The 69,130-nt window shown below is 53.0% G+C and overlaps 2 protein-coding genes, 1 long non-coding RNA gene and 1 pseudogene across 7 annotated transcripts in view; 2 read left to right on the top strand and 2 right to left on the bottom strand.

Moving 5' to 3' along the window:
• Positions 1 to 5,216, top strand: part of MFN2 (mitofusin 2) — a 29,331-nt gene extending 24,115 nt beyond the window's left edge. For both annotated transcript variants that reach the window (XM_039224836.1, XM_039224837.1), the window contains exons 17-19: positions 506 to 702; positions 1,485 to 1,619; positions 3,244 to 5,216. In XM_039224836.1, coding sequence (XP_039080767.1) covers positions 506 to 702; positions 1,485 to 1,619; positions 3,244 to 3,313 — 402 coding nt within the window. In that variant the 3' untranslated portion in view covers positions 3,314 to 5,216. The remainder of the gene's footprint in view (positions 1 to 505; positions 703 to 1,484; positions 1,620 to 3,243) is intronic.
• A 7,753-nt stretch (positions 5,217 to 12,969) lies between these two features.
• LOC120226653 (migration and invasion inhibitory protein) lies at positions 12,970 to 21,045 on the top strand. 4 transcript variants are annotated; one of them, XM_039224834.1, is made up of 10 exons: positions 12,970 to 13,055; positions 14,622 to 14,808; positions 15,061 to 15,381; positions 15,770 to 15,854; positions 18,037 to 18,145; positions 18,227 to 18,279; positions 18,986 to 19,115; positions 19,294 to 19,390; positions 20,323 to 20,457; positions 20,732 to 21,045. In XM_039224834.1, exons 2-10 carry the CDS (start codon positions 14,680 to 14,682, stop codon positions 20,801 to 20,803), a joined length of 1,131 nt encoding a protein of 376 aa, XP_039080765.1. In that variant the 5' UTR covers positions 12,970 to 13,055; positions 14,622 to 14,679; the 3' UTR covers positions 20,804 to 21,045. The 4 variants fall into 4 exon arrangements, with proteins under 4 accessions (XP_039080765.1, XP_039080764.1, XP_039080761.1 ...); XM_039224833.1 differs by having other exon boundaries at positions 20,323 to 20,469; XM_039224830.1 differs by having other exon boundaries at positions 20,323 to 20,508.
• A 12,404-nt stretch (positions 21,046 to 33,449) lies between these two features.
• LOC120226655 lies at positions 33,450 to 34,964 on the bottom strand (annotated as a pseudogene).
• Positions 34,965 to 43,028: 8,064 nt separating this feature from the next.
• LOC120226652 lies at positions 43,029 to 44,204 on the bottom strand. The gene is made up of 2 exons (XR_005527074.1): positions 43,995 to 44,204; positions 43,029 to 43,194 (listed from the first exon to the last, which is right to left on the bottom strand). It is a non-coding gene; the product is annotated as an uncharacterized LOC120226652 (long non-coding RNA).
• Between the last annotated feature and the right edge of the window lie 24,926 nt (positions 44,205 to 69,130).

The following is a 69,130-nucleotide window of genomic DNA, read 5'->3' as shown; positions in this document are numbered from 1 at the left end:
CCCCCCCCCCCCCCCGGCCCTGGGTCCCACAGCCATTTCCAAGGCACAGTCACCACACGGCACACAGGACCGAGTTTGTCATTCCCATGCTGGTGTCTTTCAACGCCTTGAGCCTCAAAGAAAACATCACAAAGGGACTCCTTCGGTTGTACCTTCCATCAGGTGGTCTCTCAAAAGTAACCACAAAAGAAAACTACCTCCCCTCCCCTCCCCCCTACCTCCCCTGCCCCAACCTCCCCTAACCCCCACGTACCCTCCCCTACCTCCTACCTCCCCTAACTGCTACCCCCCTACCCCCACTTCCTTAGCACAAGTCTTCTTGTGTGGCCAACAATAAGACACCCCATTTCTGAATTAGAGATGGTTCCTGCCTTTCTAGCCTCAGTGGGGTCAAAGAGATGTGGAAAGAGGTGTTCTGAGGAGAAACACAAAGGCCCTTTGGGGCCCTTGGGAGAGGCAATGGGGTGGCAGAGAGCCCACATCAGCTGTCGCTCTGCCTCTGCAGGTGTGGAAGGCGGTGGGCTGGCGGCTCATCGCCCTGTCCTTTGGGCTCTATGGCCTCCTCTACGTCTACGAGCGTCTCACCTGGACCACCAAGGCCAAGGAGAGGGCTTTCAAGCGTCAGTTTGTAGAGTATGCCAGCGAGAAGCTGCAGCTCATCATCAGCTACACCGGCTCCAACTGCAGCCACCAAGTCCAGCAGTGAGTGGATCCCCACCCCCCTCGCTGAGGGCCCGGCGCCGGCTCCTGTGGTTCAGGACTTCCCTCTGGCTTCCCTTGGACCTGGCCTGGGAACCGCTGGATCCCGAGCACCATCTGACACTGGCCTTTGGCCGTGCAGTGTCGGCTCTGGGACCAGGGATGGGGAGAGCGCTCTTTCCAGGGACAGCCTGTGTCCAGGCCTGTGTTCCCCCAAGGAAGGAAGGTGTGGGCAGATGCAGATGTTACTTGCAGTGATTTTTAAAGATTTATAGGCAGAGCTTTGAAATTGGCTCCAGTCCCGGCTTCCCGGCACAGTTTGGGACAGCAGGGGCCCAGGCTGCTTGGCTTGGTGGGTCGGGGCGGGAGGGGTGCCGACCCGCCTGCGTCATTCTGCCGCGTGCTGGGCCCTTTGCTTGCACCTAGTTTTTCATTTTTCTCTGTGAGCCCTTTGAAGTAGACATTGTGCTGGCATCTCCTTTTTCCAGATGGGGAGACCGAGGCTCAAGGAGTGGTCCCTTCCCCCCTGCCACTTGGTGATTAGCGCCAGAGCCGAGATCTGATTCCTGGCCTGGGTGCCCAAGGCAGTGTGCTCCTGGCTCTTTCACCGTGGTGGTGCTGAGCGCGTGTGGCGTGTGTGGTCTCGGCAGTGGGTGGGGAAGATTCCGCCGCCCCGGGAGGTACGGGGCAGAGCCGCCAGCAGCAGGCTGGTCGGATTTAGCCAACGACTGTGTTCTGCAAACCAGCCATGTTGACCCCGTTGATCCCGACTCTCTCCCACTCAGGGAACTGTCCGGGACCTTTGCTCATCTGTGCCAGCAAGTTGACGTGACCCGGGAGAACCTGGAGCAGGAGATTGCTGCCATGAACAAGAAAATCGAGGTTCTTAATTCACTTCAGAGCAAAGCCAAACTGCTCAGGTGAGGGTGCCCTGGGAGGCCAGAGGCAGTGGGTGCTGTGTGCGGCCGGGCGCAGTGGTATTTTTGGCTGCTTGTCTGTGTCTTGCGTGGACATGAACTTCACTCCGCGTTAGATGTTGGTTGGCATCTGCTGGGCGCCAGATACGGTGCCAGCGCCAGAGGTTCAACAAGATATAGGGTCACTGCCCTGCAGACGCTTTCAGTCAGGACCTCGGTGGTGGCAGAGGAACCAAGCGGTAGGGACCATGAAGTGACCACTCAGGGCACCTTCTCCTTCAGTGGCATCTCGGGCACTTGACGGGCACTGTGCCGCTCAACTGTCAGCGTCCCTTCAGGGCCATGTTCTCCATCTCTGGTTTCTTTCTTTTTTTTTAATTTAATTTTTTAAACGTTTATTTATTTTCAAAAGCAAGAGAAACAGTGTGAGCGGGGGAGGGGCAGAGAGAGAGGGAGACATAGACTCTGAAGCAGGCTCCAGGCTGCGGGCTGTCAGCACAGAGCCCCATGAGGGGTTTGAACTCACAAACTTTGATATCATGACCTGAGCTGAAATTGGATGCTTAACTGACTGAGCCCGCCAGGCGCCCCCATCTCCATTTTCTAAAGGGGAAATTGGGGCCTCCAGGAGTTAGGTAACTTGTCTGGGGCCCCACAGGCAGCAGCGAGGCCTGGAGTAGAGGGCCCAGGTATGTGCAGCTTCAGCGCCCGGGACACCCTGCACTTGATGGTCTTTCACCGACTACCGTGCACGGGGTCTCTGGACTGGACCCGCCCGCGTTTTACTCCATTTCTCTCTGAGCCCAGGGAAGGGGCCACGTTGGCATGGTTACCCGTCAGAAAGCTGGTCAGGCAGCTGGTGACGGGCAGAGTGCGCACTGGTGCTTGCGGGCTCCCTGTGGAGAGTCGGAGCTTCTGTCTGCGCTTTGCTGGAGGGATCAGTCTAAGGAGCCGGAGGCCTGGGTTCTGGGCAGATCACTGAGCTTTCTTATGTCTCACTGTTTTCATCTGTTAAATGGAGCAGGATTTCATGACAGAGCCACAGAGCTGAGCCAAAGAGCGCGCTGCAAAGGTCCTCAGCCCGCACAGCCCGAGATAACATCAGCACCCGGGGACCCTGCGCTTCCTGCCCCCGCCCCTGACGTCAGTGCCAGCCCTCTGGGCAAATAGTGGACTTTCCCTCACTGACATTGCAGATGTGCCCTCCCCGCCCACCCCTGGGCTAGTCAGTTTCTGGGTCGCCTCACGGGGTGTGTGTGTGGTGGACGACGTCTCTGCTGCTCATCGCCCACAGGGACAGGGTGACCCTGTAAGGGCCCCTTATCCCGTGACTCAGCCTCTCACCCACAGGCAGGAAAACTGACTTCCGAACCATTTGGGGGCCTGCCCTGGTCAGGTGAGGCCACCACAGCGCTTGAACGTCAGACGGGCCTGACTTTGGGCTCCACTGCCGATTAATCGCGATTGTAGGAAGTTATGGGAGTTCTCTGGGCCTCTGTCCCTCCTCTGTGAGGTGGGGGGTTATTAGAAGAGCCAGTGAGGCGATGAGTTGGGTGTCCTTCTAACTGTACCCTGTGTGTCACCTGCTGGCAGCTGTTCGCACTACAAAGTAACCCTTTCCCCACAGGAACAAAGCCGGCTGGTTGGACAGCGAGCTCAACATGTTCACGCACCAGTACCTGCAGCCCAGCAGATAGTGGGTGGCCTGGCGCCGGGCCGCGGGGAGGGCCCCCAGCAGCTCCGGCCGCTGCTGCCACCGTGAGAACGAAAGCACCCCCGTCTCATACCATTTTGAGCCCCTTAAACGCTAGTTCCCCCCATTTGCCTGCCGTTGCAGGAAGATCTTCAGGCTCGTACCCCTAAAAGGAGACTTTTTTTGTTGTTACTGATGAGCATGGGCAGCACGGTACCGAGGAATCGAGTCTTTGCTTTGTCAGCTGCGCTTGATGGTGATCCATCCGAATGCTTGACGGGGTCTTGGGATCTGCCGGTGCCCCTGAGGGCATCGGGCAGACCCCGACCTCGGCGACGCTCATCCTGACCTCGCACGTGGCGGCTCTGCACCCACTCTTCACCCGCAGAGAAGGGCCACCCGGGGAGGTGGACTTCTCCCTGGATCGCACCGGAGCACGTTCCCAGCGGGGCTGCTGCCTGCGCATCAGGCCCTGCGGCTTCGGCTTCGGCGCTGCGCCCCGCTGGCAGAGTGGTTCCCACGCGTCGTGGGGGTGGGGCTTAGGCCGAGACAGGGCCTTGTGCCATAAGGTGGCGGGAGAGATACTGCGGGAGAGATCCTGCGGAAGGCTGGGGGAGGGTCGGTGGCTGAGGGGAGGGGGCGCATGCAGAGAGCAGGTAGCTGGTACCACGATGAGGAGGAGCTTGGCCTCCCTTTTCTTTACTGCGTCCCCTGTCCTGTTTTCAGTCTTTAGCCTGTGTTGTCCGGTTTTGTTATTGATCATAGGTGGTTTGGTCCAGAACGTTAAAGGATGTAGCAGAAGGCAAGATGGTGGAGGGAGGGGGCCACCCCATCCAGGGTGGCTGGAGAATTGTGGAGTCCACGGGGAGCAGGGCCCTCTGACCTTGCCCTGTGAGGGGCTCACGGGCTCTGAGAGTTCACACGGTTAGCTTGACTGCATCCCCGTTATGCCCCCCGCCTCGGCCCAGGCTGTCCTTGGCCACCAGTCAGCCCCCTGGACTGAGTCTCCTGCGCCGGTGAGGCTGCAGTTGGCCGAGAGACAGCGTGGGAAACCCGGCAGTCACCCTCCCTGACCCCCAGAGCCTCTTCCCCTCATCTGGCCTCGCGGTGACCTTGAGAAATGTTTCCTGTTGAGTTTGGGATTGTTACTGGTTGGAGTGGGGGGCAGGTTCCTGTCTCCAAGGTGTTAACTGGGGCAGGCAGCCTGTGCAGCTCGGGTCGGAGACCTTCCTAGAAACCAGCTACGTTAGCTCTCCCAGAAAGAGGTGGGGCTCGGGCAGAGGGGTGGGGCCTGTCCTCTTGAATCCCCCCGCCCCCGCCCCCCAGCTTCCGGGAAATGAGTTGGTGGCCTCTGCTTACCGGTGGGCAGCCACGCGGGTGGCATCTGCTCCAGGTGCCCGCCTGTCCTTCAGACCTTCAGTGGACGGCGTGTGGGACCGAGTGCTGGACTCTGCCTAGACGGGCACACGCCAGGGGGATGTTCTGAGTTTTTGCCAGGCCTAGACGGTGGCCACTTCACCGCGTGTCGGGAGGAATTAGCGTCACACAATGCCAATGAACTTTGTGCTTTTCGGGGGGGAAACATATTTTTATTTAGAATAACTCAACATGAATTTTTTTGAATGTAGCCCCCGGGCAGTGAATGGAATTTTGAGTTTCTTATACAATAAGTAAAATTAAATGTATCCCACTGAGGGAAAGACTCTGACCGAAGTGTGGCAGAAAGCACTTTAATTTAATGCTGCTAACTTTGTTTTCTGTCTTTACATTCATTTGCTGGCGTGTGAGACGTGCTTGACACAGTGAGTTTTTCCTCTGATGTATTTAAGGTGGTATATTAGCCTGAATTACTCCTGTATCATTGCTGATAATATTGGAACTAAAATAAAACCTAGTTGGAAACCCTCTGTGGCATCTTCAGTTTACCGTTCTTACACAAACCAAGTCTGCAGGCCGTATTTTGAGATGACCTTAAGTTTATTTAGGGGAAGTTCCAACTGTAATCTTCCTGTGGGTTCCTCTGCCTCTTGGAAGGACGCTGATACTCTCAGAAGAGCAAGAGGCAGAACTGATCTTTGAGAACCAGAAATCTAGAGTGATTTCTTTACAGATTTCGCTGTAACTCCAAGCCATTCATTTTTCACTTACAAAGCAATGACTCAGACTGGCCCACCCTAGTTTGCCTTCTGAGAACTTGGTTGTGAGCTTTTCTTTTCTGGTTTTTGAAGGGCCCGCAGCAGGGACGGGGCCGTCTCCCTGGCCCCGCACACCTGTCCCCCCCCACCCGGCCCCCCCCCCGGCTCTGGTGCCCCCACTCCCTGCACGGTGGTGGGTGGGAGCCTCATCCCACCACGTTCCCAGGCCATAAACTTGGGGACCATCCTGGACTCCGGGGGCCCCTCACTTCATCTGACCTGTCAGTTCCGTTCTTCAAAATACCACCAGACCCCGGCCACTTCCCTGGTCCCTCGCAGCCCCTGCACTGCCACCTAACCCGCCCCCTCCTCCCACGCCTGCCCTGTTGTGCTTGTTCCAAGGCAGCAGGCAGCCAGTGACTTTGCCGTAGATTTGAACTAGAACTCGGCTCACATTACTCCTCTACCCTGGCTCCTGTCCCACCCAGAACAGGCCCAAATCTCCCCCGGTGGCCTTTCGGGGTCTGCACCGCCTCTGTCCACTCCTGGCTCCCTGGCACCCTCTGCTTTGGCCGAGCTGGCTCCTTGCTGTTTGGACCCGCTCGGCACATACCTTAAGTCTTTGCACAGGCTGACCCTCTTCCTGTTCCTCTAGACATGGCTGCGGCCAATCCTTTACCTGCAAGCCCGTTGGAACGTTCTCTCATTGGGTCTACCCGGACCACCCTATTTAAAATCCCTCTCTCTGTCCCTGTTGCCTGGCACTTCTCAGGACCCTTGCCCTGCAGTGTACGGAATCGACGTGCTTCCTAACGGCTGTCCCCCAGCACCTAATGCTGTTTTGTGTGTCCACATGCTGCAGTGTAAGCCCTGCAAAGCCTGAGGGTTTTGTCTGTTCTGCCCATTGATCTGTGCCAAGCGTCCAGTCCAGGGCCTGGCACAGAATCAGAACTCAGTAACTACCTGTTGAATTAACAAATCCTGTCCTGATAACACACATTATTAGCCCTCCAGGGTTGGGGGCCAGAGTTATCAAATGTTCCTGGAAACTTCCTGAAAGTAAGCATGCCACTAAGGGCTTTGAAATGTTCAAATCCCAGCAGCCGGAGGGGCTGATGGAGCCTGGATTAGAGCCCAAGTCCTAATTTCCCTGAAACCCGGTGCCTTTCAAACTTTTTTTTTACCCTTACCCACAATTAGAAACATGATGAACCAGCACATACACGTATAAGTACGTGGTGAACCCAAAATTTCTGATCACTCAGTACCCTTTCTCTGTGACACAACTATTTTCTCTTCAGCTGCTATCTGCAATGCACCAACTGCTTCCCAGCTACTCTGTGGCGATGACCCATCTTTTTAAAAGACGTGTTCTGTGCGGTTCCCCACTCGGCACCGCCTCGTTCTCTGTCCCCAGTCAGGACCAGATGCCTGTGGTTTCTCAGCCTACCTCATCTGCCCACTGAGAGTTCTGAGGAATCCAAGAGGTGGGACTTCGGTCCTCCAGTAACAGCATCCCTATTTAGTCACAAAGGATGTAGCCAGAATGTACCCCTTCTTCCAAGCTTGGGCCCTCTTCACAGATGTCATCTAAATCCACTCTGTCCTCCATAACAGAGATCTCTGTCTCTGGTTCAGACTCTCAGGCTTGAGACGAGAACAGCCAACTTTTAATGAGAACTTGGGGCGTGTATACTCATGCACCCAAATTTCCCCCCAAAATATCAGTGACTTTTTTGCCTCTTTGTGCAAATGAGGAAGTTCACTAATTCAGTGAAGTATTTGAGTGCCTACTCTATGCTAAGGAGCACAGTGCAAAGCATTAGAAATAGCAGCAGCGAATAGGTGGATAAAAATTTTTTTTTTTTTTTTTTTAACGTTTAGTTTTGAGAGAGAGACAGAGTGAGAGCAGGGGAGGGGCAGAGAGAGAGACACAGGATCCAAAGCAGGCTCCAGGCTCTGAGCTGTCTGCACAGAGCCTGATGTGGGGCTTGAACTCACGAGCTGTGAGATCATGACCTGAGCCATAGTTGGATGCTCAAACCAACTGAGCCACCCAGGCGCCCCCCAAATTTGTTTTTTTTAGAGCCAGTATGCTAGTGGGGGGAAGGCAGACCATAGGCCAAACCCATTGAGTGAAAGACATAGTATGTCAGAAGGACTGTGGGGGAAGACGAGTGAGGCAGGGCAGGGTATGGGAGTGTGGTTGGGGTAGGCCTATGAGCAGTGCTTCTTGGGCCATTCCAGCACTTGCCCTGGTGCACACAGGACCCGTTACGTGGGCCTCGTGTATAGGGGACCTGCTGTGTGGGCTGAGCCGGCGCACGGCTCTGTAGAAATTGCCCAGCAGCTCTGCATCAGCAGATGCTCCCCCTCCTCGCCAGCTAGACTGTGTCAGCTCTTCCAAGTTTGGTCTTTCTGCTGTAACGGGCTTTATTTGCATTTCCTTGGTGACTGGTGAGGCCGAGCACCTCTCACACCCCAGCTATCCTCTCTGTCAGGGGTGATGTGCCTCTCCCATCTTCTGTCCATTTCCCTGTCTTGTTCAGATCTTCTCCCATTCGGTGGCTCCTTTTCCATTCTTCTCATGGTGTCTTTTGATGAGAAGTTCTTAATTCAGTCCAATTTATCAAGACAACATTTGGAGGAAGACAGTGGGGAATGAAACGGGTTCTGTGGATATCTGGGGCAATGTGTTCTAGACAGAGGGACCGGCATGTGCAAAGACCCTGCGGTAGGAGCATGCCCAACATCTTTAACCAAATGAGACCAGTGTGGCTGGAGCAGAACGATGGAGGGAGAGATTAGTAGGAGATTAGGTGTAAAACAGAACTGGAAGCAGACCAGGATCGTACGGATAAGGACTTTGGCTTTACTCTCAGTGAGGTAGATGGGATTGGAGAGCTTTGAGCAGAGGAGTCACAGGAGCTGACTTCCAGCCCAGGTCCTGTGGTGGAGGTGGTGAAAAGCGCTCAGGTTCTGGAGGCCTTTTGAGGACAGAAATGATGCGATGATGTGCTGACAGACGTCACATCATGAGCCATGGATCATTCAGGCTCCTGGGCACATGGGGGGATGGGGAGAGCTGCAGTGGAGCAGGTTTGGGGGAAATCAGGAGTTCCGTGTTGGACACGTTCAACTTAAGGTCCCTCTTCATTAGTTGGATATGAGAACTTGGAGTTCGGGTGGAGTCTGGCCCAGAGATAACGCATTTGGGAGTCAGCACGTGGATGGTGCCTTGGCCAGGCTTCCCCAGAAAGCAGAGCCTCAAGCAGAAGGCTCACGCGCCCTCATTTTATTCTGCAGAACAACCCCAGGGAGCAGGAAGGGAGGGAGGCAGAGAAAATCAGGAAGGAGGTCTACCAGAAGGATGCTTTATAGAGTTGGCCACCATTAACTGTCCCTGCAGAATAATGGGCTGTGACCTTGAGACGCCAGGCGCCATTATTGGTGGGGAGGAAGGGGGAAGAATTTATCCAGTATTTCTCTCTTCCCATTGGTTGAAGCTTTGCCCCATGGGGCACTGACTCTGCATTCTGCGTCGCACATATGAATGTTGGGCGCCACGGTGGATGGTGGAGGTGAGGGGCACGGGCTCTGGCTGGGGGACGGGCACGGGCTGGGGGTGTGGTGTGGGCAGGCTGTGCTCGCTGCAACTCACTCAGCCCAGGCAGAGCTAGTGCACGAGGCAAGTGAGGCCGGGAGGGGCCCAAGGCGTGTAGCAGGCGTGTGCAAAACAGCCCACCCCGCAAATCACTCAGAGCTGTGCTTGCTTTCTCTCCCTTCTTTCCTGAGAGCGGGCAGGGTCTGAGTCTGACCCAGCAGAGCCCTACAAGGTGGTAGCCAGCAGTCTCTTTCTCAGGGGACTGGTGGCCCTAGCTACAGCCCTGCTGCTACAGCTGGTCCCTCGACCACGCCCATCATAGATCTCCCTTTTCCCTTACGCTGCCCCTGCTCTGGTCATGTCCTGGTGGGGTGATCCAGACTTCATCCCTGGGGATCCCAGCCCTCGGCTGTCATGCCCTGGACGGGCTGTGATCGCCACACTTACTGTTACCAGTGGGTGTGGAGACACTGAGAGACAGACACCCAAGGGCGTCCCTGACACCTCCCTGCCCCACTGCGCGGCTCTGGGTCCTCAGGGTGATCCCATAGGCCTGCTGGTCTGCCAGCGGGACGGGGACAGTGAGTGGGTCACATCTTCTAGTTGGGACCCTACTGTGTCCCTGGGCAGACACTTCCTGCCCCCAGGCACAGGAAACATAAAGCCCAGAAGTGGGTCATGGAGTGATAGGGGGTGAGGCCTTCTGACTTCCACCCTCTGCTTCCTGTGCCCATATGTGTAGCCGCAGGGGACATCGTGGCACATCTCAGCTCCTTGGAGAAAAGAGCTGCGAGGTATGGTCCCTGAGTTTGGCCCTTCCAGGCTATGCCACCTGGGTGTTGGGTTCTTGGTAAGATCGCTGCATCCTTTAGTCAGATGCCCATTGTTCCACATTTTGCCAAAAAAATGGGTCCATTCGTGTGAGGCCATGTGCCTATACCAGGTTACTACATCAGGTGGTCTAAAGCCCTCACCTGGTGGTGTGGGTGAGTGCCCCACAAGCGGGTTGGGGGAGCTGGTATCTGGAGCAGCGTCAATTTCAATAAATACAAACGGCCCCCTTCCATCAGGGGACTGATGCTATCGATCTGCTACCAGTGGCTGGCTGGTCTCTTGGAGACGGCATATTGAGGGCTCAGCTTTGGTCCTGCTTTGGCAGACCAGGCATTCAGCGGCAGAAGGACCTTCATGGGCCTTCGTGAGAGGAGCCCAGGCCACTTTACCCCCCTATTCATGGCTGCTCTGTCTGTCTGTCTGTCATTGGACCCACTGTACTCGCTCTAGGGTGGCTGAGGAGGAAGACATGCTGACATCTAGCAGCACATCCTCCCTTCCAGCTGCTTTTTTTTTTTTTAAGTGTTTATTTATTTTGAGAGAGATAGAGTGCAAGCAGGAGAGGGGCAGAGAGAGAGGGAGAGAGAGAACTGGACGCAGGCTCTGCACTGTCAGTGCAGAGCCTGATGCAGGGCTCAAACTCAGGAACCGTGAGACCATGAATTGAGCTGAAATCAAGAGGTGGATGCTCAACCCACTGAGCCAGCCAGCCGCCCCACTCCTGCTGTTTGTGGACCAACCTTCTGCCCTGCGGGGGATATTCTCTGATGGATGTGAAACATAGGACAGAGACTTCATCCGTTGCGCCCCTCTCACTGGTTATCACCGGTTCATCTTCCTGCCCCTTCCCCAGTTCTCCTGCGCCCCGTCTTCCAGACTTTTCCTCTCAGCTTCCTGACTGCCAGCCATTTGCCAGCACCCAGGGCACTGTGTGTGTCTGTTCCTCGGGCCGTCCATCCCTCTTTCTGCGTGGGTGACCAAGTGTGCAGCGCACAGCTGTGTCCACTGGGGCAAGGATTAGGCTTTGTTTTGTCCTCAGGGCCACTCCGGAGAGGGCATGGTGGCCCGAGAGTGGCAGCTGTCCATTCCGGCTACTACAGACACACTGTGCCCAGTGAGGCCAAGTTCTTGTTTACTTGCTTCACTTTTTTTTAAAAATTTTTTTTTAAATCTTTTATTTATTTCTAGGAGAGAGAGAGACAGTGTGAGCAGGGGAATGTCAGAGAGAGAGGGAGTCACAGACTGAAACAGTCTCCAGGCTCTGAGCTGGCAGTCAGCACAGAGCCCGACGCGGGGCCCGAACCCACGAACCGCAAGATCATGACCGAAGCGAATGTCGGACGCTTAACCGACTAAGCCGCCCAGGTGCCCCTACTTGCTTCACGTCTTTTAACAACTGTATCGAGTATTTATTTATTTATTTAAAAGTAAGCTCTACACCCAACATGGGGCTTGACCTAACCACCCTGAGATCAAAAGTCATATGCTCTACCAACTGAGCTAGCCAGGCACTCCTGTCAAAATATAATTTTATAGGGGCGCCTGGGTGGCTCAGTTCATTAAGTGTCCGACTTGATTTTGGCTCCAGTCATGATTCCATGGTTCATGCGATCGAGCCCTGGGCTGGGCTCTGCACTGCAGAGCACAGCTTGGGATTTTCTCTCTCTCCTCTCTCTGCCCTTCCCTCCCCACCTTCTCTCAAAATAATTAAACATACATTTAAAAAGCTACAATTTATATAGAGCGAACTGCACATTTAAACTGTACAGTTTAATAACCTTAGACATATATATGCACCACACGCACCATGAGACCATCACCACGACGAAGACAGCGAACGTTACCCGTCACTGCCAAGCTTCCCTCCTTGCCCTTTATCCTGCTTCCTTCCACTCCATCTCCTAGCAACCACTTAGCTTCCTATCGCTATACAGCTATAGATCAGTTTACATTTTCTAAAGTTTTATACAGACGGAAGATACAATATGTACTCTTTCTTTTCCATGCAGCATAATTATCTCGAGATGCATCCATATTGTGCATATCAATAATTTATTCATTTTTATTGCTGAGTAGTATCCGTTGTATGGATATACCGTGATTTGTTTATCCATCTACCTATTGACAGACGTTTGGATAAAGCTGCTATGAACACTCCTATGCAACTCTGTATGGACAATTTTTTTTCTTCTTGGATAAATGCTTAGAAGTAGAGTGACTGGATTGTACAGAGGGTACGAATTCATTTAAAAAAAAACCAGCTTTATTGAGGTGTAATTTACATACCATCATATCCAATCATTTAAGTAAGTTTACAAGGCTGTGCAGCCTTCACCACAATCCGATTTTAAAACGTGTCCATCACTCCAAAATGATCCCTCTCTCTCCCTTTCTTTTCCTTTTTCCTTCCTCCCTTTTACCCTTTCTTCCTGTTGATTTGCTGAATTACACTGATTGGTTTTTAAATGTTCTGAGCAAGTCACTTCATCTCTTACGACTTCGTTTTTGTTTTCTCTGTGAAACGGGGCTGGAATGCACCAGCCTATGGAAAAATAGCGGGAACACAGCACTCCGCACACATTATAGGTATCTGTGTCCGTGCTTTACCCATTGCCTCTCCCTTTCCTCCAGGCAGGGACCCCTCTTCATTCTTCTCTGCCTCCCAGTGCCTAGTACAGTGCCTGTTGGCACAAAGTAGGCACGATAAATGCCGGAAAGAAAGTACGGAAGAACCGGTGTCCAGCCGCCGCCTGCCCCAGCTCCGCCCGGCGTCCCTCCGCTGAATTCCGCTTGGTGGGAGCGGCGCCAGGTACAGACTCTGGAAACTGCCGTAGCCAAATGCTGCGTGTCTGGCCGCCCCATCCTGACCAATCGGAGTTCGCCCTCCGGGAGCCCGCCCCATTCCGACAGTGGACGTCCAGTACGCGACCTCGGCAGTTGACCAATCAGCTGTTGAGTCCCTCTGTTAGTCCCGCCCCAATGTTGAAACTGCCGCTTCTGAATGCCGAGTAACTTTCGCAGGAGCGTCCGACTCCGCCCGCAACCTGACCAATCAGAGTGGCCGGATCGGGCCCCGCCCACAGCCGGTGAAGCGTGGGGCAGGCAGGGCGGAACTCCGGGCTACGAAAGCTGCAGCGGGCTTGCGGCTCTCCGGGTTTCCAGGTTTCCAGGAGGTGAGGGCGGGAGCTGCGGGGCGGGTGTGGGGAGGAAGGATTCGGCGGGGGGCCCCACGTGCGCCCCCGCGGAGGATCCGGGGACCGCGATGAGAAGGAAGGCGGTAGCCTCCCTTTCCCGGGAGCCTCCGGCAGTTTTGCTGCCCTGTGTTGTGAACGTCGCCTTCCTGTTGCGTTTGCGCAGCTGTTAGCTTCCCAGAGCGCGGCCGGAGCCAGGATCGTCTATACTCGGGACGCGTGTGTGGGGGGAGTGTCCGGTGTAGTCTAGTTTCTTTCGGCCTCAGCCCCTGCAGCCTGCCCTTGAGAAGGGGGCTCCTGGTGAGGGCGATCCAGGTGTGTGGGTGGGAGGGAGGGTTGGGGGCCGGGCCGGGTTTCTGTGAGTAGGGTCTGGCCCGACCCAGTGTTAAAACAGGGATGGGGCACGTTGAGGGACCCCGGGTTTCTGGGTGGAGCCTGGGCCTGGGGCCCTGAGAGGGTTAGGCAGTCCCTCCCCCTAGTCTGCAGAAATCCCTTCCAGAACATCTGTTCCTGAACTGGATCCTGCGCGGGGTAAAGAGTGAGGAGAGAAGGCTTCCCAAGCACCTCTCTGCCCAAGAAAGAAGCTGGAGTGAGCATGGACCCTGTAGCCAGATTTGGGTTCAAATCCTGGCTTTGTCACTTACTAGCTGTGTGACGTGGGGCAAGTTGGCTAACTTTTCTGAACTTTGGTTTCTTTTTTTTTTTTTAATGTTTTATTTATTTCTAGGAGAGAGAGAGACAGCGTGAACAGGGGAGGGTGGGAGAGAGAGGGAGACACAGAATTGGAAAACAGGCTCCAGGCTCTGAGCTGGCAGTCAGCATAGAGCCTGACGCGGCACTTGAACCCACGAACCGTGAGATCATGACCTAAGCGAAAGTTGGACGCTTAACCGACTATGCCACCCAGGCGCCCCTGAACTTTGGTTTCTTCATTTGTAAAAAGGAAGGGAAGATGCATATTATCCTAATTCATTGTTAAAGGGGGAGTGTTCTCTTTCGGCATGTAAGTGAACACACTATGGCCAATTTAATAATAGATATTTATGGGATGCTCACTATGTGCTCACTAGGTCCCATACTAAGGTTTAACATGCATTATCTCATTTAATCCCTACGGTAACGCACCCTCTCTCTCAAAAATAAACAAACTTAAAACAATGAAATTAAAATAGGGCGCCTGGGTAGCTCAGCTCAGTCGGTTTAGTGGCTGACTCTTGGTTTTGGCTCAGGTCATAAATTCAGTTTGGGTTCGAGCCCATGTGCTGACTGCGTGGAGCCTGCCTGGGATTCTCTCTCTCCCTCTCTCTCTCTCTGCCCCTCCCCTGCTCTCTCTCTCTCAAAAAATAAATAAACCTTAAAAAAAAAATCCCTGCAGTCACCTCATGAGTTAGAGCATCTCTTTGGCAGGTGAGGAAACTGAGGCACAGCGAGATTAAATTGCTTGCTTGAGGCTGCACAGTGAAAGTGTTCCAGAGCGGGGATTCGAACCCAGGCCTCTGGCTCCACGGGCAGCCTCCTCCGCCCAGTGTCATGCTGTCTTGGCTGCAGGTAGAAGAGCTGGGCCTGGTTCCCCGCCTGGAGGGGGCTCCGCAGCCCAGGAGGAAGCATGGCAACGCCTGGGATGCTGGAGACCAAGGACTGGGCGCGGCTCCGGCAGCTCAACCTGGTGCTCCTGAGGCAGCTGCGGGTCGGACAAGATGCTGTGCGGCGGTCGGTGGCCAAGGCAGCCTCAGGGGTGAGCGCCCACCTTGAGGGCTCCCGGGGGCGGAGGGTGCGGGGAGGGGGCCGCCTGATCAGGCCGGAAGCCAGACCTCAGGTTCAGCGTGCCCAGGTTAGTGATGAAGGGAAAACTGAGGCCCGGCGAGGAAGGGACTGGCCGGGACATGCAGAGGCCGGAGCAGGAATGAGGACCCAGGCCTTCGTGCCTAGTGCAGGCCAGCTGGGTGTGGGACCGGGCCGCCCCGGTGACCTGGCCTCTCTGTTCCAGTCAGCATGGGACTCCAGCAGCAGCTGCGACTCCCAGGAGGCGTCCTTGATGGCCCCGAGAGCCTCCAGCCTTCGGGATACCCACCAGGGTGACCCCTGTGATATGTCGCGGCCTGGCGGGGCCAGCTCTGGAGTGACGTCTCTCCCACCTGCCACGCACCGACACCTGCCGTCCCTGGGTTCACTGAGGCCCTGCTCGGCCCCCCCACTGGCCGTCTCAGACCCAGATGACACAGAACTTTCAGGAGAGCTGGACAGTCCAGGACCTCAGGAGGCCCAGGCCCAGACCTCCATCCTGGGTCAACAAAGCAGGCTGTCCAAGGTAACACGGGAGAATGGAACTTCCTTGAACTTCAGTTTCCCTGTCTGACAGGCGCACCCATGGGCAGCCCTCCTTACAGAGTGAGAGGCTTCCAGAAGATGCCTCGAGTCAAGTCCAGCTCCCCATAGATGCTTGAAAAGTGGTGGTTGTTAGTTTCTCAGCACTTTGGGAAGAAGGTGATGAGCCCATTATACAGATGGGAAGACCAAGGCTCAGAGGGAACTTGGGGGCCGGTTCTTGTCTTCCAGCTCCCAGGTCCTTGGCCGAGCCCCGGAGTCCATGTCAGGGTGTAAGCTAAGACACGGCTCATTTCCTTCCCCCAAGGTGGGACCTCCTTCGGGCTGAGCCTTCAGGCCTAGTCTCTGTCCCTCTTTGTCTCCCTCCTCAGCCAAGAGTGACCTTCAGTGAGGAGTCTCCAGTGCCTGACAAGAGTTGGCGCCTCAGACCATACTTGGGCTACGATTGGATTGCAGGTATGGCCTCTTCCACGTATCTGTCTGAGCCCCTATCGGGGCTGAATGGATGAGTGAGAGCTGCCATATTCTTTAGTATTTATTGGTGTGAGGCCCCTGCAACGCTCCGTATGCACAGCACTCTGCATTTTACTGCCCACCCCCCCTACACCCCCACCCCCAGCAACCTCTGGCCCAGCTGCTCTCCCTTTGGCTTCGTCCACCCCATCAGTGTCCATTTTTGACATGGCAGCCAGAATGAATTTTTTAAACATGGCGATCAGAATACTTAGCCGTTAAAATAAAATCCCAAATCCTCATTTAGACTTAAGAGGTATGACCTAGCCTCAGTTAGTCCTGTTGACATGACCTCTACCTGTCCACCTTCCGGCTCTATGCTCCAGCCTCACTGGTCTCCTGGGTGGTCCTTGAACCTGCCACACTCATGGCTACCTCAGGGCCTTTGCACTTGCTGTCCCCACTGCCTGGCATGCACTTCCCCAGGTTCACACTCTGTGGTTCCTTCTCATCACTGAGGGCCCAGCTTAAAGGCTCAGCCTTCTTGCGAGCATAATGTAGGGCCACCGCCCCCTGCATCCCTGCCGGTGGCATTAGTCATTTGTATGTTCTTCGTACCATTTGTTCTCAGGAATCATCTTGTTTCCTTGGTTTGTTCTTTCTTTCTTTTTTTTCTTGAAGTTTTGATATATTTAAGTAATTATTACACCCCATGTGGGGCTTGAACTCACTACCCCGAGATCCTTCTCTTCCAACGGAGCCAGCCAGGCCCTCTGTGTTTCCTTGTTTCTTTTTTTTCTTTTCCAATTATTTTAATGTTTTACTTATTTTGGAGAGCAAGAGAGACAGCATGAGCAGGGAGAAGCAGAGAGAGGGAGAAGGAGGGAGAGGGAGACACAGAATCTGAAGCAGGCTCCAGGCTCCAAGCTGTCAGCACAGAGCCCCACGTGGGGCTTGAACCCACAGACCGCGAGATCATGACCTGAGCTGAAGTCAGATGCTCAACCAACTGAGCCACCCAGGCGCCCCTCCTTTGTTCTTATCTAGAACGTAAGCTTCATTTGAGCAGGGCCATGGCTGTCTTGGTGTATTTCCCAAGTGAGAGCCGGGGAAGGTGCGAGACACATGGCGGGCCCTCAGAAAACACTTGTTGAATGAGAGAGAGTGAATGGCCTGAAGAGGTGGGTGCTGTTTGGATCCTCCTTCGGCAAAGGAGGAAGCGGAGGCACAGAGAGGTTGAGCTACTTCCTGAAAGCAGGTGCTCCGTGGGGTGGCTGGGACCCAGGGGTGGCGTTCTTTCTTTTACTCCTATTCTCTCCTGTGCTTTTCACAGTGACCCTATCAGGTGGGTGCTGCTGCTGTCCCCATTGAGGGGTGACAGGGCTGAGCCACTTAGCGAAGTCTCCCCTCTGCTCGGGGGTAGAGCTGCGACGTGCTCTTTTCTATCCCGATGAAACGTGTCTCTTCATCTTACGTTTGCTTCTGGTTACTGCCTGTTTTCTCTGCTTTTCTTTATAACAGAACTTCTCGGAAGGGCTGTCCTGGGCTCACTGACTCCGGTTTCCCTCCCTCGCTTTTTCTGGGCTGGGCTCCGGCCCCTGACCCCCGCCGACACCATCCGGTCACCCGTGCGCTCTGTGTGGCCAGCGCTGGCCTCACTCTGCCCTTTGGCTTCCTGGCAGGCGTTAACTATTCGGTGTTGTGACATGGGTTTCAGTGGTGACTAGTTTGTTGCCACCATATTTATAAGGCTCACAAGGGTGTGGGGCGTCTGGGTGGCCCAGTCTTCTAAGTATCCAACTCTTGGTTGCATCTCAGGCGATGATCTCACGGTTCGTGAGTTTGAGCCCCGCGGCGGGCTCTGTGCTGACAGTGCGGAGCCTGCTTGGAATTCTCTCCTTCTCCCTCCGCTCCTTCTGCACGTGCTCTCTCTCTCTTTCAAAATAAAGAAATAAAACTTAAAAAAACCCAGTGTCTGGCCCCCACGAGGGGCTCCATAAGTGTGTCTTGCGTGGATGGTTGCATGCACGTCAGGGGTAGACACGCACGCGCGCAGTGAGCAGAGGGCCCCCTCCAGGTCTGTGGGGGGCAAAGCGCAAAGCAGGCAGACTGGGGTGCTGTGCCGAGCTCCCGGAGCCTCGGCCAGGGCCCACGCGGCAGCTCCCCGGTGCTTTGCCCGCTCCAGGGTCTCTGGACAGCACCTCGCCCATCACCAGCAAGCCCGAGGCCTTCTTCGCGGAGCTGCGGCATTTCCGGGAAGCCAGCAAGGAGGAGTGCGTTCACAGGGACCCCGAGTGAGCAGGGCTGGCCGAGGGGGTGGGCAGGGCGGCTCGGGGACCCCGGCGCGTGGCCCGCTCACCCCTTTCACTTCACAGGCCCCAGTTCCTAGGCCTCCGGGAGAGCAGTGGGGAGGAGCGAGACCACGAATGTGAGTGTCAATACGTAAATGCTCAGGAGCCTGGCCCGCGTCTGGCGGGGGGCAGGGGGGGCGGGCCTAGGGAAGCAGCTTGGGTGGCGGGGACTTGGGGAGGGAGGCCTGGGGTCCGGACACGGTGGGTGGAGCAAGCCCTGGGTGGGGGCCATGGCAGTGGGGGTGCACTGAGGCCTGGCCTTGCGGAGATCAGGGCCTGTCCGTTGTCACCTCACCTCTCGCCAGCTGCCTCCTTTCCTGTGTGACCCCTACTTCCTCCACCCGGCACTCTGGGGAGGCCTGGGGGGGGTGCCGGCTCAGTCACAGGAGCCCAGAGCCTTTGCTTCGGGTTTGTGTCTGCAGCACGTGGTGAGTAAGGAAAGGCTTACGTGTGAATGTGGGTGTGCCACGCACACTGTGTGATTGCCAGTTTAGGCACGTGCACGAGTGTCCGTGAATGTGACCGTACGGAGCCGTGCTTCGTGTTTGCACACGTCACATGGACGGGTGTGAAGGTGCTAGCGTGTGTGCATGTGCAAGCGTGTGTCCTCTGATCATGTGAGCGCAGGTGCGTGCACGTGTTCTGCACGTGTACATCTGTGTGCCTGTGCGTGTGTCCGATGGGCACCGGGGCCGTCGGGAGCCTGTGTGGTTGGGGCGGCGAGGGGGTCCGGGGATCCGGGCCCCCGGCCGAAGGGAGCTGCCGCTTCTCATGGCCCCGCAGGCGTGTACTGTTACCGTGTCAACCGGCGCCTCTTTCTGGTACCTTCGGATCCTGGCACCCCCTGCCGCCTGTGCAGGACACCCCGGGACCAGCGGGGCCCCGAGACCCTGGCGGAGCCCGCACAGGTCAGGTGAGTGGTCAGAGCAGGTAGGACAGCTGGAGGCAGTCAGAGGGGCGGCAGCGGCCGAGGAGAGGAGCCAAGCCTGAGGCCCGCCAGCCTTGAGGGAAAGCTGGGTCTGGGGCTGTGGCTCCACTGCTGCCCGGAGGTGCCCAAGCAACCCCTTCTCTGCCCACCGCCCCACCCCCAGGGTGAGCGTCCCACTGTCTGTTCTGGACCCGCCGCACCAGCACCGCATCCACCGGCGGAAGAGCTTCGATGCCTCCGACACGCTGGCCCTGCCCCGGGTGAGCAGCGAGTGGGGCCTGGGCGGAGCTGGGCATGGGGCCCGGGTCTCCAGGCGGATCCTGAGGCCCAGAGAGACCACAGACTGTCTCAGGGCCACACAGCGTGGTCCCTGGAGTTCCGGCTAGGCCACTTCCATCACCTGTATTCTGCTCGTTCCCTGTTCCCCACCTGCGGCGGGGCTTCCAGGATGCGTGTGCCCACGTGCTGGTGTGACACACACGGGTGCCATTTATTGAGCTCTCGTGTGCTGTGTGTGTGTCCTTAGGAGGGTGACGTCATGGAGCCCTCATAGCCGAGTTTGCGGGGCCTGTTGCTGTCCCGCTGTCCAGATGAGGAGACAGGGCAGAGGGAGGGCGCTGGCCTCGGGCCAGCAGGTGGAAGAGCTGGGATTTGAATCCAGCTCCTTAATGTTTCCATAGTGTCTCTTGTAGAAACGTTCTTTGTGTCTCCTGGGTAAGTGTGGGGGTCAGCGGGGACCCCTCTCCCAGTTGAGGCTGGGGAAGCGGGGATTGGTGGGGAGAGAAAGGATGCTGAGGGCAGTTAGCCTGCTCATCTGTAAAATGAGTGCAGCATACGGTCCTCAGAGGGGGGCGGGGGGTGGGTGGTTCAGTGAATCAGTACCGTCAGGGGCAGAGCCCGGCACAGCTGGAAGTGCTCTGTCCGCATCCACGGCCTTCCCTCCTCCCCTCTCAGCCGGGGGCCCAGGGCCTGGGTCAGCCCGTAAGGAAAGGGAGGCCTGGGGTAACCTCGTGGGAAGAAGGGGACCCCTGCGCTGTGGGAGCCGCAGTCTGCAGAGGACACCGCGACTGTTTGGGCCCCATCTAGGGGATGCAGGCGATCCCAGGAGGGCCACAGCCCCCTCCCTGGGGTGCGCCCTATCAGGGGGGAGCTCTGCCACAGGCCAGGTGCCTTAACCCCTTGCTCTCCACAGCACTGCCTGATGGGCTGGGACATTCTCCCTCCGAAGCCTGAGAAAAGCTCAGCCCCCAAGAGCCTCGACCTCTGGTCCTGTGTCTTCTCCGAGCCCCAGCACCGGAAGCTGTTGGCTGCCAGCCCTTCCCACCCGGTATGGCCCAGGGTACCCCAGGAGGGACAGATGCCTCGGAGTAGGCCTGGGGTCTGTGGAGTCCCCGGGAAGGGGGGGGCAGGGAGTAATTGGAGTGGGGAGTGCAGAGTCTGGAAGCATCTCTGCAGGGTCCCATCCCCCCGGCTCACAGCACCCTTCCAAGCTCTGCTGCTCCTTGCCAGCTACCCCACCCTCCCCAGGAAGGAGGACGTGGGAACTGGGGGTGACTTCCAGAGTGGTGCCCTCTGACACCCCTCCCCATTCACCATTCCAGGCAACACGAGTCCCACCTTCTACCCCATTCTGGTCGGAACTGCAGCCCCGCGCCCCCCGGCTGAGGCCCTGAGGACTGGCCACCCTGAGGAAGAGTGAGCCCCTGTCATCCCCTCTACTCCCTCTCCTCCGGCTGGGCGCCCACCAGAGGGGGGCCCTGCCTGGCTTTAGCTGGAGGTGAACGCAGGCCCCACCTTCCTGGGCCGGGCAGGTGGGACGGGCCCAGGCCTTTCTTCTTCCTGGAGACAGAGGTGGGGACTCCAGGGTTGGGGGGCATGTTTGTAAATAAAGCTTGGTGCTCTGTGCAGCCCCGATTCCCACGCGTGCTGGGTCTGTCCTGCTGATGCCCTCAGTGCCCAGTAGCTGCCCTGGCAGCGGGCTGGTCCCCTCGCCTGGGCAGAGACTCATCTGACAGCCTGCACCGGGCCGAGTGGATCCGATGCCCCAAGTTTGGTTCGCGGTGCAGCTTCCAGCTCTGAGTAGATGGGTTCCCAGGTGGGAGGGAGGTGCTTGGACCCTGGGGGGGGGGTGTTGGGAGGAACCAGAGTCGCCACCACAGGCACCGGCACCAGTGGGGAAGCCACACCGATGGGGAAGCCACACCGATGGGGAAGCCGATGGGGAAGCGGAGAGCCAGGCAGGGAGGTGGAGGGGTGGAGGCAGGGTTGGCGGAGAGCGCAGATCCCGCTCCTGGTTTAACAGCCGGTGTCTGTGTCCCCATAGATTGAACAGTACGAAATTCCCGTGTTTGTAAGATGAATGTGGAATAAATGAGGAACCGAAACCCAGAGGAGGCACCTGGCTTTTCTGAGGTTTCCCCACTTTGAGGGCTGGAAGTAGGGTTGTGGTCTCCTGTGGCTTCCACAGGAAGCCGTCACGGCTGTGACGCCGGGAACACGTGGTCCCCCCCGCGCCCCCGCTCCTCCCCTCCCCCGTTGCTCACATCACACGTGTGAACCAGGGTGAGGGAGGCTCTGCCGAAGTAACTGCTGACCCCCTAGTGGCTGGCTTCTGTGGGTCCAATGTCTCCACAACCTCACCCAATGCTTCTTTTCTGCCCTTTTTAACTTTTTTTTAATGTTTTATTTATTTCTGAGAGAGAGAGAGAGAGAGAGAGAGACAGCGTGAGCAGAGGAGAGTCAGAGAGAGAAGGAGACACAGAATCGGAAGCAGGCTCCAGTCTCTGAGCTGTCAGCACAGAGCCCGACGCGGGGTTCGAACCCACCAACTGTGAGATCATGACCTGAGCCAAGTCAAACACTTAACCGACCGATCCACCCAGGCGCCCCTTTCTGCATGTTTTATGCATCCTAATGGGTGTGAGGCAGTGTCTCACTGTGACTCTGTTCTGTATTTCCCTGATGATCGTGAACGCGGAGGCTTTTTGTTTGTGCTTATCAGCCTTTCATGCATCTCCTTCCGAGAACTGTGCATCCAGGTCCTTGGCTTATTTTCAGATCTGGTTGTTTGCTTTTTTTCATGTTGTTTAACATGTAATTGTAAGTCAGAGGGCCTGTGGGAGTCCGTGGTTTTGGTAGAAATTCTTTGGCCAGAGGGAGAAGAGGTTCTGAACACTCTGTGTCAAATGAAAATTAAAAATTTACAACCGAGATCAGCTCCTAAGTTCAGCTGATTCAGAATAACCACAGTTTAAACAAGACAGAAATGTTCCCCACAAAAGTCCAGACTGCAGTGCTGGGTCCTTTATGTCCTCCGGGTAAGTGGTTTTTCTGCAAGGACAATTCTTTCGAAAATGTGGGTTTCACCTGGCTGTAGTCGCTTCCGTGTGCGAGAAACCACCCCCTTGGGCTCCTGGCCCTGGGTCACCGGTGCCGACCAGACTCCCCCTTCTTTTGTGTCCAGGAAAAGTGCTAACTGACACGCACCACGGCTGTGAGCTAATGCTAATTTCAGACGTGTTAAAATGTGAAGGAATTAGCATCTTAGCACTAATGAGACGCACGGCCTCGCACGGCCTCCGGGCTCTCTGTGTGCTGACTCCTGGGTTCCGTGCACCCCTAGCGGTCTCAGTGGCTTCCCGGGGCCCGTCTGGGGCTTGGAACACAGCAGCCTTAACTCGATCTTCGGTGCTGGTCACCTGGCAACGTTTCAGGGAGGCTGAGGAGGGCTTGGCCCCGGGCTCCTATACTGCCCTCGCGGCCTCTCCCCAACTGTTCGTGTGGCTGCTTCAGTCTGGGGACTAGGCCTGTCTTCAAGCCTAAGGGGCCCCAAGAATGAAGGTCACAGGCAGAGACCTCTGGACAGAGCTTTGCGCCTCCCAGGCCAGCAGCCTCCCGCCCCGCAGCCGTCCTGCCCTCCCAGCTGCCCGCAAGCCATTCCCAGTTCTTCAGGCCCCCCTCCCCCCCGGGGTTGCCCGGGCTTCTTGTCCCGTACCTTCAGCCCTTCTAGCTCTTACCCAGCCTTCCATATCTCAGCTGCTGAGCCCCTCAGACGGGGCCCACGGCTCACACGCCTCCCCTCCCCCGCACCGGGCCGTCTCAGGCCCTACGCCTTCCCAGATCCCTCCTCCTGAGGTTCCTTGCCGTGTGTCTCTCTCCTCTGCTAGAATTTAATGACTTCAGGAGAGCCGAGGTAGTTATTTTTTTCTTCCTTGGGATGGTTTCCCTCCTATTTTCTCAAAAGGCGTGGCTGCCCTGTATTCAGGATTTGGTGTTTTCCTCTCGCCTGGCTGCCCACCTGCATCGTGAAGGTGATAAGGATGCTCTCATTTCTCTGCACTGAAGGAGACTTACGGTTGGGCCCACACAGGGAGACGTCTTACAGGTTTCTCCCTCCTCCTGCAAATTAATAGCGTTAAAAAAAAAAATTTTTTTTAATGTTTTATTTTTTTGAGACAGAGGTAGAGCATGAGCAGGGGAGGGGCGGAGAGGGAGGGAGACACAGAATCCAGCTCCAGGCTCTGAGCTGTCAGCACAGAGCCCGACGCGGGGCTTGAACCCACGACCTGAGCCGAAGTCTGACGCTTAACCGGCTGAGCCACCCAGGCGCCCCGATAGCGTTCTTTTTCTTTGTTCTCCAAGTATGTGGCATAAATCCCGAAGGCAAAAAGCAAGACCACCTATGTCTTCCCAACCTGATGTCTTGTGTTTGTCACTTAGAAATAGGAACGGGGGCTGGGGGCACCTGGGTGGCAGTTAAGTGTCCAACTTCAGCTCAGGTCATGATCTCACACAGTTCAGGAGTTTGAGCCCCATGTCGGGCCTGCTGCTGACAGCTTGCCGAGCCCTCTTCTGATGCTCTGTCCTTTTTCTCTGTCCGCCCCTCACTGGCGTTCTCTCTAAATAAACATATTTTAAAAAATTATTTAAGGGGCGCCTGGGTGGCTTAGTCGGTTAAGCGTCCAACTTTCGCTTGGGTCATGATCTCGCGGTTCATGGGTTCGGGCCCCGTGTCGGGCTCTGTGCTGACTGCCAGCTCAGAGCCTGGAGTCTGTTTCAGTCTGTGACTCCCTCTCTCTCTGACCCTCCCCTGCTCACGCTGTCTCTCTCTCTCTCTCTCTCCTAGAAATAAATAAAACATTAAAAAAAATAAATAAAATAATTTAAAAGAAGTTAGAACAGGGGCACCTGCCTGGCTCAGTCGGTGGAGCATGTGATGCTTGATCTCAGGGTCGTGAGCTCAAGCCCCACCTGGGGTGTAGACATTACTTAAATAAATTAGAAAAAAAAAGAGCAGAGGGACTGACCTCGGTTGCCTGTACCGCAGCCTAGACACATGGACCCCGCGCACGTCATCCATTCATTTGCTCACTTCATTCCCCGTGTGTGCATCGAGCTCCTGCTGTGTGCCGGCCTGCGTCCCGGCCCTGCAGGGCGAGCGGTGAACCTGACAGTGGTGACGGCGGTGCCCTGCCCCCACAGAGCCCCCGGGCAGGGGCAGGGACATGGACTGAAAGAAGCCAACTCTGTAACGTGTGACGTGGTGGTGAGTGCTGACCGCCTCTCCTCTCTTCTGCATCTCCCGTCCCGCCCCTCACAGACGAGGCTTCAGCCCTGCGGAAGCTTTTTTTCTAGGTCTTAAACCTGCCCCTGCCCCCGGCCTCCGAGTCTGGATCCATGCAGCTCCTTCTGCCCAGAATTCCCTTCCCACCGCTGGACTGCTCCAGCCTCCGCTTCCGCATCTGCCCGTCAGAGGCCTCCCGCGATCTCACAGAACTGGCTAAGGCCCCCCGAGTCTGAGACCCGCCTCGGCTCACACCTGTCGTAGCTTTACACCGAACAGAAGATGCTGGGGGGCAGGCACTGGGCCCAGACTTGTCCTCAGGTCTGTCCTAAAACAGCATATGGCACGTGGTTGGTGTTCAATAGTAGATGGTGGATGAGTGAATCAATGAGCCCCTGGTTCTGGGGAAGACAGAGGCCACACAGCCCTGGGACCTGAAGACAGTGTGTCCCAGGGGGTTGGCACCGGTAAGCAACCTGTGACTGTTACTAGTTTTCAGTACATCATGTTGTCCTATGTCTCGGGCGGTTCATGGGGGTCTGGCCTCCTGCGATGGGATGTGGGGGGCGGCTGGGGACACTGTGACATCTCCATCCTGAGAACAGGGCCCTAACTGGTAAGACAGGACAGCTGTCCCCAGCTCTTCATGTCCCCCACCCCGTCTTGTAGGAAGACCGGTGCCGACTGGACGGGGCCCAGCCCTCTCGGTTCACACTTCCTTGTGCGCCCTTCCCTGGGGGGCTGTGGGAGCCCTACAGTGTGGGGTCTATGGGCTTAAAGCCTTGTTCCCCCAGCTGCTCTGGGGGCTGCTGCTGAGAGCAAGTGGGTGACAGAGCAGTCCTGTCCTTGGGGCTCTGCCTGCAGGGAGTGGGACGGGCGAAGTCAGCCACAGGCCCGCAGGTGACCAGGGCCTTCCCCAGGGCTGGCGTCCCAGGCGTGAGGGTAGCCGGCCAGGCTGTGCAGGAAGTCCTGAGGGGAAGCCAGGGCTCCAGTGGATCAGGCTGTGGCCAGTGGGGGTGGCCTGAGGTTGGGCCTCGCTGACTGGGTGCCTGAGGGTGGCTTGTGTGGCCTTCGGGGACATCCCCCTCTCGTGGCACCAGGCTGAGCCCTGACCACAGGGTACTTCTTTTCAGGTCCCCTTTGTCTGATGGGAGGTGGCAGGGTTTCTCTCTCCTTCTTCAGAAGCCGCCAAAACAGCCTCTGCAAGTCACCAGAGTCCTCCCTGCCTTATGGCAAGGCAGCAGTGGGTCTGGGTGCTGAAGGGACCATTCTCGGCCACCCAAGACTGGGAATCCATGGGATCTCAGCTGGCAAAGAAGGGGAGGGAGACTTGGAGAATTTTCCAGATCTCAGATATAGTGGTAGTTGGGGGATCTTTCCTGCCCTCAGGGCTGGGGAGTCAAAGGAGACCCCTCCTTTCTCCTGCCAACAAATGCAGACACCCTCCCCAGTTCCCCTTGCCAAAGTCTGCCCGGAGAGGGAGAACAGCATAAGAAACAGCCTCCTGGGTTGGTGGGGTCAGTGCTAGCTGAGTAGGCAGAGCACTAGGCCTGGAGCCTTGGGCCCCCAAACCTCAGTTTTCTCATCTGTTGAATGGGGATTATAGTACTGCCTACCTTAGGAGGGTGTTTCAAGGACTAAATGAGATAAGTTAATAAAATGCTTAGTGCAATAGCTAACACTTTGTGCTTGATAAATACTAGGTACTGGGATTGAAAGCAGGGTCTGTGTATGTATTGAAAGGTGGAGGCCCCACCAGACCCGAAACACAATAAGGAATGAGGGAGGGAAGGGAAAGTTCTAGGTAGTTTCTCTGGTAACTGATTGGTAAAAGGCCTTGCCTGGGCCCATGTCCCTCCCAGAGGGGGCCCCATGGGCCTGCGTGCCCGGGAGAGCTGGCTGGGTGGGCGAGAACAGCCTGGCTGGGCTGACCGGAGGCCTAGGCCCTTCCAGGAATCCTTGGGTTAGAACTCGGGGTGCGGGGCTGGCTGACACAGTCTGGGAAGAGAGCAGGCCGTGGGTGTGAGATTACGCAAGCCTCCATCCATCTCCTTTAGGGATAAGCCTGTCTCCTGTTTTCCCTTTGAGAACTATTGTCCAGACCTTTCCTCAGGCTCCCTGCCTAGCCCTGCACTCCCTGCCCCAACCCCCCACCTCTGGAAGCCATCCCTCCCTAGGCCGCCATGTTGCCCTTCATCTTCCCCTGTCTCTTGACCAGGGGCTCATTGGATCTTCTCGCCCCACTGGGCTGGAGCCTTCTGAGGGGCGCGGTTCCCCGGGTGCTGCTCAGCACCGTCGGCCCCAGCTTGACAATGCCCTTGGAGGATGTGGTGGCCACCAGCATTGGGAAGAGCCAATATCGCCCCTGGGCCCACAAAAAGTGGGTTCAGTGGTGGCCCCAAAGATGGATCTTTCCAGAACCTCAGAATGTGACTTTATTTGGGGCTGAGGTCTTTGCAGATGTCATCAAGGTAAGGTGCCCAAGATGAGGTCATCCAGGACGAGGGAGGGCCTTGACTCCAGTAGTGAGTGTCCTTGTAAGAGAAGAGAAGGCACACGGACACTGGAGAGGGGATGTGACAGTGGAGGAAGAGACTGGAGTGACGTGTCTAGAAGCTGAGGACACCTGGATTGCTGGCCACCAGGAGCTGGGAGAGGGGCCCGGAACAGATTCTCCCTCAAGCCTCTGGCGGGAACCAACCCTGCAGCCACCTTGATTTTGAACTTCTGGCCTCGAGAACTGTGAGAGAGCACATTACAGTTGTCTCAGGTCCACCTGTCTGTGGTGACCACGGCCACCCCGTTCACGGGGAGCTTGTGGGGGGAATGAGGCACGGCCCTGGGCTGGGTTGGCCCATTTGATGGCCGCCCGCACAGGCGCTTCAGTCCTCAGTTGGGCCCTTAGCTGCAGGAGCAGACTTCTGTGGGTGAGCAAAAGCCTCCGTGTTAATGGGCTGAGCGTGCCCCTCCCCCCCAATTCATATGTCGAAACCATAACCCGAGCACCCCAGAAGGTAACCGAATTAGGAGATAAAGTCTTTAAAAAGGTGATTCAGTTCTTTACAATCCGGCATGACTGGTGTCCTTATAACAAGGGGAAATTTGGACTCAGATACACACACACGCACACAATGCACACACACCTCGCACGCGGAGGAAACGCATTTGCGCTGTGTAAGCCTCGGGCCGTGGGGACCTTTGATACACACACCCTGATCCCCCCGCTGCACACACACGGCCTCCTGCACGCTCACACATGCCCTCACACTGAGCACCCTCGCATGTGCGTGTGCACACTCACGCACACACACACACACACGTGCTGCAGGGGACCGTGTCATTGTCACTGCGGCCCCAACACTTAGTCATTTAACACCCCGCTGGCCTGCGCTGCTTTCATGGAAGCCAACGTTTGGTTTTTCTTTTGCCGAGAGCTTCTCACTCAATTTCTCTCGGTCTCACTTTTCATTTTGACTCGGAAGGATTTTTTTTCTTGTTTCAATCTCTCTCTCTCTCTTGTGGTTTTGACTGTGCCAGTGGCTGTAGCTCCGTCCCCTCACCTCCGGCCTGGCTCTTGCCTTTCCGATATGTCCACTGTGGGGGGGTGGGGGGACGTGCCTTACTTGTCAGCTCTCCACACCCCCCTCCTGCAGCTGCCCAGCCCTTTACAAAATGGAAGGTAGGGGGGAAGGACAGTGAGGGTAACACGTGAGGTCACAGCGAGGGCTGGGGTTGAGGCCCGACCCCAAAGGCACGAGTGTGTCATTCAGCCTCCTCAGCTGGGAGTTCCTGTGAGCAGTTCGAGAATTGTTTGGGCACAGAGAATCGTGACGTGATAGCTAGAGCCCCTTCAAGGACTTGGGGTCACCAGCTGATTGCAGAGCTTTCCGGGGGACGCTGACACCTGCTTGCCCCAGATTCTTGCCCCTCCCCCCAGCCACCCCGCTTGGGGTTCTCTAAGCCGGGCCTCCACCCCCTTCCTTCAGACTGCGTTCAAGTCCAGTTCTGCCACTGCTAACAGAGGGACTCTGGGCAAGGCACGCCATGCCCTCTTTAACTCAGAGCTGTGAGGTATGGAAAATTCTAGAACAATCTGTGGGAGAAAGCAGCCTCTTCCTGCTTCCAGACTCTTCAGACCTCACATCCTATGACTCCCCTCTTCCTTTCCAGATGATTTGGAGTTGGGGAGAGGGGTCACAGAGAGATGTTCATCACTGAAATATCAGAAAATTGTACTTTTCTTCTTCTTTCTGATGTGACATTGGATGATTCACCTCTCAAGTTCGTATCCATAAACTGGCTATTGTAATGTCTACCTTGTGGGACATGGGGAAGAATAAATGAGCTCCTGTGGGTAAGGACTGTTGTAGATGGAGATGTGTTTTCCCCAAATCCATCTGTCGAGGCCCTAACCCCCAATTTGACTACATTTGAAGATAGGGCTTCTGGGGATGTTCGGCGAAGTGAGGTCATAAAAGCCCCAATCCAGCAGTGGGATGTCTCAGAAGGAAGGGACACCGGGGTGGCACACCTAGGAGCCAGGTCAAGTGAGGACATCGAGAAGGTGACTGTCTGCAAGCCAAGGGGAGAGGCCTTAGGAAGAACCAAACATGCTGACACAGTGACCTTGGACTTTAGAAGTAAGCTTCTGCTGTGTGAGCCCCCAGTCCGTGGTGTTCTGTTACAGCAGCAAGAGCAAGCTGACATAGAGGCTATTTTTTTATGTTTTTGTTCTGTTTATTTATTTTGAGAGAAAGAGAGAGAATGCAGGGGAGGGACAGAGGGAATCCCAGCAGGCTCTGAGCTATCGGCTCAGAGATGGAAGCTGGGCTCGATCCCATGAACCGTGAGATCATGCATGACCTGAGCCAAAATCGAGAGCCAGACACTTAACTGATGAGCCCCCCCAGGTGCCCAGGGGCTATTGTTTTGATCTCTGGCAAGCGAGAAGAAGCTGCTCAGTAAATGGGAGGCAGTATCGTCGGTGGGAGGTAATTCTCCCTGCTGTTTCTACACATCACATGGCACTTTTGGTTTTTGTCCTGGGCAGTCCATGTGCACAGTCCACAGCCGACAGACGTAGCGACTGTCTCCCTGTGGGTCAGAGAACAAGTCCATTTACCCTCTGGGATGGGAGGGTCGCCCCCACCAGCCCCAACGGAGATCTGCTTCCATTGCTGGGTAATACAAACAATATCACGTTGCGGCAGAGGAGCCTTATGAGATTGGGGGTCTCCTAAACTGCGACCCAGACAACGGTATGCTCAGCATTGAGCTGGACCAGTGCCACACATCGCCCTGGGGCTTTGAGGGCAAGGGGATCCATTCAAACATGGGGTTCAGGCCGCCTGCTGTGCGGAGAGCAGTAAACCATGTAAATCCCTTTGGGTTCATTGTCTAAAGCAACCGAACGCCACTGGAGGGTGGCAAGCCGAACTAAGTGTTTGACAATTGTTATCACTAACTCAGGATGGCTGTACTCATTAAATCAACGAATATTTATCGTGCCAAACCCTGGTGGGGAAAGCATTGAAGAAATCCTGCAAAACTCCCTGTCTCATTGACCTTGCCTTCCAGTGGGGGTCCTGAGACTATGGGCAAGTCCTTCCGCCTGCCTGCGTGCCTTGAACCCTTGGGGACCTGGGGGCCTGCAGGGAGAACTGGTGGCCTCATCTGTACTAGATGGTGGCATATTTGCATGTTTAGAATAGATCCCGGTCTTTGTAGTAGTTGGGCAATGAATATTCAAGAGCTTCCTGTGTATCCAGCACTATGTGAAGACTTAATCAGCTCCTTTAATCTCTGCACAGCCCTGTGAAGTGGGTGAAGCCGGCCTCTGGGAGGTTAACCAGCTCGCTCCGGGTTGCCCAGCTGCGGCCGAGACAGAGGCGCGACCTGGAGACAGAGGCACGACCTGAACCCAGCTTCATTTGACTTTCTCAAATTCTTGCTTGCTTGCTTCTTGTGATTCTTCTTCTTCTTCTTCTTTTTTTTTTTCTTTCCCAACAATACCCGGCTACCTCCAATTCATTTACACAAGGCGTTTCTTTTTCTCCTTTTTAAAAAACATGTGCAGCCCAGATCACATGAGAAAGGTTCTCCGCATGCTGTTCATTCTGCTGAGTCCCGGGGAAGGTGGATGGGAATGCAGCTGTCGCAAGGAAAAGCTTGCCTTGGTGCCTGGGCTCTTGCAGCGCAGAGCTCCCACACAGGGGCCCCGGGGGGCTGAGCTCTGCCTGACCTGGTCATTTTGAAATCAGGGGCCCCTCCGGGGAAGGATTCAGGCTGGGGAGAGCTGCAAGGCAGGCTCAAAAATCAAGGCTTGAGATGACTCATCTGTGGCTATTTATTATCCATCTACATTTCTCGGTCTGATTGGGCTGCTCGAGGGCCAAGCCTCCTTTTCTCTGGGTGCTGAGTAAGCAACCCAGGGTCCTGCCCACTCTGGCCTCATCTGGAGCTCGCTCTTCTCGCCCTAGGCAACACTCGGCCCCGCGGGGCCGCTGGAAGTTCCCCCCAACTGCCCTCACTGAGGTCTTCCCAGCAGCAGCCCCTGCTGGTTCCTGTTCTTTCCCCCCCAGACGGCTCTTCCTTCTGCTGTCAGCTGCTGTGTCACCTCCTCAGGGAAGCCCTCTCTGACCACCACGCCCACCCCACCGCAGTCTGCTTAGAGAGCAAGATGGAGTCATTCATGTCAAGCAGAGGCTTGTGTCAAGCAATGACACAGCCATTAAAGGCATCACAGCTATAAGATATCGCCGGGGCCTTCAGCAGCTGACCCCCCAGATCTGGTAACAGCCAGAAGCAGAGGAGTCTGCAAGGGCCCAAGACTGATTTACACCCCTTTCAAAAGGGGAGGATTGTTTTCAGTAAACCGTCAGACTCTTCTGATGTGGCCCCTCCGCGTCTGATCACTTCAAAAAGGCAGCTCCCGCCCAAGGCTCTGCCCCACGGATCTCCGAACAGAACTGGGGTCGTTCTCTGCTCCAACAGAATAGGCCATAAGCGCCAACGGCTGACCCGGACCAGACGGGCCGAGGCCTTCGTCCCAGCTGCGCGCCCACAGACTGACTTTGCGTTTGGCTCATTGACTTCCTACGCCCCCTGCTACCTTGTCTGTTGTGTGGCTTGTCTCCCGTTCTGCTCTGGGTGCCCGGGTAAGAGGCCAAGTTAATCACGTGGGGAAATGTCACTGAGTTTGGAATCCTGAACCTGCTCTAGAACCATGTTAACTTTGCTTTGTGACTGAATAAAGCTGACATCCTGCAGAGGGACACAAGTCGTGTGTGTGCCTTCCAAGCACGCTCGTGACAGTGTGGCGTGGCCGGTGTCGTCGACTCATCATGTGTTGGAAAATTTAGAAACATTGGGGCGCCTGGGTGGCTGGGTTGGTTAAGCGTTTGACTCTTGATCTCAGCTCAGGGATTGATCTCAGGGTCGTGGGTTCAAACCCTGCATAAGGCTCTGCCCACTTAAAAAATTTTTTTAGGGGCAACTGGGAGGCTCAGTTCATTAAGCTTCCAACTTGAGCTCAGGTCATGGTCTCACGGTTCGTGGGTTCGAACCCCGCGTTGGGCTCTGTGCTCACAGCTCGGAGCCTGCTTCAGATTCTGAGTTTCCCGCTCTCCCTGCCCCTCCCCTGCTCATGCTCATGCTCTGTCTCTCAAAAATAAATAAAAGCATTTAAAAAATTTAGAAACCAAACATTTAAAAATAAATAAAAGTGCAGCTTCTTAAAAAAAATAACTGGAGAAGGGGCGTCTGGCTGGTTGAGGCAACTCTTGTTCTCGGAGTTGAGGGTTCCAGGCCCACGTAGGGTGTAGAGATTACTTAAAAATAAAATCTTTAAGAGGCACCTGGCTGGCTCAGTCGGTTAAGCTTCCATCTGACTCATTTTCGGCTCAGGTCGTGATTTCACAGTTTTGTGAGTTTGAGCCCCACGTCTGACTCCGCTGGCAGCATGGAGCCTGCTTGGCTTTCTCTTTCCTCTCCCTCTGCTCCTCCCCCACTCGCACCATCTCTGTCTTTCTCAAAATAAATAAACTTAAAAAAATAAAATCTTAAAAAAAAGACTAACTGGAGGAAAATTATATACTGGTGGTGTCTCATATTACAGATTAGAAACCTGCTATATATTCTTGTGCCCCTACTTACTTTGCACTTACACATTATAGGATAAGTCAAATACATGCACACTCACTCACATTATCAATTAGGATATGAAAATGCAACGCCGATCTCGTTTCCTGCCAACGATGCTGCTCAGCAAAATAGTCCTTGTAATTGTCAATATTGTATTGATTTTGCCAGTATTCTTTATAATTGCCAATATTCTCTTGAATGAGCCCCCGGGGCTCAATCTCACAATCCTGGGATCACGACCTGAGCCAAAAGTCGAGTCAGACGCTTCACTGACTGAGCCACCCAGGTACCCCTAAAGATTTTATTTTTAAGTAATCTCTACACCCTATATGAGGCTTGAATTTACAACCCCCTGGGTCAAGAGTTGAATGTTCCACCAGGTGCCCTGGTTTAAAAAGAGCTTAAAGGGTGTAATTCCCAATAGGAGAACATTCTCTGAATGAACACCCTAATGGCAAAACCACTGTACAATGTTCCAGTTGCAAGTGGGGTAGAGGGGTAGGGGTTAGCTTGACGGCACCCCGGTTGTCTGCATAAGAAGCTCAGAGCTACACTGATTTGTACTAATGCAGCATTTGTGAGATGGCTGGAGTTGCTTTTCCTTCAGGGAGGCTTTATCTGTCAGGAAGCCGTTGAGCTTCATCTCCAAACTTGGCCGACAATTAAGATTCATGACCTTTGGGTGGCTGTGATACTTGACACATTTGCTGGGTTCTGGGCCATGTCCTGGAAGGCCACCATAACTTCTGGATCCTGCGTGGCTATAAAGACCACTGGGTCCCTGAGAATCATTGAGCCCGGGCACTGCTGCCTTTCCAGGCTTGATCCCTGCCATTCCTCTGGGAAAATTACCAGGCCTTCTGTCAGGAAAGCCACCTGAGCCGATTATCCTGTGGCTCTTTCCTCCCCCCTGGGGATCTTCCCCCGCCCCCGAGCCTTCTTAACCCTTTCTATTCTTTTTTTAAATTTTATTTTTAATGTTTTTATTTATTTCTAGGAGAGAGAGAGAGACAGCATGAGCAGGGGAGGGTCAGAGAGAGAGGGAGTCACAGACTCTGAAACAGGCTCCAGGCTCTGTGCTGGCAGTCTGCACAGAGCCCGACGCGGGGCTCGAGCCCACGAACCGCGAGATCATGACCCAAGCGAAAGTCTGACGCTTAACCGACTAAGCCACCCAGGCTCCCCTAACCCTTTCTATTCTTTCTTCGATCTCTCGCTCCTCACGTCTTCGCTCCTACTTTCTCCAAGGTTCGGCAATTTTCGAGGCCCTCGCTTGAACCTCTTTCAGCGTTGCACTAGCATCTTTATCATGATCCAGTTTGCAAGGAAGGGCAAGGTCGCATGCTGCTGCTTCCCAGATGCCCAGAAGGCAGTGCGCTTTCCCCCTCACCACTTGCAAGGCTGAGCTGGGTCAGGATTTGCTTCAATTGCTCTGTCACAATCTCGGATGGCAGCTTTTGGCTTCTGTAATCTGATGAAGACACTGGCTTCCTTAGCATACAGAATGGCCAAGGGAGGGTTCAGTCTGATGGCATCTGTCAACAAGTCAATGGCTTTCTATAGTTCACCATCGCATCAATGGCAGCCATTTTTTTTAAATCATTTGCCCAGTCCATCATTTCCTCAATCATCTCTACATTGTCATATCCCATTTCTTGAGGGGCACCAGTATCTGGTTCAATCACACCTTCATTGTCAATTTCTAGAACACCTTCGCCACTTGACGACAGTTTGTGTGTCTTTATGTTTTCCTCTGCCTTCTTCCTTTGTGCTTTTTCTTCCTTGATATTGTCTTCTGTTTGAGTTTTATAAGTAGCAGGTGGTATTTCCACGCCCCCTTCCCCGTCCCCGCCAAGCTCTGCACCAACTCCCTCAGGAAGCTCATTTCCTCGGTGTGCAGAATGCTCGGATCCTGCTTACACATTTTCACAAAGATCCCAAGCTCACTCACCGTGTGCAGGTCCTGTGCGGTGGGCCTCGCAGAGGTTGCTGCTGGATCCCAAGTGCGGGTGTTGGTGCAGCGTGATTGTGATCATGTAGAAGGGGGTAGCTGGTGTGAGCTCTCCTGATTTTTTTCTCTTGTTGAATTAACCAGATACTTCACCTACGGCCACAACAAAAATTGCCATGGTGGTAACAGGACCCAACCATTGTGCAGAAGATTAACCAATCATACCACCTGCTTAATTTTTTTAAGTTTATTTATTTTATTATTTTTAAAATATTTATGTACTTATTTTTAGAGAAAGAGAGAAAGCAAGTTGGGAAGGGATCAGAGGGAGAGAGCGGGGAGATAACTTTTTTAAAATGTTTGTTTATTTGTTTATTTATTTTGAGAGCACACTCTGAGGACGGGCAGAGAGAGGGGGACAGAAGATCTGAAGCAGGTTCTGCACGGACAGGTTGGCAGCAGCAAGCCCATGTGGGACTCAAACTCACGAACTGCGAGACCATAATCTGCACTGAAGTCAGACGCTCAACCGACTGAGCCGCCCAGGTGCCCAAGACGGAGAGGATCTTAAGCAGTCTCCACGCTCAGTTCAGCTCCCGACATGGGGCTTAATCTCCCAAACTGAGATTATGACCTGAGCTGAAATCGAGAGTCAGACGCTTAGCTGATTGAGCCACCCAGGCGCCCCACCATCTGCTTAAATAATGCAGCACTAAAAGCATAAAGTTTTTCACAGTAGTGGAGAAAGAGAGACAAACCAAACAGGAGACCCAACCATACCAGACCTTCCAGAATCTTCCGACAATGATCTACATATGCCACATATAACATACAGTGATGATCCAGAAATTGCCCTGTTAGCTGAAAGAGCCTGGGAAGGTCTCTCATATTTTTCAGAAGACACATCAGATGACGATGCTTGGCCACAACAGGTAAATGCCGATTGGTTCGAGTGCCTATAGGTGCTCACGCCCATGAGGCATCCTTATTTTAATGATTGCTTCTTGCCTGAAATAGCAGCAACACTAGGAACCTTACAACGATTACTAGAAGTCTCAAAGAGATGACTTGTTGGCTTTTAATAACCTATTGTCAATGTCTCCAAGGGATGATTCATCAGAGAGATAATGGAGGACATTATTCTAGGCTACAAACGTACCCCACCCCATACACAGTACTGGCAAAATATGGTGGCCAGTCTTAGGTATCATAACCATAACTGTGATCAACACCCCGATGAGCTCAGAAGACAAAAATAATACTTCAGCCCCTGAATAAAACATAACATCCCTTACATCACAAACCCAGCCTACACCTGAGCTCAGTTTTTCAAATCACGTCCCAACCACACCAGGATTGCCAGAGCATATACTGGGCTATATTTTATATGATAATAATTTTTCAGAGCTGAATACATATGCACTTAATTCTACTAGAGCTCAGAAAACAGCTTTAAGACACTTTTCCACAATTTCAGAACAAAACTTTTACTCTAGCTTACAAACTGCACACCTGAGGGCACCTGGGTGGTTCAGTCGGTTAAGCGTGTGACTTTAACTCAGGTCATGATCTCATGGTTCGTGGGCTCAAGCCCCGTGTTGAGCTCTGTGCTGACAGCTCAGAGCCTGGACCCTGTTTCAGATTTTTGTGTCTCCCTCTCTCTCTGCCCCTCCCCCATGTGCATCCTGTCTCTCTCTTGCTCAAAAATAAACAAACATTTAAAAAAACCTGCACACCTTTATCAAGCAATATAAATTAACCACACACTAGATGATTGTGGACAAATATGATAAAATGTGAAAGGCCAGAATTATGATTTTTCAATGAAGATTTTTTTTAATGTTCGCTTATTTTTAAGAGAGAGAAACAGAGCATGAGTGAGGGAGGGGATGACAGAGAGGGAGACACAGAATCTGAAGCAGGCTCTAGACTCTGAGCTGTCAGCACAGAGCTCTACTCGGGGCTTGAACCCACGAGCCTTGAGACCATGACCTGAGCCGAAATAAGAGTCGGATGTCCAATCACAAGGCATGCAGGTGACCCAGGAATTGATTTAATGCAAATTTCCTGACACAGATTGATCCAGGTATGCGACAACATTTCTTCTCATTGATCCAAACATCAGATGCCCAGTGGGTGCGGCACATATGGTCAGAACAGCATCCTATCTCTGAGAATATGACCAGAACTGATTAATCCATACCAATTTACGTAGCTAAAGGAGTCACCTTTGACAAATGTGTTGCATTACCCAACAGTCCAGGCCCATGTACTATTTAAAAAAAATTTTTTAATGATTATTTATTTTTGAGAGAGCGAGACAGAGAGAGAGTGAGAGCAAGAGCGAGAGCGAGAGAGAGTGAGTGGGTGAGGAGCAGAGCGAGGGGGACACAGAATCTGGAACAGGCTCCAGGCTCTGAGCTGTCAGCACAGAGCCAGACGCAGGGCTCGAACTCATGAACTGCAAGATCATGACCTGAACCAAAGTCGATGCCCAACCAACTGAGCCACCTAGGTGCCCCAGGAATTGTTTGCATTTAAAAAACATGTGAACCCCATCCTTAATGCAGTAGGAAGTTAAGATTCCAAGAGCCCAACATTCCAAGAACTATATTCCCTTGTCTCAACTATGCATGATTACCATGCTTACCAACTGGAATTAAAAAGTATTTTTAGGGGCGCCTGGGTGGCTCAGTCAGTTGAGTGTCCGACTTCAGCTCAGGTCATGATCTCATGTTCATGAGTTCCAGCCCAGCGTTGGGCTCTGTGCTGACAGCTCAGAGCCTGGAGCCTGCTTTGGATTCTGTGTCTCCCTCTCTCTCTGACCCTTCCCTGATCACAGTCTGTCTGTCTCTCTCTCTCTCAGAAATAAAACATTAAAAAATTAAAAAAAATTTTAAATTGTTTATTTATTTCTGAGATAGAGTCAGACAGAGCATGAGCTGGAGAGGGGCAGAGAGAGACACAGAATCCAAAGCAGGCTCCAGGCTCTGAGGTGTCAGCACAGAGCCTGACGTGGGGCTTGAACCCGCAAACCCGGAGATCATGACGCTGAGCCGCCCAGGTGCACCTGCGCGTGCAGCATTTCAACAGGCCGCCTGCTTCCCATCACCTGACATTTCACCACCCTCTACAGTCACCCTTTGGCACCGTCCTTGCCAGGGTCTGAAACTCTGAGGTCAAGCCTTTGCTCCCTTGGAGAAGGCAGATGGTACAAAGCAGCAAATAAGCACAACAAAATAGGTGGTGGCCAAGGGGCTGGGAAGGGGGGAGGGGAAGGGGGCAGAAGCCTGGGGTCTGGGGACTGTCCCTCTACTAACTTGCTGCCTGACTCTCCTTAGGGATAATGCTAATGGGGGGGGGGGGTTGTCCCATGGGAAGCGACTCACAGTCTTCCAGATCCCTTTCTCGCTCACACTCTGAGCCACCTTCTTATGCAAACCAGCAGCTGAGTCATGAGTAGCTAAGGGCTGTTGGTGACAACTGTTGGGTTTTTCTCAGAGGGTCCCAGTCTCCAGCGGGGACCCCATGAGTCTCCAGACCCAGCTGAGGCCCGAGTTGGGGCCGTGCCTCAGTTTCCCCAGATCATGAAGATTCAGGCCTTAAGGCTTCTTGGCTCCTATTCGGAGGGAGAGGAGGCCCTGGGCCCAGCGCTGGAGGGACTGGGGCTGGAAAGCGCCAGGGGATTTTCTGAATGAACTTCACGTGCTGATGGGCAGCTCTTGCCAGGAACAGGGTCCCTCCCGGCTGGGACTGTGGCCTGTTCCCGTGCCCTCCCCCACCCCCCATCCCTGTGCTGTGGATGGTGCCACGACTCTGTTCTGGGTTTTACTCTCAGAGCAGTGCCTGCTCTTCTCAGCCTCCACGCTGCACCCCTGGAGGGGCCCCCCAGAGGCAGGGCCGATGTCTGCCAGGCCTCCCGGGGGCCCCTGGCCTTTTCGTTCAGTCATCCAAAAGAAATGCGTTAAGCTGAGCCCTGGTCACATCAGTGGACAAGGCGGACAATCCCTGCCCCCCCCCCCCCCACCTCGTGAGCTCCAGTCCTGGGGGGAAGTCAGGCTCCCGGCAAATAGTTTCAGATGGTGGTGTGAGGCGCTCCTTGAAAGGAGCGAACAGGGTGAGGTGACAGAGACCCGCACCAGCAGCTTGGGGGACAGCCTTTTTGAGGTGCTTTCATCCAAGCCAAAGACCCAAAGGATGAAAAAGGCAGCATTTAAACAATTTATTATTTTTAGGGGTGCCTGGATGTCTCAGTGAGTGGGGCATGCAAGTCTTCATCTCAAGGTCTTGAGTGTGAACCCCTTGTTGGTTGTAGAGTTTCCCTTAAAAATTTATTTTGGAGGGCGGCGGGATGACTCAGTTGATTGAGTGTCTGACTCTTGATTTCGGCTCGGGTCATGATCCCAGGGTCATGGGATCGAGCCCTGCATTAGGCTCCATACTGAGCATGGAGTCTGCTTGGGATTCTCTCTCTCTCTCTCTCTCTCTCTCTCTGTCTCTCTCTCTCTCCCTTCCTCTGCACTCCCCCCTCACTCATGTGGTCTCGCTCTGAAATAAAAGATAAAAATTAAAACTTTTCTATTTTTTATAGCTTTATTGAAGTATAATTGACACATATACTTTACCTATTTAAAGTACACAATTTGGTGTTTTCTCATATGTATACATCCATACGCCCACAACCAAGGCACGGAACATATCCATCGCCCCACAAGTTTCTTTGGAGGGCCAGCATATTGAAAAGTTGGGGAATAGGGTTTCAGGCAAGTGCAAAGGCCCTGTGGCAGGAACAAGCTTGGTGGCCCCAGGAGCAGAAAGGGGGCCAGTGGGGAATACGATAGGGGATAAGGTGATGGTGGTGAAAGGCAGGCCCCACATGGGGATCTTTTTGGTCTAGGTAAAAGCTGGTTCTGAATCTAAGTGCTTCCTCGACACCTCGACACTGGTGAGTAAGCGGCCACTTTATACTTGGCCATCAGGTCCTCTGGCCCTGTTCTCACCAAGGCTCTTCTGAGAAACCAGCCATGTGGGTCTGTGACACCCGCTAATGACTTAGTAAGTGGTTTCCCCCAGAAATGATTTATATTTTGACTGGGGCCTTCAATACCTCCACCCAAAATAGTGAGTAACGGTGGAATTTCAGGCTGATGGGCAGGCCCGTGGTTGGAGCCTTGATCAATCATTCATCTGTCGCTAAATTCTCAGCCTTCAGAGAGTGAGGCTGGCTTCTTGAATGTTCTGGTTGGAAGTCATGATTCAGGGGTGCCTCTGAACCCCTCCAATCCTCCAGAGTTGGTCCTTGGGAGCCTCCCTGACTGGACTGTCAGAGGCCGGGCCCCACGTGGGGAAGGAGGGGGGTTGACAGAAACACAAATTCCTTCACAACAGAGCAAACTCCTTCACAACAGACAGCTCTGGGAGCTTGAGAGCAGACTGTAGGACACCCGGGAAGCGTGGACTACGCCTGGGGCTTCAGGACAACATGATTTGGGGGTGCCCGTTACAGCAAGGACAGCCACCACCCTAGAGGGGAGAGAGGCCTACTCTGGAGTCACAGACTTGGCTTTGAATCATGGCTCTAGAAACTCAGTCACTGGCTGGCTTGAGCAGATTATTGCTCCGAGCATCCGATTTCTCACGGATTTTAAAAAATCGTCCCTTGAAAAAAAAATCATCACTTTGCAAGGCCACTGTCCAGGTCCATTGTAAGTACCTTTGATTCCTTCATTCTGCCTTTCTTTCTTTTTTTTTTTTTTTCTTTAGCCATACACCCATTTTATGCCAGGCATTGAACACAGTGGCAAAATCTCTGTCCCTGGGGGATTCTTTTCCTCCTTGGAAGCTCAGCAGACCCTGACCTTGATTTTTCCATCGGGGGGGGGGGGGGGGGCGGCGGTGAGTGCTCCTTGGAGAGAAGTGTGGCTCATCAGGATAGGAAGGGCTCTGTGAGGAGTGGTTCCCTCTTTCCTGAGAAGCTTCCCGGGTAACTCCTGTCCAGGCACGCAGGATCGGGGACCTCCCTGCAAGGACAAGCTCAAGGGGACACCCTCTCCTCACTTGTGCCTCTGACTGAGCTGCTGGTACCATCTGTTGCTTGTTTCTTTCTCGCACCCGAAGCCTCTGATTCCGTGATTAATACTGGACTAGGCTTGGTTTCCTGAGAGTTGAAATGACTCACCCCCATTCACAACGGTCCTGCTGAGCAGGAAGGTCTGGGGGAGGCGGGGACTCCGTGACGGGGGGGGGGGGGGGGGGGGGGGGGGGGGGGGGGGGGGGGGGCGAGGCCCCCCGGGGTCATCCCTGCCACGTCTGGGCCTTGGGCAAGTCTCTTTCCCTCTCTGGTCTTAGCTTCCTCCTCTGTCGCTCTGGGAGGTGGAAGGGAATATTGGAAACTGTGAGGAATAGTGGGAGTCCCTGCCCGGCTCCTGGTCCCAGGAACTCAAGAGGGTTAAAGCTGCCTGCGGGGGCTTGGGCAGGAGAGCAGGGCCTCCCCACGGCACTAGTCACATGAACCTTCTTAAAGTCCTCACTGCAATCCTGTGCAGCGGATATCACTGTTCACATCATGCATGAAGAAACTTATGCTCAGAGAGGGTGAGTAACTTGCTGCAATCCACACAGCTAGTACATGGTAGATACAGGGCTTGACCAGGGGCGGGTCCTAGCGTCTCCACCAGCCTAGAAGAGCAGGACTGGAAATGTCTCGCAGGTCCGGATGAGACCCAGGCCTCCTCTCCATTCTCCCTGGAGCCCCAGACCAAGAGGACTTAAAGCAGACTGTCAGATGTCAGCTCCCCGTTAAACAAATTTTTTTAATGTTTATTTATTTTTGAGAGAAAGAGAGAGAGCAGGGGAGGAGCAGAGAGAGAGAGAGAGAGAGAGAAAGACCATACAGAATCTGAAGCAGGCTCCAGACTTGAAGCTGTCAGCACAGAGCCTCACGCGGGGCCCGAACCCACAAGCTGTGAGATCATGACCTGAACCAATGTCGATGTTTAACGGATTGAGACACCCAGGCACCCCCAGTCCCCCATTTTACAGACGAGGGCACTGAGGCCTGGAGGGGGGTAGTCGCACAGCTGGATGCAGACCTAGGCTGCACCTGGGCTTCTTACCCTCCATCTAGACTTCCCACCCCTACAGCTGCCCCCTATAAGACTGAGCCCAGCACGAAGGGCCAGGGAAGTGCCCACAGCAGCTGTGTGACTAGCGGGCTGGCCTGTGCTGAGGCCCAGGGGACGGTGGCCCATGTGGCATCACCTGAGAGGCCAGGGATGATCTCTGACCCCTAGGCTCTCGCCTGTGGACACCCAAAACCTCATCTGAGTCACTCCTAGCTGGAACGGTGAATGCCATGGGAAACCCATCCTTGGGGAAGGGGAACCCCAGGCTGTGAGTGTTTCATCCCTGGTCCCATACGGAGAGTCTGGGGCTGCAGCAGGGGCCTGGATTCCCAGCCCCAGCGGGAGTGTCTCTCGCTCTGCCCTTTACATCTCTCCCCTTTCATCTCAGAGCTTTCTGCATCCACTGTTTTATTCAGGGCTCGTGGCAGCCCTCAGCAGCCTGCCTGGCAGCTTTATTTATTTTATTTATTTATTTTTGAGAGTGAGAGGCAGAGCACAAGCAAGGGGAGGGGCAGAGAGAGATAGAGAGAGAGAGAGAGAGATTGAGAGAGAGGGAGGCACAGAACTCTAAGCAGGTTCTAGGCTCTGAGCTGTCAGCACAGCACCCCGATGCGGAGCTCGAACTCACGAACCTTGAGATCATGACCTGAGCTGATTAACCGACCGAGCCACCCCTGCATCCCAGCCTGGCAGTTTGAGAATCCACGTCTGGCAGAGAAGGCAACGTGCCGCCAGCGGACTCCGTCCACCTCCTGGTATGCACCCACACCGGGGAGAGCCAGCCTGTGTAACCAGTAACATAGTGCGGAAATGACAAAACATGACTTCTGAGGCCAGATCATCAAAGACGTTGTGGCTTCCATCTTGTTCTTTGGGGATCACTTGCTCTGGAGGAAGCCGGCCGCCATGTTGTAAGGGTACTCAAGCCGCCTTGGGACTGACGTCTCCTGCCCGCAGCCCTGTGAGTGGCTGATTTTGGAAGCGGGTCCTCTAGTCTCAGCCAAGCCTTCAGATGCCTGGAGCCCCCCGGGGACATCTTGACTGCAGCCTCTTGAAAGACCCTCCCCCCCGCAACCAGAATCACCCTGTTTAGTGCCCCTGAACTGCTCACCCACAGAAACGGTGTGATTTAATGTTTATTGTCAGTTTAAGCTGCCAAGTTCTGAGATACACAGCAACAGATAACAAACACACTTGGAGAAAAGAAAATGTCCTGTGACTCGGCTAGCCCAGGACTCCTACAGCATTGATCTTTCTCCTGGGGAAAGCAAGGGTGGCAGGGGCCTAGAAGGAAAAAAGAAGGCAGCTGAGGCCTGAAAGTCAGACAGGATTGGAGCCAAATCCCAGCTCTACCCACTCTCAAGCTGTGTGACCTCAGGCAAGTTATTTAACTACTTTGAGCCTCGGTTTGTTCATCTGTGAAGTGGGGACAGCAGTGCTGACTTGAAATCTTGTTGCCAGGATTAAATATGGAGCCAAGGGCCTGGGTATCCTGCGGGGGGCGGGGGGTGTACTCCTAGAACTTACCCAGGCAGCTGGGAACCCCTCATGTTTTTTCCTTCCCAGCTTTAAGGAGCGAACTTCCTGCCCCCAGCCCTCTGTGGACACCAGTCCCCACCTTCGGAGAGGCCCGAGCTGAGTGACTAGGATCCACCTAGTGTCCTGGGCCACGAGGCGGGGGAGACCTCTGAGAGTCTGAGTTGGAGGTGGCCAGACTCATAGGTCCTGCCAGAAAAACTCCTGAGCGAGAGTCTTCCTTTCATCAAGGCCCTCAGAAAAGCACCGGGGCTACTCAGCGCAGAAGAGTCCAGGCTTTTCTCTTCCGGTTTGCAGTCTCCTACCTGCCTGCTTGCTGCCTGTGGCAGAAAGAATCCCTTTATCTGCCGAGGGTATTTTGGGGCCATTTGGGGCTGGGGTTCCCAGCTGTCGGGGAAGTCCCTGAATTTCCTGAGCCTTGCGTCTTACTGTCTTACTTGCATCTCTTTGGTGACACAGGCTCCCTGTTCCCTTCCCAGGGCTTCCTGCTGTGCCCACCTTCTGTCCCCTTCCTCTGAGATGAGCCGGTGCAGGCGGGCACTGCTCACCTTCCCGCCTCCTGCAGGCCGGGGCGGGCGCTCGCTCGGCCTCTGGCCCCCCGCGATCCCACAGCGGGGCCCGCCTGCTGCACCTCGCGTGGGGCCCAGGGACTTCCCCTCCTGTTCTTCAAAGCACTTTCACACTTGTTAGGGGGTTCGTGAGCCGCCCGGAGCTTGCAGGCCGTGCCCAGTCGGCCCTGTCCACTGTCTGCTCTTCACCCCCCCCCCCCACGCCCCGCCGCCGGGGCCGCCATTTTCCTGAGCCGCTGCACTTTCTCCAGTGGAGGCCGCACTTTCCGCCTGGGTTCCAGCTCATTCCCTGGCCGCAGAGCGCGCCCTCCTCCCTGCTGGCCAGCTGTGGGCTCCCGGCCCCGTGCCAGGCACTGCCTCAGGTTCCCGAGGCACCCTGGTTCTCCGGGAGCCCCCAGTTTCCCGGGCCAGATGGATCCACGAACTAGTCATTACAGTCATGAGGCCGTAAGACCCGTTCTAGAATTGACGTGCCGAAGAAACGACAGAAACCGCCTTTCTGACTGGGAAGGTGGCTGGGGGAGGGGAAGAGACAGTGCCAGGAAAGCGACAAAGAGGTGGCCCCCGGGGCGGCTCTGGAGGTACACAGGAGCCTGAGGTGTGGTCCGGTGGGAACCGGGATGAGGAACGGCCTGAGAGCGTCGGGGGGCGGGGGGCCTGGAGGTGAACACGGAGCCGGGCTGAGAAGGGTCTTGAGCGCCATTGGCTCTGAGGAACCGTAGCTTGGTGGATTCGCCGCGCTGTGCCTCAGTTCCCCACCTGCACAATGGGCATACAACCTTCCTCATGGGATTTCCCAGAGGATCAGAGTTACCAACGCCGGAAAAATCTTAGCACCAAGTAAGCACCCAAAGGCTGTGATTGTTATTACCATTAAGTAAATTATATGATTTTTCATGTAATGAGAGCCCCACCCCCACCGCACGTCCTAGGCTTCTATGCAGAGGAGCTTTGGTGAAGTGTCCCTTAAGAAGCCGATGAGGGGAATGCCAGGGGGGAGACTCAGGCTTGCACAATATCACTATTATGATCATTTTTATTTTTATTTATTTAAAATTTTTTTTAACATTTATTCATTTTTTTTTTTTTTGAGAGAGAGATAGAGTGTGAGTGGGAGGGGGGCAGAGAGAGAGGAAGACACAGAATCCGAAGCAGGCTCCAGGCTCTGAGCTGTCAGCACAGAACCCGACGTGGGGCTTGAACCCATGAGCGGTGAGATCATGGCCTGAGCCAAAGTCGGACACTCATCGGACTGAGCCACCCAGGTGCCCCTATAATGATCATTTTTAATGGATGTGTAGTATTCTAGAAAGCAGATATACCATAATCTCCTTTACTCTCAACGTTGTGATTCTTAGGGTATTTCCAAAATTTATAAATAACATTTTAGGAAACATTGCTGTGTTTATGGTTTCCTTTTTTCTTTTTTCCAGTTGAACTATTACCTTGGTTTTTCTTTATGGGGGTGAAATGACTGAGCCACAAGTTGTAAACATTTTTTTTTTTTTTTGCAGGGGGTGGGGAGAGGCTTTTGCTAAGAATTGCTATATTGCTTTCTGACAGGGGTTGTTAATATTTACCAGCAGAGTATGAACCCATATTCCAGTTTTACTACAACTTTGGGGTTGGATTTTACCAAAGTTGCATTTATAAAGAAAAAAAAACCCCTGATGATTTCATGAGTCAATGAATGTATCAAAGGTTGCTTTAATTTGTGTCTCTTCACTTGCTAGAAAGGTGGAGTTTTTAAAACTTGTAATTAACATTCATTTCCATTTCCCCTGTGTCCACTGTTTTGATGTTGTTGTTTGGTTATGCATGTGGGTTTTATTCAGGGTACCGGCTCTTCTACAGTAGAAAGCCCTGAACTGAGAAGCAGGTGAGCTGAGTGGCTCTTGCCCCGGCCTGACTCTATGATCATCATGGGTGGTCACTTCCACTATTACTCACTTAATTTTTATTTAACAGACTCTTTTATTACAAAATCTTTTTAAATGTTTATTTTTGAGAGAAGAGACAGAGTGTGAGTGGGGGAGGGGCAGAGAGAGGGAGACACAGACTCAGAAGCAGGCTCCAGGCCCTGAGCTGTCAGCACAGAGACGAGGTGGGGCTGGAACTCATGAATTGCGAGATCCTGACCTGACCTGACCTGAGCTGAAGTCGGATGCTTAACCCACTGAGCCCCCCAGGGCGCCCCATAACAGACTTTTGTTGTCCTTTGTTGTTGTTATTATAAAAGAGAGAGAGAGAGAGAGAGCTTGCAGTGTGTGCCTGTGCACACAAGTGGGGGAGGGGGAGGGAGAGAGGAGAGAGACAATCCCAGCCTGGCTCTGCGCTGATGTGGGGCTCGAACCCAGAAACCATGAGATCATGACTTGAGCCGAAATCAAGAGTTGGATGTTTAACTGACAGGGCCACCCGGGCAATCTTTATAATCACTCACCTAAGTATTTAAATCGTTTAACAAAGTCCCAGCTCAAACATCCCAGGGCACTGGGCCTGGGCACCCTAAGGAGAGCCCAGAAGGGGGAGTCCGGGGAGGGTGCACACTACAGAAAGTTTTTCCAAGTAGAATCCAGGAGCATGAGGGCAGTCGGTGTGGCAGGAAGGGCAGCTGTGGGGTGCCCTGGTGGGAGACTGCTGGTCGGCCAAGGAGATGAAGGTGTTTCTGGAAGATGGAGGCCTTACACCTTGCAGGACAGAATGAGATGCAGAATCCTGAGGGTCACTGGGCTATTTTGGGCTCAGGAAGAACAACTGGCCATCTTTAATCATAGCACCTAGGACTGGCTGCCTGTTTCTTGGTTTCCAGGTCTGGAAAAAAAATACAAGAAAAGCAAACGAGTCCCTGACCTGGAACCTCCCTGGTGGATGTGCAGCATATGTGTATGGAATAAAGGAGTAGAGAAGCCATGGGTTGGAGAAGCACGGGAAGGGAAAATTATCCCCCTGCAAACGAGAACCAAGAGTTCTAGGCTCTTCCTCTAGGCAGACAACTTTCAGGGGGCAGGGAAATATTTGTGAATTGATAACCAAATGCTCTATTCTCTGTCCATCAGTCCCTTCAACAGTCAGTCAGTCCATCTAGCCACCCTTCTGTCCACCTGCCCGCCCATCCATCCACTCACCCACCAACACACCTGTCCATCCACCCACCCAGCCACCCAGCCATCCAGCCAACCATCTCTCCACCCATCGATCAACTCACCCACCCACCCACCCACCCTTCCATCTACTCCTCCATCCACCCATCTATCATCCATCTGCTGATTCATTTTTCAGCATATATTTCCTCATGGGTGTTGGCTTTCTCTGCAGTCTCCTGACTCCAGCTGTCCCTTTGAAAAGAATCCCCACGGCAAGAGAGAAGGTCTGGGTTGATCTGTATCAGAAGCAGGAACCTACTCAGGTCTGGGCCTTTCTTGGGGTGGGGGTGAGACCGTTGTGCCTGGAGCCTCCCAATCTCCCGAGTCCCCCACCTCTAGGAGCTGGGGCGGTGGGCAGGGTATGGGGCTGTGATGTGGGAAACAAAGGCAGAAGTAAATGGTAGATAAAATAAAATTTCCTTATAAGCTGCAGCCAAGGGGCTCCTGATCTTCTCAGCAAGGCAAACCTGGTCCACATGCCAGCACCCACTGTAGTCTAGAATGTGATAAGGAAGCAGGGGAGGGCTGAGCCTTTATGGCAGGCGGTGATCACAACGATTTTGTTCTAGGGATTCCTTGGGTTGCTTTGACGCCAGGAACCTCTGACATATTGTGTGTGTGGGACGCCATCCAGGAATCAGGGTGGGGGTTCTTTGTAGTGGACCTTGTCTCCTTTTCTAGGATCATGGAACTTCTTCAGCCCCCAAGGGATCTCCTTGACATGCCTTTTAACCCACTGGAAATAATTCAGATTGCAAAGATTTAAGAAAGGACTGATCTCCTGTAACACTGCATGGCCTCGGTAGGGGTCCATCTGTTAGACCTCCCCTGCAGAAAACTGAACAAATGGACGGAGGTACCCTAGGTCCAGGCCTTAATGGCTCTGAATCAGGACCCGGACCTAAGGGCCTCTGACAGAATGTGTTTGGCCACTGATCAGGCCAACAAACCTCCTGCTCGATTGGATGATAATGGTCTAAATAGGCCTCCTCCATAGAAATCCAGGTTGCTGGAGGAAACACAAGCCATCCTTAATGAGGAGGATACTGTGCCTCTCTCTCACGGTTCCTCCTAATAGATGTGGGCGTCTCTCCCTCATATATTTCCTGGGTTCGTGGCTATAATTGGGATCAACTGTCTCTGGTAAGTCTCCCTCGGGACAGAGACTTTAAGTAATATTCCCAAGCAGCTGCTGAAACTCTCTTTGTTTTGGGAAAGTTCCCCATTCTCCTGCCTCTCGTGGACTGAATATTTCTACTTCGGTGGGGAAATCATGGCGTCAGCACCTCTGTCCGAGCTGGCAAAGTTTAGATCTGGGAACCTTCTTTCTCTGCCCTTTGGTGACACCCTGCCTCTCCTGCCCCCTCCTATTTCTTCACCCCTTCGGGTGCGGGCTGCATAACTGGCTCCCGTAGCGCGTCTTCTGTGCCTCCCCAGGCACCATCTGCTCCTTGTACTGTCTTTGCTGTCAAGGAGTGAGGAGAACCCAACCAGAACTTGCTCCCCCCACTTCAGATTTCCCCACTAGTGTCCCAGGTGAAACACTGACAATGGGGAGCTAATTGACTTTTAAGTGGACATAGGTGGAACATATTCAGTACTTAAGCTAATTTAAGTTTGTTGGTTTGATTAAAATAGACATGTCTTTAGAGTTACCAGCATTAGGGGCGCCTGGGTGGCTCAGTCATTTAAGTGTCCAACTTCAGCTCGGGTCATGATCTCACCATTTGTGGGCTCTGTGTTGACAGCTCAGAGCCTGGAGCCTGCTTCAGATTCTGTGCCTCCTTCTCTCTCTGACCCTCCCCTGCTTGCACTCTGTCTGTCTCTCTCTCTCAAAAATAAACATGAAACTCTTATTTACCTGGGTTTACTGAAGGTCAAATAAACTGTCAGTCTCTGTTGCAATTTGTTAGCAAAAAGTTGACTTAAAATGATGATTAATTCTGTCTCAAAGTTTTCATGGGTAACTTAAGATAGCTTCAAAGTCTTTGGTAACTTGAAACTTCAAAGCTTTGCATGATAAATGGGATTAAATCCATTAGACATCTAGATCTTTTCCAAATAGGCTGGAGTGGTGAAGCATTGATTTCTGAAGATAGGTGTGTGGTTTTTGGTTTCTTCTTAGTGCACAGAAGCTAAGGATACTTGGGTCTGATGGTAAACATTGTTTTAAGTTTATTTATTTATTTTGGGAGAGAGAGGGGGGGAGGGGAAGGGGCAGAGAGAGAGAGAGGGAGGGAGGGAGGGAGAGAGAGAATCCTAAGCAGGCTCTGCACTGTCAGCACAGAGACAGACTCGGGGCTTGATCTCATGAACTGTGAGATCATCGCCTGAGTCAAAATCAAGAGTCGGACGCTCAATGGACTGAGTCACCCAGTTGCCCTGATAGACATGCTTTGTGCTTAAATGTATTCATAAATTTGCCATCTAAAGAATTCTGGTGTAACAAACCATTCATAATAGGTTACTGCTTAGTTTTCACTGGAGACTAAAGTTTCTAAGAGTTAAAAGTGCTGCTAGATGTAATTAAGACTGATAGAAATTAAGGAATAATTCTAAATTAAAAAAAAAAAGGATTTTTTTTCTCTTTTGTCTGCCTGGAAAACTAATTTCTATGCTCTTTCTTTATCAGGTCTTTGATTACTTAAAGTTAAAACCTCTCAATATAAAAGGAGCTAAGTGCTTTTTAAAAGTTTATTTACTTTTTTTGAGAGAGAGAGAGAGAGATGGAGAGAGAGAGGGAGAGGTAGAGGCAGAAAGAGGGGAGAGAATCCCAAACACGCTCCACACTGTCAGTGCAGAGCCCCTCTTGGGGTTCGAACTCAAGAACCATGAAATCATGACCTGAGCTGAAATCAAGAGTCAGAGGCTTAACTAACTGAGACACTCAGGTGTCCCAGAGCTAAGTTTTCCTAACAAACATATAATTTTACATATTTGCTTTTGAGATCTCTTGTCACCTTGGTAAAATAAATAGTTAAGTTTTGTAATGACTTGTAATTCTATTTACAACATGCTTTATAACTTTCTAAGTTTTTAACAAACTTCTCAAGATTTAAATTGTAAATGAAGTCTTTTTGACCAAGTAGACCTTTGTATTTGGTATTGTTAAGTTACTCTGGGAGTACTGTCAAACAAATGACAAGTCTTATATAGTAATAAGTCTTAAGTTATGTTTGGGTAAATGCTGTAACCATTCTAGAGATAATATGCAATTCATAAGGTCTTAATATGTTTTGGTAATAAGGTCATCATGTGATATTCTGATGATTGAAGTGTTTTGTGTTACAGAAATAAATGGATTTCCTTGTCAACTGCATCACAATGAGCTCTCATATCAGATTGTTAACAATATCCATTCCTGGGGCACCTGGGTGGCTCAGTCGGTTAAGCGTCCGACTTTGGCTCAGGTCATGATCACACAGTTCATGGGTTCGAGCCCCGTGTCAGGCTGTGCTGACGGCTAGCTCAGAGCCTGGAGCCTGCTTCAGATTCTGTATCTCCCTCTCTCTCTGACCCTCCCCTGCTCACGCTGTTTCTCTCTCTCTCTCTCTCTCTCAGAAATAAATAAAACATTAAAAAAAACAATCACCAATATCTATTCCTGAGATTTTGTCATATTAAATTGTTCTGATGCTCTTCCCAAAAAAACCTGTTTCATCTTTAAGGTGATTTATAAAAAGAACTTTTAGGGAGTGCCTGAGTGGTTCAGTCATTAAGCATCTGACTCTTGGTTTAGGCTCAGGTCATGATCTCACAGTTCATGAGTTCGAGCCCCGAGTTGGGCCCTGCGCTGACAGCTCGGAGCCTGCTTGGGATACTCTCTCTCCCTCTCTCTTTGTCCCTCCCCTGTATGCTCTCTCTCTCTCAAAATGAATAAATAAACTTAAAAAAAAAATAAAAAGGATCTTTAGGACAAATACAGGTATTTGACATCTTTAAAATCATAAAACTGAAATAGGTTCAGAATTTCGAGAATTAAAAAGCTGCATTCAGGAGTGCCTGGATGCCTCAGTCAGTTAAACATCCTACTTCGGGGGGCGCCCAGGTGGCTTAGTCGGTTAAGCGTCCGACTTTCGCTTAGGTCATGATCTCGCGGTTCGTGGGTTCGAGCCCCACGTTGGGCTCTGTGCTGACTGCCAGCTCAGAGCCTGGAGCCTGTTTCAGAGTCTGTGACTCCCTCTCTCTCTGACCCTCCCCTGCTCACGCTGTCTCTCTCTCTCTCTCCTAGAAATAAAAAATAAATAAATAAATAAACATCCTATTTCGGGTCAGGTCAGGATCTAGTGGTTTGTGAGTTGGAACCCCACACTGGGCTCTCTGCTGTCAGCACAGAGCCCATTTCGGATCCTCTGTCCCCTTCAGTCCCCCACTCGTGCTCCCTTCTCTCAAAAATAAACACACATTTAGGGGCGCCTGGGTGGCTTAGTCGGTTGGGCGTCCGACTTTCGCTTAGGTCATGATCTCGCGGTTCGCGGGTTCGAGCCCCGCGTCCCGCTCTGTGCTGACTGCCAGCTCAGCGCCTGGAGCCTGTTTCAGTCTGTGACTCCCTCTCTCTCTGACCCTTCCCTGCTCACGCTGTCTCTCTCTCTCTCTCTCTCTCCTAGAAATAAATAAAACATTTAAAAAAATAAACACACATTTAAAAAAAATGAATAAAAAATAAACAAATAAAGCATTAATAAATAAATGCTTTCAAACTAAACAAGAATTAGTAATATGAGGGAGCATAACGCAAGCTGATAACCCACAATTCCCCTCCCGGTTTTGATGGGACACATGTGACATTCCTCAGGGCAATCCTCACTGCCTGAAAGCCAAAAAAAGGAGAGAAAAACAAACGGTTTACTGATAGAGATTACAGTCACGCAGGATATGAGTCTCCACCAGTTTATAAATGTCTGTAATTTTATCAATAGCCTAATATCCGGAGACCCATAGATTCGGCTTCCTGGAGCCCTAACATCACGGTCCCCTCCATGGGGATGTGAGGAAAAAAGGCAGAAGGAAATGGCAGATAAAATTAAATTTCCTTATAACCTGCAGCCCATTGGCAAATACTTGAGGCAGGCAGAGTATGACATTTCTCCAGAAACTCCCTCCCGCCTTAATGTTCCTGCTTTGCTTGAGGGAAAAACATCCTTAGCTTGACAATAGCTAGGCCTCCAGGATCCTGGGAGTCTTCTGTAGCATGTGAAAGTCCATTTGGAAATCTCCCTCTGCCTTTACAGCTCCCAGTGCCATAATCAGTCACTCCTCACAACCCCAATGCAGCTCTTTCTGCTCACAGGTCCTGTCCTCAGGCTTTAATAAAATCACCCTTTTGCACCAAAGACATCTCAAGGATTTTCTCTTGGCTGTGGGCTCTGCTCCCCTCCCCTCGCCTCCCAAACGTCATCAGTAACATGGGATTAAATAAACTGAGGAAGATTATAGTTTTGCGATTCTTGTTTTAAAACATTGCTGGTTTTGGGGCGCCTGGGTGGCTTAGTCGGTTAAGCGTCCGACTTTCGCTTGGGTCATGATCTCGCGGTTCGTGGGTTCGAGCCCCGCGTCGGGCTCTGTGCTGACTGCCAGCTGGGAGCCTGGAGCCTGTTTCAGTCTGTGACTCCCTCTCTCTCTGAACTTCCCCTGCTCATGCTGTCTCTCTCTCTCTCTCTTAGAAATAAATAAAAAAAAAACATAAAAAAATCCCACAAAAAACAACATTGCTGGTTTTCTAGTGTTTGCTCTCCCAGATTAAGGAAGCTTTCTCTTCAGATATCTATGATCTACGGAGATAGGATAAAGTAGGGGGCCCGGGTAGCAGTGTAGGTTAAGGTCTGACTTCGGCTCAGGTCATGATCTCACGGTTTGGTTCCTGAGTTTGTGAGTTTGAGGCCCGCATTGGGTGAGCTTGAGCCCCGCTTCGACCTCTGCACTCTCTCTCCCTCTCTCTCTCTCTCTTGCTCACTGGTGTTCTTATGTTATTTAGAAAAAAAATTTTTAAACATTTTTATTTATTTTTGAGAGACAGAGAGAGACAGAGAGTGAGTGGAGGAGGGACAGAGAGAGAGGGAGATACAGAATCCGAAGCAGGCTCCTGGCTCTGAGCTGTCAGCACAGAGCCCGACGCGGGGCTCGAACCCACGAACCGTGAAATCATGACCTGAGCCAAAGTCAGATGCTTAATCGACTGAGCCACCCAGGTGCCCCATTGCGCTCTTATCTTATTAAATAAATATAAATAAATAAATAAAATTCAAATCTACTTTGTGTGCAAATTATTAAAAAAAGAAAGAAAGAAATAGGATAAAGTATACCTCTGTGAACAAACTGAAGCATGTAACTTTCTCTCTATGGGAGCCCTCTGAAATTCACATACTCTCATTGAGTGTTCTTCCTTTCCTGGCAATCATGCTTATTTGGATAAGTTCACTAAGAATTTGCTCTCTTTGTAACAGGACACCATTGGAAATACTGGTTATTTTACTATGGCTTTGAATGGAATGTCATATTTGAGAGGGACATGCATAGACTCAGATATGACCATACAGTTTTAAGGAACTAAGGTTGACTTTATAAAGCATGAAGCCATAAAGCCCCTTGGAAATGCCTTGCTTACAGAGCTCCCGGCAGCCTTCCCATCTGAGTAAAGAATGTCACTTCCTCGCAGGTGCAGGAAACTCAGGATAAATTGGGGACCTCGTGAAGAGGAATTCAGCCCCTTCCACAGTCATGCCTAATGGCGAGTACTTGGCTTGGCTTCTGGCCTGGAGAGGCCACCAAATGTTCAATCTAGAAATTCCTTTTGAAAAATTTCCAGCAAAGCAAACTTTAAAAGATCTACATTATCAGTCACTATTCTTGCTTAGTTTATGTAAATAATTGGATTTGTTAAAACTAGACTTGTTTTATAAATGAATAGATCCTGGATTCTTCTGGTTTCCTCAGGTATTTGGCTATGACTCTCCAAACCGAGGTTTCCAATCTTCTTCCAAAAAGCCTTTTCTCACTGTAGCCCCTATCGGTAGATGGAGAATATAGTGCTTTATTAAGTTATTCGCTTGAAGCCATGTTAATTCATAAGTTTTGTAATAAATATACAATCCATATCTTTCCTCACCTGATCTGATAGTACTAGAAATCCACCCCATATAAACCGAGGAGATCTGGTTTATTTATTTTTTTAAAATATTTATTTTTGAGAGACAGAGACAGAGTGCAAGTAGGGGAGGGGAAGAGAGAGAGGGAAACACAGAATCCAAAGCAGACTCCAGGCTCCAAGCTGTCAGCACAGAGCCCGACGTGGGGCTCGAACCCAGAAACTGCGAGATCATGACTGACTGAGCCACCAAGGCGCCCGAAGACCTGGTTTATTTAATAGATTGGAAGTCTAATAAAGCAGGGGATTTAACTCCAAAATGGAAGGGCCCCTGCTAGGTCACATAATGCACTTCCACTGCAGTAAAAGTGGGACGTTCCTCACGGACTCCCATATCAGGAATTAAACCTGTACCTTCCTCACAAGAATCTAGTGCATCAACTGACATGTAAACCTGTGGATGACCTCCAATTTCTCTTCAAACGACACGGAAGAATTGAAGGGAAATTCTGATTAACTGTCAAAGGTCATTTTTTATGGGGCTGCTCCTTCTCATAATAACACTAACCATATTCTGTTGTCTTTTCCCTTGTCTCTGCCTGGTACCAAGACTCCTTCGCCACCATAACTTCCAGTTGACAGATGTTCCTTTCTACTGAATGAGGTTCATATATGCTGTCCTCCTTGGGTTGGCTGCCTCTGCCTTTGGTTAACACACACACACACACACACACACACACACACACACACACACACGATATATAGATATATATCTCCCCACTGACCATTGTTGACCCATAGTTAGGGTCACCCCGCCACGCCCAGTCAGCAGGTAGAATTTACAGAAGAAAAGACCTTCCACCCTCAGCAACCTTAAAGATTTAAGGGTCAAAACTGTTCTGGGGGGAATGATACGGGGAACAAAGGCAGAAGAAAACGGCAGATAAAATTAGATTTCCTTATAACCTGCAGCCCATTGACAAATACTTGAGGCAGGCAGAGTAAACCAGTCTTCCAGGAACTTCCTCCAGTCTTAAGGTAAATGATTTGCTAGGGGGAAAAAACAGCCTTAGCGAGCCAGCAGCTTGGTCGCCGGGACCCTGTGAGTCTTCTTTAAGCATATCAAAGTCCTTCTGGAAACTTCCCCTGCCTTTTCTGTCCCCAACTCCCAAGGTTATAATCAGCCACTTCTCACAATCCCCAGGGGCAGCTGTTTCTGCCCACGGGTCCTGTCCCCGGGCTTGAATAAAGTCACCTTTTTGCATCCAAAACGTCTTAAGAATTCTCTCTTGACCCTCCTCTGCAAAACCACCCCCCGGGGGAGCTGCCTGCCAGCCCCTCACCCAGCTGGGCCAGGCGGCCAGCTCCCTGGAGCTGGGGACCACGCCTTCTGTCCAATCGCAGCAGGTCTCTCACCCAGCTCGAGGGGAGTGTGGCTGGTCCTGAGTCATCTCTGCACGTGTTTGTCGCGCTTACTTTGCTGCCGGTAGCGTTCCTGGAAACAGTTCTGGGTGCACCTCGGGATGGCGGGGGGTAGGAAAGAGCTGAGGCAGAACCCTCGGAGAAACAGCAGTCACTTTTGAAGTGACTTTGCAGCTGCGGCTGGAGCCAGCGGGGTGCGCCGTGGGAAGTGGGCTGGCGCCCCAGGTCCACGCAGGTGCGGCTCCGGGGGGCCCTGGCACCGCACGTGGGCGCAGCGCGCTTCCCGGGCCGCCTGGGTGGGCACTTCCCACTCGCCGCGATGCGCCCCCTCCGAGCCCTTCTGGGACTTCTGCTCCTGGGGATGCTGGGAGCCTTCCCGCAGGTAAGGGAGTGGCCGGAGCCCCTAGGCGGTCCGGAGTCCCCCTCCTTGCCGCCACTGCCGAGAGCCTCTGGCAGTGTGGGGGGCGTAGGGGGCGGGGGAGGTCAGGGAGTCTCCTCCCCTCATTACCGCCCAGTTGGAGTGAGGGGGCACAGGTGAGGAGGAGGGGGGCCGGAATGTGCAAGTTTTCACAGGTGGGAGGTGGGCCGGCTGCTGGGGGTCCCCCCCTCCCTCGCCCAGGCAGAATGCTGGCATTATTCATTCCATCAGCAGTAACTGAGCCGTGGGGGGCTGCCTGCGGGAGGTAGGCTGTTTGTGGGCCGGGGTCCTGGGCAGGCCAGGTGGGGCCTCCATGGACAGAAGTTGGTGTTGGGGTTCTCCCTGCCACTTGCCCCTGAAACCAACGATTGGCTTGGGGGAATGGAGTGTGAGGGGTGAGGGTGCTAGACAGGCCAGGTTAGTATCCACCCCCCCAACCCCTGTCTGGCCAACATGTGGATTCCTTGCCCTGGAGCACGTGGTAGGTGTCCGCAGCACCTGGAGAAAGGTCAGTGGTGGGCCTGACGTCTGTCGCAGGAAAAACCCAGAAGCAAATTTGGGGACTTCTTTAGGAAAACTGTGCACTTACCAGTGGCCAGCACTGGTGTAGGCATGGGGTGGGGGGCGAGCTCAGATTAACCCAAGGTGGTCTACGGTGCCAGCGCCCGAGCGCAGAGACTACTGAAGAGGAGAGACAGGCCGGTGGCGGACCACAATACGGGTGGAACGCAGCAGGTGTTGGTGAGGACCTGCTGAATCTTGGTATCAAGGGCAAAGGCGGGGACAGCCGCGGTCTGTTGGGGGAGAGGCAGACCCACGCTCCTTAATCCTTTAGGAAGGGGGCCTTCCAGTGTGGAGGTCATCCCTGTTCATCCCAACATCGGGAGCCGGAACGGGGATGAGGATAGAGGGGTGGGCTTCAGGCAAGAGGAGGAAGAGTTTAGGTAGACAAGGGGACACACAAATGCCCCCGACCCCGCCCGGGTCTTCAGCGGGGCAGTAGGAGACTACCCCCCACCAACAGAGGGCAGAGGGGCAGCTGACACCCTGGTTAGAGAACCCTCCTGGCCCTTCAAGTCGTCTGCAGCGGGCCCCGGGGGAGGGTGTGAGTTTGGGGAGCCAAAGTCTTGGGGAGATAAAGGGAAGGAAGGAATGTGAAGGGGGACTTGGGGGCTTTGCTCATGTTTGGTGGCTGGGGCTTCCATGCTCCCTTTCTGTAGAGTGAAACCCCTGTTTAGATGAAAAAACCAAGTATATATTTAATGACCCAGGGATATATGACTATATCCTCAATGCAAAAAATACAGATAAAACTGAATCTTTGGACCTTCCCTCTTGTTGATTCCTCGGAGGTATAACTGCCTTTACGGCTTTGGGACTATTTGTGGCTGGGGGTCCTGGGCAGGCCAGGTGGAGCCTCCCAGGCCTTGATAAATGCGTGTCCATATTTTATCACTGTTGTAGAGGTAGGTAGGGTTTTCCATATACTCCGCAGAGCACACCATTCTTCCTTTGGCTTTTACTATGTCTGCAGTATGTCTGGGACATCCACTCAGTGATCCCCCGTGAATCCTTGAAAATGCTATGTACTATTCTACCAGATGGGGGTCTCCATCATTTTATTTGTTTATGTCCTTGATGGGTGGGTGATGAAGTTCCTCCTGCTGTTTTTTGTTGGTTTGCTATTGCAACGCATGGCCCCTCAGCCTCCCATGGATGCTTCCAGAACGTGTATGCCGCTTTTCCCGAGAAGAGGCTGGCTGAGAATAGAATGCAGAGGTTGCAGGGTGAAAATGCATTCAAGTGGCGAGCCCCCACCGAAGTGCCTTCCAGGGTGGCTGGACAATTTACCCTCCACCACTAGCGCATGAGTATCGACTTCCCCACATCCTAACCGACCTTTGATCTTATCAGTTTTTATTTTTGTCAACGTGACCGGTGAAAAGGCCCATATCCTTGTTGTCTTAATTTGCATTTCCCGCCTACTAGAGAGACTGAGTGCCTGTTGTAGGCTAAGGCACTAGGTCATTTCTTGGCAGGAATTGGGCTCCCTGCAGGCGTAGGGGCAGCAAGCTCAGCCTGGGACACCCTCCGACTCACCCAAGCACCTTCTGCTTCTGTTGTCCCAGTAAAGTTGTGGGAATTCATTATTAAAAAAAAAAAAAAATCCCAAGTCAAGGGTTGCATTTTAAATCCTTTTTTCTCACCGTCTGATTTGAGACTCCATCATTTTGTGGTTGATGCCCGACATGAGAATGCATTCTTGCTGTGTGTCACCTGAGAAAGAGATTTGGCTTCTGATGCCTGATACCAGAGTCTCCCCAAGAGTGGTTTTTGTAATGTGACCCACGATTGCTCTGATGTGACTCCTGAGAAGAATTCATTGCTCTGATGCCTCCCCCTCACCTCCATCCTTCTCACCCGGGTGCCCTGGTGGTGGCGGCGGTGGGCTCCCAGTGGCTGCGGCAGCAGGGCAGCGATGCCCAGGGCCTTTCCATGAGCTCTGCAGGCTTCACGTTCCCATCCGGGGTTTCCGGTGCTAAAGTTACAACACAGCTTCCTCCCACCCCCACCCCCTGCCATTCCATCTCCTTTTCCCTCCTGCCAAATGTCGACCTTTGAGGCTCCCGCTGGGCACCGTTCTTTGGTTGCTAGCTTGCTAGCATGATTAATAAGCTTTGTGTGTCTCTCTTCTCACCAAGCTTTCCGAAGCTGGGCTGGTGACCCCGTAGAGTGGAGTGCTAACAGTGGGTTTTAGGTCCTGGCACTAGGAGAGGAGAGCTTCTGGTTTTGTTCGGGAAAGGAGACTTTTCTGATTTTGCACCAGGAGGAAGGGACCTGGAGGGCAGGGGTGCTGCATGTGGAGAGCGGGCAGGGGGAGCTATGCGTGAGTCTTACTCAGGGCCTCCCCTTCCTCAGAGAGAGGCTGGGGCAGCCAGGAGAGCACAGTGGGGTTTGAGAGGGGGGACATTAGTCAGCTTGAGACCAGTCAGTGCTGGAAGGAGGGCAGCATTTACTGTAAGTTTCTGACTCTGCTCCCACTCATATCTGACCTAGACTTGTTTCTTGAGTTGATTGTGATTCATCCTTAAGCTCAAATGCACCTTCCTCAACACCCCTTTCATCTCGGGAACATCATCAGAAGGAAAATGGGGCCTAAGGGATGTGTGTGTCAGGGCCTGGGGAGCACCGGAAACTTGGGGGTCCTTGGCACTGATAGTTTAGGCCAGCCGGGGCCATCATGACCTCATGGTCTGTCCGGGGTCATGGTCCCCGTTTTCCAGACAAGGAGGCAGAGGCTCAGAGGTGGAGGAGGGCCTTGTCCACAGACCCAGGACCGGTCAGGGGCTGAGCAGGACTGCCGCCCCACACCCAATGGATAGAATGTCAAAAAAGGCAGCTTAATCAAGACAGTTCTCCAACATCTCTCTCTCCCTTGCCACCTCCCCAAGGGGTCCTTGGGGTGGAGGGAGGAAGATTTCAATCCCAAATTTTTGCTGCTTATGGTTGGAAAACATTGGCATTCTCAGTGGCCTCGCTGGTGGGAAGGGACTTTTATATGTCACCCAGTCCAATAGCTTATTGACTTCTTCAGTCTTCAGGGATGTTCATCCAAGTGCTTCATTCATTCATTCATTCATTCATTCATTCATTCGTAAAGTCATAAAGTTGCTCTGTGCCTGGCATGTGCTGAGCGCTGTGTAAAGGTAAGCCATTATTAAGTTCTTGTTGTATGCTAGGTATTGTGAATGAATGATAAAGGCGAACTAGTCCTTGCCCTCGAGGGTTGTGGGAAGAGGGACACAGAGGAGAGTGACCAGCACTATGGGGAGCTCTGTCCTCCACCAGCGGGATCCTACAAAGGGCCTGTTCTCTCCTTCACCTGGGTTGGTGGGGGACAGCTTTTGCAGCGGGGGAGATGAGATGGCCGGGCTGTAGAGTTAGTGACAAGAAAGTGTGTACCGTGGATGGTGCCAACGTCCTCGCCAATGGCCGGGTGGAAGAGCATGTCAGTGAGGGTGTGTGGGGTGGGCCTGGCGCTTAGAAGCTCCATCATTAGCTTCCATGTGAGGTCTCTGAGCCTCCCAAACCTACGTGCCTGACACGCTTCCTGCGCTGGGGGAGTGCACACACTTCTGAAATGGTTCCAGTCGCCCAGGACCACAAATCCCCTAAACCAAACCTTCGCCTTCCTGCCCAGAACGTGGGTGGCCACTGTTACTCTGTCAGAGGAGGGAGGCCAAGAGTTGGGTCTGTCCCAATGATTTTGGGGGGTGGGGGGCTGGGAACCTGGCTTCCCTCTTGTGCGGGCTGGGATGGAGGTGGTTGAGGATGTAAGCCGGCTCTTCTAGCTGGGGCCCTTTTTACCCTCAAGGGGGGGTAAAGCCACAGTACCACTGGCCACTTCTTTAATGCCATTACATCTTCCCTGGGAGCTGCTGGTGTCCCACAGTGGCTGCTGCTGGGACTGGTGGTCTAGACTGGTGGATTTGATCCCCTCTGAGGTGTAGCTGAGTGTGAGGCCTGAGGGCTTGCTGCAGCCCTAGAACTTTCACAATTGATTCAGGCAGCCGGCCCAGGGTTACTCTAGGGCAGGAGGAGCTTCGGTGAGGAGTGAGGAGTGAGCAGTCACAGAATTTGGACTCCAGGCCAGACCCTAACAATGCTGACTTCCTCGCCTCCATCCCATCCGGTTCCTCACCTATGAGTGGCTCTGTAACCTTAAGTGGCTCCCCATGGCCGATGGCACCATTTCCCAAAGTCACTTCCAGGGAATGAATAGGAGTTGCATGAAGAAAGCGTTTTATGGCCAATTAAGGTTGGGGAAACCATCTGTGTCCCTCCCGCCACACTTTTCCTTGGAGAAATGGAGAGCCAGCAGGCACGTTAAAGGCCCTCCAATTTAAAACGTAAACCTCTCCAATGGGATCCAGTGGTTGGGTGGTTGGTTGTATTTTGGGTTTTGCTGGTCACCCTTGGACATCAGGTAGCACCAGCATTGGATGGAACAGTGTGCGGGAAATGACAAGTAAGTGCAGACTTTGTGGCTCTGAGCCCTGAGTTTCTTCTCCTTCCGCAAACCACTGAATCCCCCTGCGACTCTGTTCTTTCCTGCTTCTGCATCCTTCACTTCTCTGCCTTTTCCTGCCAGGAGTGCTCTCCCCTCATTTCCTCCTGCCAAGATCTTACCTTCCTTCCAGAACAGAGAAGTGCTCCTCATCCAAGAAGCCTGCGCGAATACCCCTTGCTAGCTTTTTTCTCTCCTTACCTTTTGATACTTGCGTCATTCTGCTTCGCTTATGGTGGTTCACGTGCTCTTCTGGTCTTGACTTTGAGCTTCTCCTACAGTCATTCACTCCAGAGGTTGCTGTTTAGTGTCTCCCACGTGCCTGTCACGGGAGCTGCGTTCATGAGCTAGAACCATCTGGAACTGGCTTTGGGGTGGCCCCTAACACCTAACCCAGCACCTGATTCCTGCTGGGCCTTCGAGGAATGCTTGGTGGAAGGTGGGGAGGGACTTGGCTTTATTCTTTGCCTCTTTGGTTGGGGGCCTGGTTTAGTTCCCTGTTGTGGCTGTCACATTACCATTTAGTGGGTCAGAACACAATGATTATCTTTCCGATCTGTAGTTCCTAAATCCCAAATGGCACGGGGCTGGAATCAAGGGGCTGGAATCAAGGTGCGGGTGGGCCTGGCTTCCTCTCCGGGGGTTCAGGGGCAGAACCCTGAACCATCCCCTTGCTTGTCCAGCCGCTGGAGGCTTAGGCTCCTTCCTCCGTAGCATCTCTCTGACCCTGCTGCGTCCCAGCTTTCTCTGACTCTGACCCTTCTGCCCTTTCGAGGACACTTGTGATTGCCCTGTGCTCACCTGGATGATCCAAGGTTGTCTCCCCATGTCAAGGTCACTGATTTGCAACCTCAGTCCCCCTTTGCCGCATAAGGTGACATAGTTCTAGGTTCTGGGGATTGGGATGGGGATGTCGTTGGAGGGGCATTATTCTGACCACCATGGCCCCCTTCTCCTCTTCTGTTCCACAGGGGAGATTCTCTGCAAGAATGGCTGCTATTCTTGTGAACTGCAGCTCAGAAAATGTCCTCACCTGATTCCTGGTGTTCCCTCCTGCCAGGGGTGCCAGACTGCATCCTCTGTGGCTGTTTCTGTCTTTGGGTTTGATCTCTAGACACGGGGCCAGGCCGCGCAGAGCCACGCACCCTCCCGCTCTGGAGGCCAGAGGTGGGCGCTCGGGAGAAACTCACCTGGCTCTCGCGCACAGGTGTGGGAGCTGCGAGGGACGTGGCCCGCAGGCAGGGACAGACTGCGTGTCTGTGGGTGTGTTAAGGGCGGAGAGGAACATGACTTCAATTTCAGCTGGTCTCTTGGCCTGGAGCTCAGTCTGCCCTGTGGACGGAGAGTGGGGTTCAGAACCGTCCAGGACTAGGAGATGACAAAACCCAGGCTGGTGGCAGAATAGCCTTTCGGTCACTTAGAAGCAGGGCTGTAGTCGGTAGAATTATAGTCCCTTAAAATGTCCACATCCTGACCCCTGGAACCTTATGGAGAAAGGGGACTTTGTACATGTGATTAAGGGTCCAGGCCGCGGGGGCGGGGGCGGGGGCGGAGATTGGCCTGGATTATCGGTGGGCCTGCTGTCCTCACCTGCATCCTTAAAAGCAGAATCTTCCCTGGCTGTGTGAGGGAGGGAGGGGTGAGGTAGAAGAAGGGAGAGGTGGAACGGAAGGGTCTGCCCCATCAGTATGGGCAGAAGGAGGAAGGGCGGGGAGAGTTTGGAGGAGTCGAGCAGTGCAGTCTAGGGAACACAATGGTCTCTAGAAGATGCCCTTCACTGCTTGGCAGCAATGCTGGACCTCAGTCTTCACCACAAGGAAATGGGTTCTCCCCCATAGCCTCCAGTGAGGATGCAGTCCTGCCCACACCCTGATTTTAGCCTGCTGAGACTTGACCTGAATGGGAGTGAGAAGGGAGGGGTCCCTGAGGACGTGGAGGCACATGAGTGAGGGCAGAAGGATGGGTTGGGGTGTGCTGAGCAAGGGGAATGGGGTGTTGAAGGATGCACAGGCCAGCTGGGTCTCCTGGGCCACTGTCCGCACTATGAGCTTCACTCACAGTTAGGTCAGGACCCTTCTAAGTGTCTTCAGCAGGTGGAGAGGAGGCCACCAGGTCTGTGATTTGAAAAGATCCTTCTGGCACCTGCTCTGTGAGTGGGGCGTGGAGGACAAGGAGGGCCTTCAACGGCTACTTTAAGTCCAGATTGGGGGGCAGTGAGGAGGCGCTGGTGAATCTGAGGGTAGCACTGAGGCTAAGCAGGCGGGACCAGTGACAAGCACTGTGGGTAAGAGCCTGCACAGGACGGTTCTGGCCAGATCCTGGCTCCAACGTCGCCCCCTTGTGTGCTTTGAGGCAAGTTTCTTAATCCCTCCGTGCCTCAGTTTCCCCATCTGATAGTAGGTGGGGCTTGGGATTCTGCATTTTCAGGGAGCCAAGTGGTGCCAGTGCCCCTGGCCCAGGCACCTCACCTTGAGTAATAGAGGTGGGGATCCCCTCGGGTGGGAGTGGGGTGCACCCCTCAGCTCTGCCTGGCTCTGACCCCTTTGGGTACTTTGCATTTGGTCTGACTCCTCCGAGCCCCCCGCCCCCCGGGCCCCAGCTTGGTACCTGCAGGTGCGGCCGCTCCTGTTCCTCTCTGCGGCTGAAACCAGGTGGGGCTTTTTGAAAGTGAAATTTACCAGGTTTTGTAGGGAAAACCAAACCCAGCCTGAAAATAGGCAGGTTTAGAAATGGGAAGGTTTCAGGCCACTCTCTTTTTATCTTGATGCCACCAAAGTAGGGCCTCAGGCCTCGGGTTGCACAGCTCGTTACCCTGTGGACACCTCGCTCTGCCTTCACCCTGCTGGGGAACCCCACCCAAAAGCCCCCCTTCCAGTCCCTGGGCTTCCCCCTCCCACTCTCCCCTTTCTGATGCCCCTTCTCTTCCAGGCCAGGGCCAGTTCCCCAGGGGCGGCAGGAACTGATGGGCCATCCGGGGTCTGGGCCCATGGCCAGTGGGGATTGGCGGTGCCCCAGTATTCAGAGGGTCAGGCTTCTCGGGGCTGCGTTGTGCCAAGGTAAAGGGTCTGTGTGAATGGGCAGTGGCGCAGGGCAGCAGGGGATATGGGGGTAGGTGGAGAGATGGCCGGAGGAGGAGAGTAATGCACAGGCCCAGAGGTGAGGGCTGTGCCTGGGGTGTGCGACTGGGCCAGCTCTGGGAGATCACAGTGTTGCAGAGGTGAAGCCCAGGCCCCCAGGTGCCATCGCTCTCTAGTTTATGAGCCCGGTATGCCCTGGGAAGGTGGGATTGTCTTCCCTATTGGAGCGCCAGCTCCCAAAGGGGGTCTGGGGGCCCGGCCGGCTTTCTGGTGCTCTGTGGGCACTGTATGTACTCCCAGAGTGGTCAGGAGTCAGCTGACCCGACTTGGATCCTGCCTGCCCCAAGGTGCCGCCTTGGGCAGGTCTTTCTCCTCTCTGAGGCTAGTTTTTCAGGGTATGAGGGTCTCACAGGGCTGCTGGGTTCAACTACTGCTGTTACTTCTACAACACGTGTGCACTGCACTGGCCCCATTTTCTGGGCACTTGTAGAGTCATGACATCATAGGCAAGAAAATTCCCCCAGTGTCTCTGCCAGAGACGGCCAGCCACAGCTTCCTGGGAGCATCTGCGGTGGATGCCGGGGGCTGGCCCTGAGCTGTGCCCGTCCTGGACTCCGCTGATGCCCCTTTCCCCATAAGTCCCACCTGGGAACAAGGCCATCACGACCTTGACCTCTCCCGCGGCATCCTGGCTGAGGTATCTATCCCCCACTCCTGTGGACCGCGGGAAGGCAGCGCCCCCTGGCGGCGGCAGCCATGGACTTACACAGGTTTATCGCTGAAACTTGTTGCCATCCCTTCCCCGGGAACCTATTATTGACACGTGTGGTTTTGTACAATTGCTTTATTTCTCTCTCATAATGTATGCTCCCCCTCCTCTTCCTCTTCCTCTTCCTTTCCTTCTCCTCCTCCTCCGTCTTCTCCACCTTCTCCCCCATCTTCTCCTTCGCCACTTCCTTCTTCTCCACTTCCTTCTTCTCCCCCTCCCCCTCCTCCTTCTTCCTATTGCCATTTTCTTTCGCTGAACTATTTGCAAGTTAGTTGCAAACATTTTGAGTTTTTACCCCTAAATATTTCAGCAGGTTCTTCTACAACAAGGACACCTTTTAGGTAAACAGGTTATCAGATTCAGGCTTTCAACATTGATAGGGCAGAATCAGATATAAAGACCATATTCAGAGTCATCAGCAATCTCAATATGCTCTTTCATAGCCCCGCCCAGATTCAGAATCCAATGCAGACATTGCAATCAGCCACCATGTCTCTTTAGTCTCCCTATTCTGGAACGTTCCACAGTTCTTCTTTGTCTGTCATGCCAGTTGTCCATGCTTTGTCATGTCCAGGCCAGTTGTTTTACGGAAAGTCCCTCAGTTGGGTTTATCTGATGTATCCTCATGATTTGATTCAGATTATGGACTTTTGGTAAAAAGACCACGGATGTGATAGGAGAGTCTTGTCAGCACAATAGACAGTTTTTGTTTTACAGATGGGCAGCCTGTGGCCCAGAGAGGGGAAGAGAACTGGGGACACAGTGAAGCTCTGCCTTTAGCTGCTGTGTGACCTCGGGTGGGTGACTGTACCTCTCTGAGCTGCAGTTTCCTCACGTGTAACATGGGGTGGTGAAGTGTGACAGGGAGGCGGGGGAAGTGATACGCAATACCATGAGTTCCCTGTTCCCTTCCATTGACTCAGGATTGGCAGGAAGTGAAGAAGAATTCAGCTGTCCCCCGAGACCCAGGAGACAGAGGAGGGCCTGGCCCTACATCTCCTTCAGAGTCCATAGCTACTGATGAGATGAGCAGGCAGCCAGGAGGGGAAAACCCAGGCCAGACACCAGAATTTTCCCCACACTCAGCAGGCCCAGCAGGCCTGAACCCTCGCACCCCGATTGCACCTCACCTGTAGGCTTCCGAGCTCACGGGGTGAAACGCTGTGGGTCAGAGCGAACCTCCAGTTGTCCTGGGAGGTCCCTGACCCTAGAGAGGCCCCCAGGGGCTCCCCGCTTTCCTTGAGAAGAATGGGATTCTGCTGGAGGGAGGAGGCTGGGTGTGGGGGGAGGGGAGCAGGAAGAGAGGGTTGTCAAGGCCTGTGGCTCTGGATTAAGTGAGAAAGGAGGCACACGGGAGCCACGTGACTAGTGTACAAATGTCACATCGGATTTATTATTTCCCATGTATACAGAGACATTTCAGATGTGCAAAAACAAGAAACAAGGAAAATGTAACAGTGCTCTGTGTGTCCACTACCCAGCCATGCTGGCCTCCTTCTGCTCTCTGACCACAAAGGAAATGTTTCTTACTTTTCACTGTTCCCTTGGCTGGAGAGGAGAGTAGGGAAGCCCTGGAGGCCAGCCAGGCCTCTCCTGCCGCGGCTCCTGCTTTCCCCCAGTCCAAGAAAGCCCTTTCATCTCCTTCATCCATCATGCCAGATGTCAGGGAGCCTCTGGGAAGCTGCAGATAGAGAGGTGGGATGCGGCTCCCTCCTTCTCCCCGCCTCCCTTCCTGGAGTCTATAAACCTGATTTCCCCTTTCATTCTACCAGGACAAAGTGCCCTCCCTAGGATGTCAGCAGAGACTTTCCTCTCTTATGGCCCCCCTAACAAAGGGGCTTCATTTTCAAAGAGACCTGGAAACCTATGGAGCTTGTTAAAAATGCATATTCCAGAAAAAAGTGAATCATGACCCCTACTTCACACCGTGCACCAAAATGAAACCTAATTATGGCAGGTTAAGTGATAGCATCTAGTGGATAAGGTGGGAGAGAATCTGAATGACAGCAGGCTGGCAAATATTTCTTACATAGGACATTAACTGTGAAAGAAAAGACTGATAAATTGTTTGTCATTAAAGCTAAGAACTTCTTGGGGTGCCTGGCTGGCTCAGTTGGTAGAGCGGTAGAGCGTGTGACTCTTGATCTCAGAGTTGTGAGTTTGAGCCCCACATTGGGTGTAGAGCGTACTTAAAATTTTTTTAATGTTTATTTTTGAGAGAGAGAGAGCACGCATGAGCAGGAGAGGGGCAGAGAGAGAGGGAGACTGAGGATACAAAGCAGGCTCTGCACGGACAGCAGACAGCCTGATGTGGGGCTCAAACTCATGAACCATGAAATCATGACCTGAGCCGAAGTCAGATGCTTAACCCACTGAGCCACCCAGGGCCCTAGGTGTAGAGATTACTTAAAAATAAAAATCTTAAAAAGATTAAAAAACAAAACTAAGAACTTCTGTTCATCAAAAGTCTCCCTTAAGGAATTGAAAAGACAAGCCACAGAATGGGAGAGGATATTTGCAGCACATCTACTCACCAAAAGGTCTGTATCCAGAATATATAAAGATTTCCCACACATCAATAAGAAAAGTCAATCTCATTTTTTAAATGTTTTTTTATTTTTATTTTTTTATAGTAAAATTTTTTTTGTTTTATTTATTTCTGAGAGAGAGAGAGACAGTGTGAGCAGGGGAGGGTAAGAGAGAGAGGGAGACACAGAATCTGAAACAGGCTCCAGGCTCTGAGCTGTCAGCACAGAGCCTGACGCGGGGCTTGAACCCACAAACCGCGAGATCATGACCTGAGCTGAAGTCGGACGCTTAACCGACTGAGCCACCCAGGTGCCCCTTTAATGTTTATTTTTGAGAGGAGAGAGAGACAGAGCGCGAGTGGGGGAGAAGCAGAGAGAGAGGGAGACACAGAATCTGAAGCAGGCTCCAGGCTCTGAGCTCTCAGCACGGAGCCCAGTGTGAGGGTCGAACTCAAGAACCTCGAGATCATCACCTGAGCCGAAATCAAGAGTTGGACACTTAACCGACCAAGCCACCCAGGTGGTCCAACATGGCTAAAAATTGTACAACTGATAATACCAAATGTTGACAAGGATGTGAACCATCTGGAACACTTCTAAACTACAGTGAAGTCTCAGTCCAGTTTGGAAAACTGTATAAAGTCTATCAAGGCTGAACATACACGGGGCACCTGGGTGGCTCAGTCGGTTGATCATCCGACTTCCGCACAGGTCATGATCTTGCATTTGTGGGTTCAAGCCCCTCATCGGGTTCTGTGCTGATGGCTCAGAGCCTGGAACCTGCTTCAGATTCTGCGTCTCCCTCTCTCTCTGCCCCTCCCCTACTCGCTCTCTGTCTCTCAAAAATAAATAAACATTAAAAAATGTTTAAAAAAATTTTTAAAAAAGGCTGAGCATACACATACTTTATGACCCAGCAATTCCACACCTAGGTATATATCCAGAAGAAGTGTATACATTTGTGCACCAAGATATACGAATAGGAATGTTCCTAGTGGAATTACTCATAATGATCAAAAGTGGAGATAACCCCAAGGTCTATCAAGAGTAGAAAAGATTAATAAATTGCACATATTCACACGATACAGTGCTACAAAGCACTGAACTTGAATGAATGGTCACCACCTGCAACAATGTGGGTGATTCTCACAGTACAGTGTTGAGTTAAAGAAGCCAGTTGTAAGAGAGCAGAAATGATCCTACCTATGTAAGCTCCAAAGGTGACCAAGAAAAGCAATGGTGCAGAAGCTGGGTTAGTGACTGCCTTTTGCATGTAATGCATGGGAAAGGCCAGAGGGAGGGCGCTGGGGTGTTGCCAATGTCCCATTTCTTGATCTGGGGGCTGCCCGCAAGACGTGTTCACACTGTAAAAATTCAGTGGGTATGCATCTGAGATCTGCGCGCGTTTCTGTATAAGCATGTTAGACTTCACCAAACAGATTTACTAGAAATCTGTATTGCTGGGTCCATGCCAGAGGCCAGGTAGGAGGCAACTGAGTGATCCTGGAGAGAGAGGATGGGGACTGGGACCAGGTTGGGGGCGGGGAACATTGGTCCAAAGAGGCCGAGAGAGAGAGAGAGAGAGAGAGAGAGAGAGATTGAG

Source organism: Hyaena hyaena, unplaced genomic scaffold (genome assembly GCF_003009895.1).
Source record: "Hyaena hyaena isolate Hyena2069 unplaced genomic scaffold, ASM300989v1 scaffold_1785, whole genome shotgun sequence".
NCBI classification, from domain to species: Eukaryota; Metazoa; Chordata; class Mammalia; order Carnivora; family Hyaenidae; genus Hyaena; species Hyaena hyaena.
Note: the sequence above shows the minus strand (reverse complement) of the source record. Positions and strands in the feature narration are given on the sequence as shown.

Coding starts and splice junctions, on each gene's coding strand:
- LOC120226653 (XM_039224830.1), top strand. CDS start 14,680: ATGGCAACGCCTGGGATGCTGGAGACCAAGGACTGGGCGCGGCTCCGG. Junction 14,809..15,060: donor TGGCCAAGGCAGCCTCAGGG/GTGAGCGCCCAC, acceptor TCTCTGTTCCAG/TCAGCATGGGACTCCAGCAG. Junction 18,280..18,985: donor GGAGGAGCGAGACCACGAAT/GTGAGTGTCAAT, acceptor ATGGCCCCGCAG/GCGTGTACTGTTACCGTGTC.